Source organism: Ornithorhynchus anatinus, chromosome 7 (genome assembly GCF_004115215.2).
Source record: "Ornithorhynchus anatinus isolate Pmale09 chromosome 7, mOrnAna1.pri.v4, whole genome shotgun sequence".
Lineage (NCBI taxonomy): Eukaryota > Metazoa > Chordata > Mammalia > Monotremata > Ornithorhynchidae > Ornithorhynchus > Ornithorhynchus anatinus.
Genome location: NC_041734.1, coordinates 40,749,614 through 40,821,702, shown reverse-complemented (window position 1 = coordinate 40,821,702; position 72,089 = coordinate 40,749,614). Strand labels below are relative to the sequence as shown.

Below are 72,089 nucleotides of genomic sequence, written 5' to 3'. Positions count from 1 at the left end.
CTGATAGAACACTCTGCCCCCCGACCTCTGGCAGCCCTTAAATTAGGATGTCTTTGGAGGGCATCACAGATGGGGGAGGGTCTCCCCCAGTCAGACTGTCACTCCTCGCTCCAGTTCTTTCATTTACCCCGATCTGCAAGGGAAAGTAGAAGGGATGCGAATAAGAGAGGAACGAGAAAAAGAGACCCCCGATTTGGGAGATTGGCTCCGCGTGTGGCCTTTCATCCATCTTTCCCTTGCCACCCTTGGGTGGCATTATCCCCTATGGACCCCAAGGGTAATTGATTTTGAGGGGCCCCAGGTGGTGCGTGATATAATAACCACGTTGGTTATTGGCCCACATGTGTATCTGTATGGGCACAGGGACTATTTGGAGCTTAGAGACTCCCTCATCCCGACCCAGGCTCCTCGTGCCCCTGGAGGAATGTTTGCTCTGAGAGCTTTGTGCGAGATCCCGTCATTTTTCCCATGAACAGCCAGTGCTCCCCATCAGATAGCCCTTGCTAAATGCTGAGGCTACTGACATTTTCTGTTTCTGGGCCCCGGGGTTCGTGGGGAGCAGCTTGTGTGGCTCCACTCGGATCAACTCCCTTGCTGGCAAGTTTTTTTAAGGCATGAGAAGGGGAGGGAAGGACAGGTGAGGGAGTGATCCTCTGTCCTCCCCGCAGGTCTGGTTGCTCTCACCTTGCTACTCTTCTACTACAACTCAGTCTGCACCCTTCACTCCACTAGTGCCTCGATCTCAATTGTCTCGCCTCTGTCCTTCCACCCCCGTCCTGCTTCGGGTCTGGAATGCCCTCCCTCCTCGTATCTGACGGACGGTTACTCTCCCTCACTTCAAAGCTTTGTTGAAGGCTCATGTCCTCCAAGAGACCTTCCCTGACTAAACCCTCTTTTCCTTCTCTTCCACTCATTTCATTCATCTCCGCTCCCAGCCTCCCAGCACTGACGTACATATATTTAATTTGATTTATTTTTATTACTGTCTCCCCCTCTAGACTGTAAGCTCACTGTGGTCAGGGAATGTGTCTCTTCTGTTGTTATACTGTACTCTCCCAGGAGCTGAAGGAGCATGGCCTAGTGGAGAGACAACGGGCCTGGGAGTCAGAAAGACCTGGGATCTAATCCCAGCTCCTCCACTTGTATGCTGAGTGACCTTGGGCAAGTCACCTCACTCTCTGGTCCCTCAGTTACTTCATCTGTAAAATGGGGCTGAAAACTGTGAGCCCCATGTGAGACAGCTGTGTTTGACCTGATTAGCTTGTATCTACCCCAGAGCTTAGAACAGTGCTTGGCACGTAGTATGGGCTTAACCAATACCATCGTTATTTTTATTAGTGCTCTGCACATAGTAAGTGCTCAGTAAATACTATTGACTGATTGACTCTTCCCAACTTCCTGAAACTGAGCCGGGATGTCCCGAGTGGGGTTGGCCAGAGCCGTAGCTCGGTATGTGCCTTGCGGATTCTGGCCCCCACTGGGACTCCCGCACGCTGTCGGGAAGGGAGGGAGTTCTGCTGCGGAAGGGGAAATGGTGGGGGAAGAAAACGAGCTGTGTCTGGCTTCTCTTGAAGGTGGCTTTCGGGGAGGGGTTCAGTGGTCTCCGTGGCAGCTCACGTGACTGGAGGCCACACCGAGGAGTCAGTCAGTCCGTCAGTCAGTCGCAGTTGTCTAGCCCTTACTGTACGCAGAACACTGCGCTAACCTCCTGGGAGAATACGCTATAACAATGAACAGACGCGTTCCCCGCCCACAGTAAGCCTCCAGCCTATACGAGTGTTTAGGGGGCCTCCATTAGCCTGGAAATCTGGGCTCCAGCTCTGTGAACCCCTGCAATCATCCGGCCCTGTTCGCCTTCCCGACTCTCCTTTATCCCTTCCTTCCTCTTCCTGGTGCCAGAGGAGGGTGGTGGGAGAGGAGAGAGTCACCTTTGCCCACCTCGATCCATGTCCTTGGCTCCTGGGAGAGCCCAGACCTCTCTGCACAGCACACCCCATCTGGGACAGCGTTCCACCTCTGCCTCCAACCTCTTCCAGCCCGGGACTGAGCCAGGGTCCGGTCCGGATTGGTTTTCAGAGGTGCTGGAGGTGCAAAGTCAGCAGTTGCATTCCCCTTGCACAATTGTCCCTTTCCACCTATCCTTCCTTAACCACTGCATGACTGCCTGCAACAACAGCCGTGTGTTCCCTGGAGCGAGTGCGGAGGCAAAGAGGCAGAGTGTTCCTTTACTTCCCTGACAATTCCTCAGGCCCCCGCGAGCTCCAGGAGGGAAATGAAGGTAGTCCAGCATGCTGGGGTAGCTTACGTGGAATTTAGCAGGTCATGGGTTCCGATCCCAGCTCTGCACTTGTCTGCTGTGTGATCTTGGGCAAGTCACTTAACTTCTCTGGACCCTGAGTTCCCGAAGCAGCGTGGCTCACTGGAAAGAGCACGGGCTTTGGAGTCAGAGGTCATGGGTTCGAACCCCGGCTCTGCCACTTGCCAGCTGTGTGACTTTGGGCAAGTCACTTCACTTCTCTGGGCCTCAGTTCCCTCATCTGTAAAATGGGGATTAAGACTGTGAGCCCCACGTGGGACAACCTGATTCCCCTATGTCTACCCCAGCGCTTAGAACAGTGCTCGGCACATAGTAAGCGCTTAACAAATACCAACATTATTATTATTATTATCAAAAGGGGGATTGAGACTTTGAGCCCCATGCGGGACGGAGTCTGTGTCCATCCCGATTTGCTTGAATCTACCCCAGCACTTAGTAAAGTGCCTGGCACATAGTAAGTGCTTGGCAAATGCTATAATTATTATTACTTGAATTGTTGCAATCTCTTTATGTTTCTTTGTGGGTCCAGGATTAAGCTACGTAAAAGCCACGCTCTTGGCCTATTATAGAAAACCTACCAGATGCTCGACTGGCCCAGGCACCATGTGAAATTCTTATTGACTTCTCTCAGTGTTACAGTGACTCTGGATAGTCGTAATGCGATTGAAGCTAACTTCCCACAACCAACCCATCATAACGGAAAAGCATCCATAGAGAGCTCAGGTTTAATAAGCTGAAAGGGGCCAACATTATATATAGGAGCGGACTTCCCAGGTTTGAAATATTTATTTTGGTTGCTTGGGTATTTTCCCAGTGGACTTTTTCCAAAAAAAAAAAGAGGCAAAATAATTTCAGACTTTGTGTGGGCAGAGAAACAGGTCGGCGGAAGGCTGGAGACTACAAATATCTTCACTCAAAGAAGGAGGCAGTTTCTTCACTGCTGAGCTTTCTGCTGCCCAACTAAGCCATGCCTAGTACCCACCGTTACCCCCGGAGACCTGTTCAAGTCGGAGATCATGAGATGGAGAAAAAAAGAGAGAGAGAATCTCAGTTCCAGTGTGAATTGCTGCGAATCGGAGGGGGAGAGTCAGCTATCCTAGAAAACTCAGAGAGTCCACCCACATCTCCTCAAGTCCTCCACAGATAGTCTCTCCAAATATACCTCTCCAAGTTAAGCAGGCTGTCCTAATGGAAAGATCCCAGGTCTTACCCAAATTCCCATAGCAACAAGCGATGGAGTCAGAATTAGAACCCAGGTCTTCCTCACTCCTAGGCCTGTGTTCTATCCAGTAGCCCCAGTGTTGAGCTGACTGTGTCATGAGTGACAGTGAAAGTAGCATCTTGGGCTGTGCCAATTCTTGGACTGTCCTCGGGCAACAGAAGGGGCAGAGTTGTTTGGCTATGTGTGTGTCTGTGTGTGTTGGGGGAGAGCGGGGGGAAATCAGGACTATTGCCCCCATCCCTTGCAGATTCTTGGCTGTGGAACCAGGGATAAAGCCCACCCACTGCAGATTTTATTCATCAGATGAGGAAAACTGGGCTCAACTCCCTCTAGAATACGCGCGAGCACACAAGCGAATCCAGCGCAAAAAGTACAGTCCCGTCCCTGGCAAAGGTTCAGAGATTGCGATGCTCTCTGAAGGTCAGGAAGGCCTGCAGATATCGGCGTTCCCGGGATACATCTCCACAGATGTTCTGACTAATGATATTGTCAAGAACGTTGGTTAGGCCCCAGGAGTCCAGCCTGCCTTTTGTGGAATTGTAGTGAAAAGGAGCTAATGGACTGAAAAACGCAATTAGAAAAGCACCTCCACAAGGCACAGGCTATCGGTTGTCTTAGAGACGGAGCTGGATGTAGAGAGTCCTTCAAGCTTTGCGATCCTCTGCAGGAGAGGTATTTTGTTTGGGACAAACTTTATACCACTGCTCAAGCTACAGACCAAGTGGAAGTTTTCCCAACCCCAAGTTTTATTTATATTCGTTTGCTCAGCTCTGCCGCCCTCTCCAAAGAAAAAAAAGAGAGTTTAGACCTATATTGTTGCAGTTGGCTGACATTTCCCATGCCACCAGTAAACGGTCATTATTGTGATTCCTCCCGGGCCTCTCTAGAGCATCTGTGAGAAAATGCTAAAAGAAGGGAGCCGGATAGCCAGCGGAGTCAGAAAAGATGGAAATGGAACTGGATGATAAATTTAAGCCCAGACTGCTTCGCAACATTTGAGAATTTTATACATGATGCACCTTTTTCCTGGGTAATCTTAGAATAGGTCTTGATTGAGAGAAGCAGCAGGGTGTAGTGAGTAGAGCAGGGGCCTGGGAGTCGGAAGGTCACGGGTTCTAATCCCGGCTCCGCCACTCGACCGCTGTGTAACTTTGGGTAAGTCACCTCACTTCTCTTTGTCTCAGTTACCTCATCTGAAAATTGGGGATTGAGACTACGAGTCCCACATGGGATGAGGAGTGTGTCCAACCCGATTCGCTGGTATCCAACCCAATGCTTAGTACAGCGCCTGGCACGTAGGAAGCGCTTAACAAACACCCTAATTATCTATTATAAATCAATAAATCCAGTGCACATAGTAAGCGCTCGATTAATACGATTAAATGAATAATTTAGGCCAAGACGCTTGCAGAGCTGCTCTTAATCTGTCTTTCTCAGTGGCCCTGTATCTCTCTCACATTCTCTCCATTAATGGTGATGGAGAAATTCCCAATGTGCAAATTCAAGATTGAGTGAGATCTGGGATATAGGCAGGCTTTCTTTTCCTTTTTTCAAAAGAGACTGTACTCAGTGGCAGCTTCTGAAGACCATTCAACCCAGTTGCATCACAGCAGTCTGGATTTTCATAGGCTATCACGAGCCGGTTTAGAAAAATATGTGAATGCCTTGGGAATTCGAGCGGTCTTTGTTAGACTGGTCAGCCTGCCTCATTCTGACCCTCAGCTGTTCTTGCTTCCTTTAAATGTTTAGACTTCCACGTCTGGGCAGGAGCGAGTTTAGTCCATGCTCAGTTTAGTAATTTCCCAAATGCTCGTCGTACAGATGTTTCAGGCTGCCAGAAGACATTATCCCCGGCTCCTTCCCCAGCCCTTAAAGACACCGAAAAGGAAGTCCAGGGTGCATGAACTTGGTATGGCCTTTTCAGTAAAGATAATATGACTGATATATCTGAAACTCTCTGAAACGTATTTTTGGAAAGCCCCTAAAGGTTGAATTATCCTCAGATACCTTTAGAGCCCTTCCGATCGATTCATCAAACATTTATTGAGTGCTTACTGTGTCCATAGCAGTGTAATAAGCACTTGGAAGTGTACGATCTAGCAGATAAACAGCAGGGATTAGTAGATAGAGCACAAGCCTGGGAATCAGAAGGACCTGGATTCTAATCCCGGCTCTGCCACTCGTCTGCTGTGTGACCTTGGGCGGTTCGTTTAACTTCTCTGTGTCTCAGTTTCTTCGTCTGTAAAATGGAGATTAAGACTGTGAGCCTCACATGGGGCAGGGATTGGGTCCAACCTGGTTAACTTGTATTTACCCCAGTGGTTAATACAGTGCCTGGTATATAGTAAACACTTAACAAATAAGGCAAGTCACTTCTCTGTGCCTCAGTTACCCTATCTGTAAAATGGGGATTGAGACTGTGAGCCCCATGTGGTACAGGGACTGTGTCCAATCCGATTTGCTCGTATCTACCCCAGCACTTGGTTCAGTTCCTGACACATAGTAAGCACTTCATTCATTCAGTCATTCAGTCAGTCGTATTAATTGAGCGCTTACTGTGAGCAGAGCACCCTACTGAGCGCTTGGAATATACACAATTCAGCAACAGATAGAGACAATCCTTGCCCAACAGGCTCACAGTCTAAAAGGGGGAGACAGAAAGGAAAACAAAACAAGTCATCGGGCAAAACGATTATCATTATTATTAAATACCACGAAAAGGATTGGTAGACATGTTCTCTGCCCACAGTGAGTTTACAGTCTAGAGTACAGCCTTACAGTCTAGTTTAGCCCAACTAGGCCCTCATTTCTTCTTCTTCTTCCACTCCCTGCTGTGTCCCCCTTGCATTTGGATATGTACCCAAAGCATCATAGGAAGCAGGATGGCATAGTGGATAGAGCATAGACCCGTTAGAAGGTCATGCGTTCTAATCCCTGATCCACCACTTGTCTGCTGTGAGGCCTTAGGCAAGTCACTTCACTTCTCTGGGCCTCAGTTCCCTCATCTGTAAAATGGGGATTGAGACTGTGAGCCTCACGTGGGACAGGGACTGTGTTCAACCCGATTTGCTTGTGACCATCCCAGCGCTTAGTACAGTGCCTGGCATACACTCTGCACTTAACAGGTATCATAGTTATTATTATTACCCTTTATTCACCCCTCCTTAAGTCTCACAGAACCTATGTGCATATCTGTAATTTATTTATCCATATTAATGTTTGTCTCCCCCTCGAGACTGTAAACTCATTGTGGGCAGGGGACATGTCTACCATCTATGTTGCATTGCACTCTCCTAAGTGCTTAGTCCAATACTCTGCACACATTAAACACTTAATAAAAACAATTGAATGGTTACTAGATACATAGGAATACCTCAGTTTCAAAAGTAAATGTGCTTCATGACTTCATTTCATCACCAAAAACTTCATTACAGAAGAGAGCACTAATTAAAGAAGCCCACTTATGCATTCTAATTCTCCATCCCTCCAGTTTCCAACTCACTGCTCCGCTCAAAAACCTGAAGGTTACTTTTGTCTTCTAAACATAATGTCAAATATAAAGTAGCTTCATTCTCAAAACTTCTCTTTGTCTCAGTAACCTCATCTATAAATTTGGGAATAAGACTGAGCGTCCCATGGGGACTTCTGCCATCCTTATGCACTTGGATCTGTACTTCTTAAGCACTTAAATTTTCTTTTGTTTTGTTCTCTGTCTCCCCCGATTGGACTGTGAGCCCGTCATCGGGCAGGGATTGTCTCTATCTGTTGCCGAATTGTACATTCCAAGCGCTTAGTACAGTGCTCTGCACCTAGTAAGCACTCAATAAATACTAGCGAGTGAAAGAATGAATGACATGGACTCTGTCCAAACTGATTTGCTTTTCTCTACCTCAGTGCGTAGTACAATATCTGCCACATAGTAGGTGCATAACAAATGCCATTAAAAAAAGACAATAGACGCATATTGAATTGGCTTGACTTTTTAAATGATATTCTTGTATCAAGTGGGAAAGGGAGGTGTCAGGAAAAAAAAAAGACCAACTGATGACCTCCAAGAGACTGTCTACAATATCCTTAGGTCAACAGGACAGCTGTTATACATGTTGGCAAGAAAACATTGCTACATATCTCGGGGACTTCCCAGTAGTTCAGAAATAGCCTCTGACAGAGCAGATTTCAAAAACTGAGTTATCCTTATTTACTTATTAGATTGAAAAATTGTGTTTTCCCTGATAAAATCACCTCAGACTGTGAGCAAAAAAAAAAAAAACCAAAAACAGGAGATTGAAGTAGATGGAGGAAAAGCAATGATCAGTCAGTTCAAGAAAATGCCAGTGAATAGAAGTTGTGTACTGCCCTGAAAATCAGCAGACAAGAGCTCTACTGAACCAGAACAGGAAATGAGTTCCACAGATTCCAATGAAAATTCCACAAAGCCACCAGTTCCTTGGAGATGGAATTTTGAAAGGGTCAGTGGTGATGTCCTGCAAAACGGTGGGTAAGGGTCTTCTTTCTCGGTCATCTCAGCTATTGTGGAGAATCAGTCTGCCAAGTCTCAGTGAGACTGCCATTTGGCAAAAGTTCAGTTGACGAGGTTCTCAAGTATTCAGAGTCCAAACAGTGGTTGAGGTCGTGAAATCCGGGCTGCGTAGCGTTAAGGGAGTTTGTTGTGCAGGTTCCTCTAACCGAGACGAGCTATGACTGCCTTAAACAAACTTCCTGGATCAGTTACCGGTTCTCAAAATTATACAACCCTCCAATCCCAGCAAACTCCAGCACTTATGTCCTTATTTATAGTCCTTAGCACTTGTGTTTGTGTATTTATTATTTTTTAATTAATATATTTACATATGCACATATAAATACGTATTTATTCAATTATTTATTTTAATCACTCTAGTTGTAAATAATTTTATATTTCTCTCCCCCATTAAAGCGTGTGCTCCTTGTGGGAAGGGAAGGTGTCACTTTTCTGTTATGTGCTTCTCAAGTGTTTAAAACAATACATTAGAAATAGAATAAGCAAAGGAAGTAATTCAATGTCCAATTGCAAAGTACATACCAAAGTGCTCAGAATGGCTATAAATTAATTCATAAATACGGGAGAGCTGGTGGGCTTATGTCAGTTGGATTGGCACTGAGGTCTATCTCCTCCAGGAGGCCTTCCCTGATTAAGCCCTCTTTTCCCCAGCTCCCTCTCCCTTCTGTGTTGTCTATAAACTTGGATTTGTGACCTTTGGACATTCAATATTTGCCCCACCTTCAGTCCCATAACAGTTTCTTTTTTAACGGTGCTTGTTAAGCATTTACTGCGTGCCAGAAACGGTTCTAAGATACAAGATAAGTCTGTTAGACACAGTCGATATCCCATGTTGGGCTCACCCCATTTTACAGGTAAGGTAACTGAGGCACAGAGAAGTAAAAAGTGACTTGTCCAAGGTCACACAACAGACAAGTGGTAGAGACGGAATTAGAAGCCAGGTCCTTCTGGCCCCCAGGCCAGGGCTCTATCCATTAGACCACATTGCTTCTATAAATTATATTTTATAAATTATTTGTATTGAAGTGTCTCCCCCTCTAGACTGTAAGATCGTTGTTGGCAGGAAAAGTGTACTGTACTCTCCCAAGCTCTTAGTACAGTGTTCCTCATACAGTGACTGCTTAATAAATGCCACTGATGATGATGTTGAATGCTGGGAACTAAGTAGTGTAAAGTCCTCGGTGAAGATGGGGTTTCAGGAAGACCTTGAATGTAGGGGGTGCCATGATTTGTCAGATATGGGGAGGAAGCAAGTGCCAGGCTAGAAGAACAGCGTGGGCGAGAGAAACGAAGGCAGGAGAGTTGAGACGAGGTTCAGTTCGGGTAGAAGAGCCAAGTGAGAGAGCTGGGGAGTAGTGAGTGAAGAGAGCAGATATATAAGGTGGGAAGAGTTAGTTGAGGGGCTAAGAGTGCAGTGTGAGTTTTTGTTTGTTGCCGAGGGACTCAGGAAGCCAGAGGAGAGACATATGCTGACTGACACTCTATCAATCAATCAGTGGTTTTATTGAGTGCTTACTGTATTCAGCGCCCCATATTAAGCACTTGGGAGAATACATTTCAGTAGGTTTGGTAGACCCTGCCCTCAAGTACCTTACAATCTAAAGGGGGAGACAGACAATAAAATGAATTATATGTAAAGGAAATGGCAGAAGAGGACATAACGTAAGGTACATAAGTGCTGTGGGGATGGGGTGGGATGAGAGACATAGGCTTAAGATTCAAGTGCTTAGTTGACATAGGAGGGAGGCCCAGTAGGGGAAATGAGTGCTTAGTCAGGGTAGACCTCTTGGAGGAAATGTGATTTTAATAAGACTTTGAAGGTGGGGAGAGTGGTGGTCTGTCAAATATGAAGGGAGAGGGAGTCCCGGGAATCAGGAAATCCTCAAAGAGGATGTAGGCAGGAGGTTGGCAATGAGGCAGATGAAATCGAGGTGGAATGAGTTGGCCGGTGTTAGGAATGAAGTATGTTGGCTGGGTTGCAATAGGAAATTAGCCAGCTAAGGTAGGAAAGAGAGCTGGCTCAGCACCTTAAAGCGGAGTCGTTCATTCATTCAATTATACTGAGGACTTACTGTGTGCAAAGCACCGTGCCAAGCACTTGGGAGAGTACAATATAACAACAAACAGACTCATTCCTGCCCTCAACAAGCTCACCGTCTACAGCTGGTACAGAATTTCAGTTTGATGCTGAAGTGGATGGGTAACTAGTGGAGGTTTTTGAGGAGTGGGGAGTTGTGGACTGAGTGGTTTTTTTTGGAAAATTGATCCGGGCAGCAGAGTGAAGCATGGTGGAGTAGGGAGAGACAGGATGTGTGGAGATCAACAAGGAGGATGATGCAGCAATGAAGGAGGGATAGGATAAGTGCTCGGATCGGCGCAGTTACAACTGGGATGGAGACGAAGGGGCAGATTCTAGGGATTTTGTGAAAGTAGAACTGACAGGATTTGGGGGACAGTGAATAGGTGGATTGAATGAGAGAGATAAGTTGAGGACACTGCCAAGGTTATGGGCTTGTGAGACAGGGAAGTTGGAGCTCTGAGGAGATGGTCCAAGCAGCAGCGTGCCATGTAGAGTGGAGAGGGTGAGACTGGAGATCAACAAGGAAGCTGATGCGGTACTCCAGCCGTGATATGACTAAAGCTGGAACCAGGGTTGTAGCTTTTTGGCTGAGGAGGAAGGGGTGGATATGGGAGATATTATGAAGGAAGAGCTGGCAGAATTTGGCAGTAGATTGGATGTGAGATCTGCAAGTCAGCGAGGAATCCAGGGTAACACTGAGGTGGCCGGCTCTAGGACAGAGCAGATGGTCACGCTATCAACAGAGCTTGAGGAAGTACAGATGATGAATGTGTTAAGTGGAGAAAAATGAGTGAACTGGATGAGCTTCTGGAGAAATGAGTATAGAGCAAGAAGAGTTAGGGAGAAGCGAAGAGAGGCAGAAGACCCAAGAACAAAACTGCACAGTGGTTAGAGAAGTAGGAGGAGACCCAGGTACTTATAAATCAAAAAATGATTTTCAGTGAGTGCTTATTCTGTGCGGAGCACTGAGAAGCAGCAGGGCCTAGTGGATAGAGCACGGCCTGGGAGTCAGAAGGACCTGGGCTCTAATCCCAGCTCTACCACTTGTCTGCTGTGTGACCTTGGGCAAATCACTTCACTTCTCTGGGTCTCATTTACCGCATCGGTAAAATGGGGATTAACATTGTGAGCCCCATATGGGACAGGGATTGTGTCCAACCCAATTTCCTTGCATCCATTCTAGCATTCAGTACAGCGCCTGACTCATAGTAAGCACCTAAAAATTCCACAATTATTATTATTACTATTATTGTTATTATTATTACTAAGCCCTTGGGAGAACACATTACACCAAAATTGACAGACGTATTTCCTGCCCATAATGAGCTTACAGTCTAGGGGGCCGCAGCAGTCTGACGGTGGAAAAAGGGAAACCTATTTGCTGTTGGGGATTTGGAGAAGGGAAGGAACTTTGAGTTGGTCTGTCTCTCTTAAAAGTGAAGTGTGCTTGTTGGGGCTTTCCACACAAATGTCTCCAGTGTAACACTTCTTTGGGAAAATTCCTGAGAAGTAACTCTAAGCTACAACACATTTTCTGCCTTGCTACTTCCCGGTCTGCGTCTCACAGAAGGTGAGGTGGTTCACGGTTGTCACGGTGGAACAAGAATCCAAAGAGCAGTGACTTGCCTCTTGTGACTTGAATCGTTTTGTATCTTCTTGTTACCGATTTGGCTTTCCATGCTTCCTTTCTCTAGACTGTGGGCTTGTTATGGGCAACGGAACATGTCTACTAATTCTGTTGGATTGTACTCACCCAAGGCTCAGTAGAGTGCTCTGCACATAGTAAATACTCAATAAATACCATCGAGTGATTGGTATTCATTCATTCATTCGTATTTATTAACCACTTACTATTTTATTATTTGTATTTATTATTTTACTATCTGTATTTATTCGTATTTATTTATTATTCATATTCATATTTATTAAGCACTGTACTAAGCACTTGGGAAAGAACAATACGACAATAAACAGTGACAGTGAGATGGAGGCACTGTGAGAAGGTTAGCACCAGAGGAGTGAAGTATGCGGCCTGGGTTGTTGAAGAAGAGAAGCAGAGAGAGGTGGGAAGGGGCAAGGTGAAGGAGAGCTTTAAAGCCAATGGTGAGGAGTTTTTGTTTGATACGGAGGTGGTTAGGTAACCACTGGAGATTTTTGAGGAGGGGGATGACATGTCCTGAACATTTTTGTAAAAAGATGATCCGGGTAGTGACATGAAGTATGGATTGGAGTGGGGAGAGACAGGAGGTTAGGAAGTCGGCAAGGAGGCTGATTCAGTAATCAGTAATTCAGTATTAAAGTGGTAGCATTTTGGATGGAGAGGAAAGGTTGGATATTAACGATATTGTGAAGGTGGGACCGACAACATTTGGTGAATCAGATGACTCCATATGGCACAGGAACCCCAGGTCAGCTATCCCACCCTACCAAATCTCAATTGGTTAAAAATTGGAATTCATCATGACTTACCCTCAAACCTTCAGTTCTTCCAAACTTTCCTATTGCTATTCACACACCACCATCTTGCCTGTCCCTCCTAGTCACAACCTTGGAGTCATCTTTGACTCATCTTTCTCTTTCGCCCTTCTCCGCCTTCCTCCTCCCACACAAATAATCTATCGCCATATTGTGTCGACTCATCCTCAGTAATGAATGTCTCCTGGACTTGCTGCTTCCTCTCAATTTCCACAGCTCCTGTTCCAGTACAGGGCCTAGCACCACTTAGATTTATCAGTCATCAAGGATAGCTCGCCGAGTCTCAGAGCACTCAGGAGAATTGACATTTGAGCTGGAAGGGTGTATCTACAGCTGTCTGGCCTTCATTTTGTAAGATGACAGTACTGATAGTAAATCCCTGTCCATGAGGGTGAGCTAAAGAAAAGTGATAGGGAACAGGTGAAATGGTAGAGTATAAGAATATTTATAATAATAATGTTGGTATTTAAGTGCTCACTATGTGCAGAGCACCGTTCTAAGAGCTGGGGTAGTTTCAGGGTAATCAGGTTGTCCCACGTGAGGCTCACAGTCTTCATCCTCATTTTACAGATGAGGGAACTGAGGCACAGAGAAGTGAAGTGACTTGCCCACAGTCACACAGTTGACAAGTGGCAGAGCCGGAATTGGAACCCATGACCTCTGACTCCCAAGCCCCGTGCTCTCTCCACTGAGCCACACTGCTTCTCTATAAAGACTTGTAAAGTCTATAAAGACTTACTTTATGTAAGTCTTGTGAGGCTCGGGTGAGTTTCAAAGTGATTAAGGGGTATACGGCCAAGCGTGTAGTCGACGTGGGGGTGGAGAGCAGATAGACAAAATAAACTGTTTAGTCTGGGAAGACCTCTTGGAGGAGATGTTATTTTAGGAGGGTTTTAAAGGTGGAGAGAGTGGTAGGCTATGAAGGGGGAGGGAGTTCCTGGCCCAGGAAGGATGCGGGCAAGGGATCGGTGGCACGGTAGATGAGAATGAAGTACAGAGGGTAGGTTGGTGTTAGAGGATTGGATTGTGCGGCTTGTGTGGTAGCCATCTTGCAGTGTTAATTGAACTCTGAGTGACCGTGGTCATGCTACTTTTTCTGAGTCTTGATTTCTCCATCTATAAAATAAGGAGGAATTAATATACACTTCAGGAGTATTGAAAGCGCTTGTGGAACAACATGAAATTCTCTGAGCATCTCATGCTTGTCCCCAGACTAATACATAACCATACAATCCTAGTGACATTTGACAATCATCAGATGATGAGTATCCCTTCACAATCATCAGTGGTATTTATTGAGTGCTTACTGTGTGGAGAGCCCTGTACTCAGCACTTGGGAGAGTACAACACAACAGAGTTGACAGTCTTCTAGATCTAGAACCCTATAAATAGCCCACTTTAAATAATGTTGGTATTTGTTAAGCGCTTACTATGTGCCAAGCACTGTTCTAAGCACGGGGGGAGATACAGGGTCATCAGGTTGTCCCGTGTGAGGCTCACGGTCTTCATCCCCATTTTACAGATGAGGGAACTGAGCCACCGAGAAGTTAAGTGACTTGCCCAAAGTCACCCAGCTGACAAGTGGCGGAGCCGGGATTAGAACCCATGACCTGTGACTCCTAAACCCTTGCTCTTTCCACGGAGCCATGCTGCTTCTCAGGAAATGGATTCTCAACCCCAGTTGAAATTTGCCCACTTCCTGCTCAAATATGACTTTAGCACATGTGGTATTGACATGCCATTTGTTTGGGTGGGCCATATTCAGTGGAAGCAAAAGTCCTCTCAGAAAAAGAAAAATAAAATTTGCCATCTGGCACTAGTTTCGCTTGCGTTGCTACCGACTCTAAACTGATCCATCTTAATGCCGGTTGTGTAATTAAATTATTATCTTGCCTAGTGACTATTCCATTATTGACCTGGGAGGTATTGGGAAGGATCCTGGGGGAATGCCCTGACTTTTCTAATAACTTTAAAGTTCCTTTTTTATTTTTTCATTCGGTGTTGGGAGTGGATAGTACCTTCACAGCACAGTATATTGTATATTCAAATCAGGTCCAAACTCCACCCCTTCGGCTGTGCATTCACATTTCGCTTCTTCCTTGGGTTGGACTGAATAAATACTTGGGGAAAATTCAAATTTCAGGCACCCTGTCATGTTTTTAATAGGCATTTTAAAAGGCATTTTCAGCCAGGTCCAATGGAATTGATTGCACATGTGGTGGAAAACTCCGTCCAGCATTTTAATGATCTTTCTGCACCCGAAGTTGCTCGAGAAGTCCCATTTTAAACTCTTGGTTCCCTAGCGTGATGACCCCATTGACTGTGTCCAACTGATTTGCTCATATCCATCCCAGCGCTTATTAATAATGTTGGTATTTGTAAAGCGCTTACGATGTGCAGAGCACTGTGGTTCTAAGTGCTGGGGGAGATGCAGGGTGATCAGGTTGTCCCACGTGGGGTTCCCAGTTTTAATCCCCATTTTACAGATGAGGGAACTGAGGCCCAGAGAAGTGAAGTGACTTGCCCACAGTCACACAGCTGACAAGTGGCAGGACAGGGATTCAAACCCATGACCTCTGACTCCGAAGCCCGTGCTCTTTCCACTGAGCCACGCTGCTTATTACAGTGCCTGGCACATAGTAAGGGCTTAAGAAATACCACAGTTATTATTATTACCCCCAGATAAGTTAACCCTCATCTTCAAAAGGCGCCGCACCGATGTAGTAATAGTTATTTTATTGAGGACCCGATGCAACGTTCCATACTAAGACCACAGGAAGTATAAAACAAGCAATTGCTAAGGAGCCTATAATGGGAGAGATGGACCAAAAAAGTATTTACAGAATGATCAAAATAAATAACTGAGTGTGCAATTGAATAACCACACATTCACAAGTGCTGAGTCTAGGTCTCAGTGTGTCTGGTCTGAAAATTCCGGCTTTTCTGAAGGCAGTATTTCCTAGGCATTCGGCCAGAACTCGGTCCTTTTTAGGATCGTTCTTGAATGGTGCTGAGATTTCAGGAGGCCAAGGAGAGAATTTACCATTCTCCTCACTCCTAGTCCAGGAGCATTAGTGGTTGTAATAGTAGCCTTTATCGACTGACTACTAAGTGCGGTGCCCTGCACTAGGGAAGCTGCACGGCCTAGCGGAAGGAGCGTGGGCCTGGGGGTCAGAGGACCTGGGTTCTAATCCCGGCTCCGCCACTTGTCCGTTAGGTGGCCTTGAGCAAGTCGCTTCACTTCTCTAGGCCTCAGTTTCCTCTTCTCTAAAATGAGGGTTAAGACTGTGAGCCCCATGTGGGACAGGAACTGTGCCACAGTTAGTTCAGAGCCCGGCACAGAGTAAGTGCTTAACAAATAGTACAGATATCACTAGGGAACTGGAAAAAAGAATAACCAAGTGGCACTCCCTGGCCGCAAGGAGCTTCCGCTCTAAGGGGAAGACAGACAGAAAGTATTTACAGCTAGAGAGGTCAAAAATAAATAAATCCGGCCTATATATCCATGAGTGCTAAGAAGGGGCCATAGGGTGGGTTCCCCCTGCCCTCCAGAACAGTGGCTATTTCACCGGCGCGGACTTGGCGGCCTCCGATGAAGATATGGAAGTGTGAGAGCATTTGGCAGAACCACTTTTGCTCGTCAGCTCCCGTAGAGAGAGACGCGGATTGAAATTCGGCCTGACCCTCTTTGCCCTCAATTGCTGGATGAACGGATGTTCTGTAGAGCGATTCCAGGCTTCTTCTCCACTGTCTCGATAGAACTCCCAGTGCTTAGAACAGTGCTCCCAGCGCTTAGAACAGTGCTTGGCACGTAGTAAGCTTAACAAATACCATCATCATCCTCTATCCAGCTTCCAGATGAACTTAAGGGTGAGGATTGAGCACCCTGCCTTGGCCCCAGAAGGCACAGCCTGCAGCTCCCAGCCGGTTTTAAAGTGAAGTGTAGAAACATATTATTGGAAGGGAATTGATACGTCCTCGAGTCTAGATCTCACCAACTTTACTCTAGATGGAGCCAGCGTCTTTTCTGTTCTCTGCGGGCAGGTGTTCAGTGGATAGAACGTGGGCTTGGGAGTCAGAAGGACCTGGGTTCTAATCCTGATTTGCTACTTGTCTTTTGGGTGACGTTGGCCAAGTCACTTCACTTTGCTGTGCCTCAGTTACTTCATCTGCAAAATGCGGATCAAGACTGTGAGCCGCATTTGGGGACAGGAACTGGGTACAACTCGATTTGCTTGTATTCACCCCAGTGCTTAGTACAGTGCCTGGCACACGGTGAGTGTTTAACAAATGCCGTTATCGTGATTATTTTTATGATTTTATTACAACTTCTCCAGAAGAACAATTAATTCCAGCACATAGAAGTTCCAACTGCCAGGAAATGCTTCCATATATGTAAACAAATCTCCCCTGAGGCTATTCAAAATCTTTTACTTTTTTGTTGTGTTTGGAGAAACGGCAACTGGTGTCCTCTGGTAATTTGGGCCAAAATTTCATCTATATATACTTTTGAAACACTTCTTTGGCAGACTCTCCAAATGTCCAGTATTAGGGCATTTATCAAACACAGTGGAAAGTGCATCTCAATCTGAAGCATTTAATGACATCGGTTTTGAACTTTTTGCCCAACCTCCTCAACCAAAACCTAGATCTAATACTGTGTGATAGGAGAGTGAGGGAAATAGAATTCACCAGAGTGAATTAAAATTGAGTGAATAGACCTGCTAAAGTTCTAATTTGTGGGCTTTGTTCAGAATACAATTTCAGGACTACTCAAAAGCTGTTCTTCTATGACATCTCAACAGATTCCCTGGGCTTTGCCTCCTTTCCACATGAACAATTCCCTTTCAGCTTTTTCTCCTCCTGGCATCCTGGACCAGCCAGTTCCTCGGCATCAGTGATATGTATTGAGTGCTTACCATGTGCAGAGCATTTTAAAATAAAATAAACTGTGATATGTGTTAAGCGCTTACTATGTGCTGGGCACTCTAATAAGCACCGGGGTAGATACAAGATAATCGGATTGGACACAGTCCCTGCCCCATATAGAGGTCACGGTCTTAATCCCCATTTTATAGATGAGTTAACTGAAGCACAGAGCAGTTAAGTGACTTGCTCAAAGTCAATCAGCAGGCAAGTGGCAGAGCCAAGACTAGAACCCAGGTCCTCTGACTCCCAGGCCCGTGCTCTTTCCGCTAGGCCACGCTGCACTGCACTAAGCATTTGGGAGAGTAAAATACGGTAGAGTCGGTAGATATGTTTCCTGCCCACAACGAGCTTTCAGTTCCTTAGAAGACCTGGGATTTTGTCAAGCACCTGTACCTGCACAGTAGCACCTAGACACTGTGGGTCTAAAATGTTTGGCTGCCTGAAAGAAAAAGGTGCCTTAATAATAATAATGTTGGTATTCGTTAAGCGCTTACTCTGTGCAGAGCACTGTTCTAAGCGCTGGGGGAGATGCAAGGTCATCTGGTTGTCCCACGTGAGGCTCACAATCTTCATCCCCATTTTACAGATGAGGGAACTGAGGCCCAGAGAAGTGAAGTGACTTGCCCACGGTCACCCAGCTGCCAAGGGGCAGAGCCGGGATTCGAACCCATGACCTCTGACTCCCAAGCCCGGGCTCTTTCCACTGAGCCACGCTGCTTCTCTTAACAGTCTACTACTGGTTCTAGTCCTGTGAAGAAAGACTCGTTAATCTCTTCATTTCACCAGTCTGCTTGGGGTATTGATGAATTCTAAAAGGGATCAGCCGATAACCCTACTTTCAAGCCTTTAGGATGGATTCAGGCCACAGTTTCACAGGGTAGCTGGAAAAAAAGGCGCTCATCCCAAACAGCAAACATATCTTAAAAAATATCTTCTGTGCCTCAAAATATAATTAATTTTTTACGGGTATTTGTTAAGCACTTACTGGTGTAGTGGGTAGTGTATTGATGAATTCTAAAAGGGATCAGCCGATAACCCTACTTTCAAGCCTTTAGGATGGATTCAAGGCACAGTTTCAAAGGGTAGCTGGAAAAAAAGGCGCTCATCCCAAACAGCAACCATATCTTAAAAAAATATCTTCTGTGCCTCAAAATATAGTTAATTTTTTAACGGTATTTGTTAAGCACTTACCGGTGTAGTGGGTAGGGCATGGGTCTGGGACTCAGGAGGTCATGGGTTCTAATCCCGGATCCACCACTTGTCTGCTGTTTCCTTGGGCAAGTCACTACACTTCTCTTCTTCTAATCAGTTTGAATTAGTCAATCATATTTATTGAGCCCCTACAGTGTGCAGAGCACTTTACTATGCACTTGGGTGAGTACAATCTAACAGAGTTGGTAGACACATTCCCCGAAGATTCTCATTCCGATGAACTTGTCAGCTGTGTGACTGTGGGCAAGTCATTTAACTTCTCTGGGCCTCAGTTACCTCATCTGTAAAAAATGGGGATTAAGACTGTGAGCCCCACGTGGGGCGACCTGATTCCCCTGTGTCTACCCCAGCGCTTAGAACAGTGCTCTACACATAGTAAGCGCTTAACAAATACCAACATTATTATTATTATTATTATTATATGTTTGTGATTTGTTGGGATTTTTCTGTGAGATATTTGTTAAGCTCTTACTATGCTACTAAGCGCTGGAGAAGACCCAAGCTAATCAGATTGGACACAGTCCAGTCTCACATGGGGCTCACAGTCCATCCCCATTTTACAGATGAGGTGACTGAGGCACAGAGAAGTTAAATGACTTGCCCAGGGTCACACACAGCAGACAAACAGCAGATCTGTGATCGTCTTAATAATGTTGGTAGTCGTTAAGCGCTTACTATGTGCAGAGCACTGTTCTAAGCGCTGGGGTAGATACAGGGTCATCAGGTTGTCCCACGTGAGGGTCACAGTGAATCCCCATTTTACAGATGGGGTAACTGAGGCCCAGAGAAGTGAAGTGACTTGCCCACAGTCACGCAGCTGACAAGTGGCAGAGCCGGGAGTCGAACTCATGACCTCGGACTCCCAAGCCCGTGCTCTTTCCGCTGAGCCACGCTGCTCCTCTTAGTTTCTTCTGACTTTCAGGCCCTCGCTCTATCTACTAGGCCACGCTGTTTTGATTATTTTCTGATAGCTGTTGCCAGGTTACTAGTGATAATACAACTTAAAATGGACTCCTGGGATTGTGACTGGGTTTTGACCCAGACCTAGGAACCTTGAAGGAGTCGGAGAAAGAAAGACTGCAGGAGGCCTAAGAGATCTTGCCCTTGTTTGTGTAACTCTGGAAAATCCTGGATCAGGTTCTTCAAGCTGGAGTACTAACAGGCTGGTAGACCGATTGGTCTTAGAATTTTGCCCACATTTGTGAGCAAAACTGCTTCCTGTGTGAACATGATGTGATTTATGCAAATGCCTTGATTAACCGGCTTCGCACCCAAACCCATTAACGATCCTACTCACATTGGTAGCTATTTCAGCATCATTTTCACTCATCACCAGACACTGCCATTTGAGAACATTCATTCTGTTCCTTCTTTGGGGCACCTTTTCGTGTAGTTTGGGTTTTTACTCTTGCAAACCATGTACTTGTGTCTTGATAGAAAGCTCATCTAGAGGCCACCTTCTTTCCCACCGTCTCCTATGTTGTTAGTAGCTGATAGGCTATTCACTGATTTTTCTCTTGATTCAGATCTTTTCTTCTCTGTTACTGCCTGAAGAGTAGATTGAGGTTTTTCTACTCCAGATGCCGATTCCTCTTGAGCCGTGTTGTCCACTAAACTTGGGGGATTTCAGGTGTTTTTCCAATTCTCTTTGCTCCCCCATCTAGACCGAAAACTCCTCGAGGACAGGGAATGTTTCTTCCGACTCTGAGGTATTGTGCTCTCCCAGGCATTCGGTGTAGTCCTCTGCACGCAGTAAATGCTCAATAAATATCACTGATTGATCGATTCGGTAAAATCCACTTTTCTTGGTTTGCTCACAGACTTTCTGTGCCAAACCCTCTTTTGAAAAGAATCTTTTCCACAATTTTAGTAACAACTGGGAAATCTACTAACGTTATTTCCACAATTACATTTTTGAATCTTGAATATTGTTTTTTCAAAGGAACTGGCCAAAATTTCTCTAAGCAGCATTCTGCCCACCCAAAACTTTTCTCCATGTTAGCCATTTCCAAAAGTATGGTCCTTGAAAACATTATGAGGAAATTCCCCATAAATCCCTAGCTAACTACTTCAGCTCAATCCCATACTGTCTAGTTTCTCCTGACTCAGACTCTCAAAAATTCTGTTTTATTCAAATGCTGATTTCACTTTTTGGTTAGCGTTCACGCTCTCCTCTATCAGCAACTGAGGAAACTGAGGAATAGATAGGTCAGGTGAGCGTGCCAGGCAACAGTGCAATTCATGCCATAGAAAAACACTATGGCCTTGTGGATTCAGCACTGGGAGTCAGAAGGACCCGGGTTCCAATTCTGATTCCTGGGATTAGTAATGTGAAACCCATGTGGGAAATTCCATCATATTTATTGAATGCTTACTGTGTGCAGAGCACTGTACTAGGTGCTTGGGAAAGTACAATATAAAAATAAACACTGACATCCCCAGTGAGCTCACAGTCTGGTTGGGGGAGACAGACATCAATACAAATAAATAAAATTACAGATATCTACATAAGCACTTTGGGGCTGGAGAGCGGGGGCAGAGCAAAAGGTGCAAGGCAGGGTGACGCAGAAGGGAGTGGGAGATGAGAAAAAGTAGGGCTTAGTCCGGGAAGGCCTCTTGGAGGAGTTGTGTCTTCAATAAGGCTTTGAAATGTGGGAGAATGGATGTCGTCTGTCAGATTAGAGGAGGGAAGGCATTCCAGGCCAGAGGGCAGGATGTGGACTAGGGGTCGGTGGCGAGACAGGAAAGATAGAGGCAAACATAGTAGCACTTAACAAATTCTATTTAAAAACAAAGAGCCATGGCTGGAAGAGTCCAAGAGAAGTACTGGTAAACAGCATGATGTAGCAGATAGACGACAGGCCTGGGAATCAAAAGGTCATAGGTTCTAATCTCGACTCTGCCGCTTGTCTGCTGTGTGGCCTTGGGTAAGTCACTTCACTTCTCTGTGCCTCAGTTATCTGATCTGAAAATGCCCTGTGCAGGACAGGGACTGTGTCCAACCCCAGAGCTTAGTACAGTGTCTGACACATAGTAAGCACTTAACAAATACCATAATTATTATTATTATTATTACCTTTGACTCCAATCTGCATAGTCAGACCTTTTTTCCCCATTTTTAGATTCTAAAAAATCCTTGAAAATGTACTCCTTATTTGGCTTCTGTCTTTCCTGATTTTCTATGTATGCAGGGGGTATAAGAGACCCCAGGAGGCTTTGATTTGGTTATCTCATTAAAAACAAAGGAAAACCTAAAAAAATCTCTGAGAGGGTCTGGAGAAGTTAAGGGTAGTTAAGTACATTTCTATCCAACTAACTGTAGGCAGTAGAGACTGGATTCTCTTGTCATAAAATTCTAGTCAGTGACAAAATGTAGGCATAAGAAGCAAATTTTAGGAGAATTCATTAAATGAAAATAGGAGTAAAAAAGACAAGGAGATATTAGTCCTAGAGAGATGGATGAGAATGAAGAAAATTATGGAAAGTTATCCCAGAACCGTGGATGTGCCGTATTTTATTTCCCCTTTTAGACATCTTTCCTGGTGCCACTGGTTCTTGTTTATGCATTTCCAAGGTCTCTGGGCTGTTATCCGATGACATTTGAAATCCACTTTGCTGATTTTCCAGTCATACCGGTCCTGAGCCTCTCTTGGACTGAGATCAGAATTACCTTGGCTAAACTTGGGCATAAATGGGACCGGAGGAAAAGATCATTTCTATTTTTTAGGTGGATCTCAAACAAATGATTAGGATTCAGATTGACATAAATGAAAGATCAGTGAAATTATCATGATCAGTGATGTTTATTAAGCCCTTACTGTGTCCAGACTGCTATTGCTAAGTGTGAGGGAGAGTACAGTACCACAGAGTTGGTAAACACATGCTCATTATTCATCTTAGATAACGATTTTTCATTTTAAAATATAAAATAGTAATCCAAATTCTCCCTTTCACATGTCTTTCCCTTTTTCCCACAAAGCTAACTCCCTCACCCCTGACCTCAAGAGTGGTTAATGCTTTTAAAGATCAGCTGGTTGCAGGCAGGGAACATGTCTAACCAACTCTTTTGTACTGAATCACCCAAGTGCTTAGTACCGTGTTCTGCACACAGTTAGCTCTCAATAAATCTCACTGAATGATTGATTAATAGTCTTGCTGGCAACAGGAAGCAGTGGTTGATCATGGCAAATCTGAGAGCTTGTGGCATTGCTTCAGTGTTCCATTGCCTTGTAGGGGTCTGGTGGTATATCATCAGATCTAGGAATTTAATCATTCTTCAAGGTTCTCCTGGGAGCAGTAATTTTCTCCAGGAACTTGAGGCCTTTCCTTTGTATGCTGAAAATTCTCTATTTTTTGTAGGCAGTCATCCTGAGGGCTGGACGGTTCGAAACAGGTTCGCCAGAATCAATCGATCGATTGATCAGTCAATTGTATTCACTGAACACTTACCGTATACTGTACTGATAGCTTGGGAGAGTACAACGTAACAGAGCTTGTAGACGCTTTCCTTGCCCTCAGCAAGTTACAGTCTAGAGGGGGTGACAGACATGAATATAAATAAATAAATTTTGGATATTTACACATGTGCTGTGGGGCTGAGGGAGGGGTGAATAAAGGGTGTAAATCCACGTGCAAGAGCTACGCAGAAGGGAGAGGGAGAGTAGGAAATGAGGGTTCAGTCAGGGAAGGCTCTGGTAAGAGATGAGCTTTTAATAGGGCTCAGGCGGTGGGGAGAGTGATGTGCTTGCTATTTCTGGAGGGTTCTCCATATATTCTCATGGGCATTTTACATATTCAAGTGTCATGTTTTCCTTATTAAATTATGACCTTTTTAAAGCCAGGGACTGTGCCTAGTTTGAAAGGATACTTCTAGCTTTTATTTAGTCCTGGGGCCCTTAATAAAGTTTGGTTGACGATGGTGAGACGTATACATCATTGGCATTCAAATCCAGTCCCCTTTCATCCTAGGTGGACAAAAGTCCATGAAATAAATGACCGGCAAGCCCTGAAATTTCTGCTACATGAACACTGATGCCTAGAAAATATCTTTCGTGTAGCTCCGCTTCCAAGTCCTTTATTAATTTAATATGTTACATAATTAATGGGTACCCTATTAATTCCATATTCAATTATCTCATGAAAGAATAAGTATTCTAGCTCTGGAGGAATCTAGTTTCGGTACAGCAGAAGAGAAAGGATGAAAATATGTTAGCGTTCAAAGCGATGAAGGATCCAAAGTAATAGCTGTACAGGGCAAGCCTTAGTGGCAGGTTGAAAAAATTTCACAGACTCACTTTTTTCCTTACCATCCTAAAGATCTCTCTCACACTGGTCAGTTAGCACCAGGAGGAGTTGAGCATCCTTTTGTCCTTTTGTAGACAGCACCGCCATCCTCCCTCTCTCACAAGCCTGTAACCGTAGAATTACCCTCCATTCATCTCTCTCTTCAACCCCCAAATTCAACGTCACCCAAGTGTACCATTTCAACCTTCACAACATTGCCAAAATCTGCCCGTTCCTCTCCATCCAAACTATTACCATGTCAATTCTACCACTTGTCCTGTCTCACCTTGATTACCGCATCAGCCTCCTTTGCTGACCTCTCGGACTTCTGTCCCTCCCCACTTCAGTCCATACTTCACTCTGTTCCCCGGATCGCTTTTCTAAAAAAAAGTTCAGTCCATGTTTCCCCACTCCTCAAAAAACTTGAGTGGTTTTCCATCCATCTCCACATCAAACAGAAATTCCTTACCATCGGCTTTAAAGCAGTATCAACTGGTCCCATCCAACCTTACCTCTCTGATTTCCTACTGCAATCCAACCTGAACGCTTTGCTCCTCTAATACTATCCTAGTCACCGTACTTCAGTTTCATCTATCTCACCGCCAACCCCTCTCACACACCTTGCCTCTAGCCTGGAACTCCCTCTCCCTTCAAATCCAACAGACGATCACTCTCCCCACTTATAAAACCTTATTAAAAGCACATGTCTTCCAAGAGACTTTCCCTGACTAAGCCCTCATTTCCTCTTCTCCCACTCCCTTCTTTGTCATCCTTGTCCTTGGACTCGCACCCTTTATTCACCCCAAACTCAGCCCCACAGCACTTAGATACATATCTAGATGGTAAGTTCACTGGGGGCAGAGACTGTAACTATCACCTCTCACGTGTGGAGCTCTCCCAAGCATATAGTGCAGTGTGCTGCACAGTGTGAGTTCTCAATAAACGCAATCGATTGATTGATAGGATCCTCAGAGGGAGAAGGAGAGGAAGAGAGATGACTTTTTGATGCTTTTGTTAGTTGGAAGAGTACGAAACATCAGCAATGTGTTTACTTGTTTCTTGGGAATGAATTTTGAAAGTATAATTATAGTCTGGATGAGTAACCTACGTAAGATTGTGTTTGTACTGAGAAAGCACTTTTATTTTGGGTATGGTTTTTACCATATTCCCTCATGAATATCTTTCAACCGCTTTTATATGTGAAAATAAACTTTCTTAACTATTTTTTTAGCAGTGAATCGATAGCCCAAGAATCAAATGGAAGGAGACAGACGCCAAAACAAACTGCTAGAGGGAGGGACCAGGTGTCTTTGTGAACTGTTCTAGGCCACAGGCACTTTTCAATTCAAGATACATAGTCTGGTTGTCTCGCTGGGATCAGAATGAAGCTGGTCAAGTGTCTTAGTTCAAGGAAACAACTCTAAGAATCCTTATTCCATCCCAGCACAAGTGATAATGTTCTCACCTTGGCCTTGCTGAAGATTGGTTGATTCAGGCCATAGAACTGCCCCTCAGCTATTTTTTCTGCCTCCCCTGCCTCCAGAGCCCAAATGAATGATTAGGTTCATTGGCCGTTTCCATTCTTGTCAGCGTGCTTTTTCTAATCGGCCTCAATTTCACTCCTTCCAGATACCCACAACTAGAAGGATGTTGTATGAAACGTAATAATAATAATAATAATAATAATGTTGGTATTTGTTAAGCGCTTACTATGTGCAGAGCACTGTTCTAAGTGCTGGGGTAAACACAGGGGAATCAGGTTGTCCCACGTGGGGCTCACAGTCTTCATCCCCATTTTACAGATGAGGGAACTGAGGCACAGAGAAGTGAAGTGACTTGCCCACAGTCACACAGCTGACAAGTGGCAGAGCTGGGATTCGAACTCATGAGCCCTGACTCCAAAGCCCGTGCTCTTTCCACTGCGCCACGCTGCTTCTCTGTCCCAACGTCCCAACAGAATGTCCAGGATCTTTCAGACTGTTTAGAAAGCATCCCTTATACGGACCTATAGAAGTGATTGTTACGAAGTGTCTGTGCCCACGGGCACCGTATATGGGAGGGCATCTCCTTGAAGGGCAGGGATAGACAGAAGCGAAAAAACTGTCGAGGTCTAGAGGAACAGGGCACTGTGAGGAGGCCCAGATTTAGGGTGACAATATGTACAGGAGTCTGGTGCTGGTAAGAGTCTAGAACTGGCTTCTTCACCCCCGCTTTTCCTCAGGCATGGAGACCCCTGCCAAAATAATAATAATAATGTTGGTATTTGTTAAGCGCTTACTATGTGCAGAGCACCGTTCTAAGATAACGGTATTTGTTAAATGCTTACTAGGTGCCAGGCGCTATACTAAGCGGTAGGGTAGATACAAGATAATTGGGTTGGATACAGTCCCTGTCCCACATGGGGCTCCCAGTCTTAATCCTCATTTTACAGATGAGGAAATCGAGGCACAGAGAAGTTAAGTGATTAACTTGTATATGCCCTAGCACTTAATTCAGTACCTGGCCCACAGCAAAAGTTTAACCAATGCTGTTATTATTATTATTATGACTACCATAATAATAATAATGTATTTGTTAAGCACTTACTATGTGCCAAGCACTATTCTAAGTGCTGGGTTACATCTGAGGTAATCAGGTTGTCCCATGTGGAGCTCACAGTCTTAATCCTCATTTTACAGATGAGGCAACTGAGGCCCACAGAAGTGAAGTGACTTGCCCAAGGTCACACAGCAGACAAGTGGCAGAGCCGGGATTAGAACCCACATCCTCTGACTCCCAAGCCCAGGGTCTTTCCATTGAGCCGTGCTGCTTCATCATCATCATCATCATCATTGTTGATGATGTTAATCACCATCACATTATTATTATTGTTAGTCAACTTCTTTGCCTAGGTACCGGATCCTGAAATCTTGGCACTGAGGTTCATGCTCTGCACACAGTAAGCGCTCAATAAATACAACTGAATGAATGAATGCAGTATCCTCCCTGAGAAACTCCAGCCTCATCATCCTTGTGAATGAATCGACGGTACTTATTGAGCACTGATTATGTGCAGGGCAGTGTATTAAGTGCTTGGGAGAGCAGAATACAACAGAATTAGCGGACACATTCCCTGCCCATAATGAGCTTACAGTATAGAGGATGGGTGTGATTTCTCTGTATCAGTGTGTGCGAGTTGTCGTGTGTCTGTGAGTGCTTGTGTATGATGACAACTTCAGTCCAGGAGGTTGATTGTGAATTTATGACAAGGAGGGTGAATGTGAGTCTCTTTGAGTTTCCCCAGATGACTGGGCCAGATGGACCCTCGATCTGGCCCACTAATGCCTGGTTTTCATGGAAATGATTCCAAGGGAAAAAAAAAAACCCACCTTGCAGCAAAACAAGGATTACATCAACATCACCTTGCAGTGTTTGCCGAAGTAAGGTAGGGTGAAAAGTATTTATGGGTCCTGTGTGAGGTTGTATACCTGGGCTTTGTACCACAGGCAAATTTTGCTTTGGGTTTTTGGAAATTTGGTCCCTCCACTAAGATGCCAAAATGCTCATTTTGCTGTAAATGTTTTGTACCCTTCTGCAAGTAGAAAGTATTTTCTGAGACCACTGTCCTTAGACCAGTTACGCGTATTCAGATTTGTACAATACTAGGGTTCTCAAATAGTAAAGAGGTCTTCAGATCCAGAAATAAATGTTTGGGCATTCTAGGTCATTGGTGGCAGACTTTGATTTCTGCCATGCTACGTTATTTCTCAAAGGGAGACCTGGAATTTTTTTGAAGTGTTCCATGCCTTTGGGGCTAGTAAAAGCAATCGCTTGGGGAGAGAAAGGGAACGTAGGGAGAAATGACAGGGATTGGAGTTCTGAAAGGAGGGTCAGCCACTAGAGAGAGTACGTTATTTGTGTATGGCTGAAAGAATCGGACACTGGTAACACTGTAATGGAAAAGACAGCAGAACACAGAGCACAGGGAAGCGAGAGCGTAAAAGCGAAAGGTGGACGAAGGTGATATTTAGTCCACTGGCAGAGGGATCTTTAGCAGAAATGTTTTACGGACCTGGATATGAGTCATTTTTTTTTTTTTTATTGATGCCATAGTGTGGGACAATTCTTCTCTTTATTAACCTGTGTGTACATGGTAATTATGATAGCAAATTAACTCGTGCCACAATCCTTGTTATTTCAGTCCTGCCCAAAATTATATTCTTAGTCTAAATTTGACTCTACTTAGATTGCTCTCTTCTTGGTTGTCCCGTCGACACCTCAGACTTAACATGCCCACAACAGAATTCCTCATCTTCTCACTCAAGCCACGTCTTCCTCAAGATTTTCCCAACTGTAGACAACAGCACCATCCTTCCTGTCTCCCAACCCCATAGCCTTGGTATTATCCTCCACTCATCCCTCTCAATCAATCCCCATACTCAGTCAGTCACCAAATGCTGTAGGTTCTACCTTCACAGCATCTCTAGAATCTTCCCCTTCCCCGCCAACCAAACGGCTACCATTTTGATCCAAGCATTTATCATATCCCAACTTGACTATTGCATCGGCCTCCTCTCTGACGTCCCTGCCTCCCGCCTCTCCCTTCTCCCATCCGTACTTCATTATGCTACCCGGATCATTTCTTCTGAAAAGATCCGCAACTGCTCAGTCCGCAACTCCCCACTCCTCCACATCGAACAAACTCCTTCCCATCGACTTTAAGACTTTGAATCAGCTCTCCTCCTCCTACCTTATCTCTCGGATCTCCTACTTCAATCCAACCCAACACTTGGCTCCCCCAACACCAACCCACTCACGATATCTTGATCTTGTTTTTCTCACTTCCTTTCCCTTGCCTACATTCTCCTTTTGGCCAGCACCTCCCTAGAGAAGCAGCGTGGCTTAGTGGAAAGAGCAAGGGCTTGGGAGTCAGAGGTCGTGGGTTCTAATCCAGGCTCCGCCACTTGTCTGCTGTGTGACCTTGGGCAAGTCACTTAACTTCTCTGTGCCTCAATTACCTCATCAGTAAAAATGGGGATTAAAAAATGTTAGCCCCACGAGGGACAATCTGAGTACCCTGTATCTACCCCAGCGCTTAGAACAGTGCTCTGCACCTAGTAAGCGCTTAACAAATACCATAATTATTATTATTATTATTATTCCCACTACACTAAACTCCCCACCTTTGAAGCCCTACTTTAAATCATATCTCCCCTAAGAGGCCTTCCCTGACTAAGTCCCTCTCATCTGTATTTCCTCTGCGCTTGGGTCTATATCCCTTCCGCACTTTGATTTTTACCCCAACTCCCCAGCACTTGTGCACACATCCATCTGTAACTTATTTTAATGTCTATCTCCCCATCTAGTCTGTAATAATAATAATAATGACTGTGGCATTTGTTAAGCGCTTACTATGTGTCAAGCACTGTACTGAGCGCTGGAGTGGGTACAAGCAAATCCGGATGGACACAGTCCCTGGCCCACGTGTGGGACTCACAGTCTCAATCTCCATTTTACAGATGAGGGAACTTAATAATAATAATGTTGGTATTTGTTAAGCGCTTACTATGTGCCGAGCACTGTTCTAAGCGCTGGGGTAGACACAGGGGAATCAGGTTGTCCCACGTGGGGCTCACAGTCTTAATCCCCATTTTACAGATGAGGGAACTGAGGCACCGAGAAGTTAAGCGACTTGCCCAAAGTCACACAGCTGGCAAGTGGCAGAGCTGGGATTAGAACTCACGACCTTCTGACCCCCCCAGGCCTGTGCTCTATCCACTGTGCCATGCCGCTTTCCCTTGTGGGCAGAAATCAGGCTTTCCTACTCTAATGAACTGTACTCTCCTCAGCACTTAGTACAGTGCTCTGCATCGAGTAAGCACTCAATAAATATCATTAGTCGACTGGCTGAACGAATCACTTCCACTTATTTTGCAGTCTGTGTGCGGGGTGATAAAGTAAGTATATTTTTGCCTTTTTAAAAGCAACTTGAGGGTTGGGTTGTTGGTTTTTTTATGTTGTTATTCTACCCACAGATAAATCAAAAACAGCTGAAACTTTAAAAACTGAAACTTTCCATATGCCTGGTGTTCCCTGAGAAAACCCTTGGGAAATTCTGGGAAGAAAAAGAAAAAATAACGTAATGATAGATGAATGAAAATTCACTTCAACACAGGCAGTTCAGGGTGTCACCACTTTTAGGAGCTATTTCCAAAGTGGCATTTTGGAAGTGTGATCTGCCTGTACTACAGTTCGAAGGGAGTGGAGGGGGAGGGGAGGTAGGTCATTTGGGGTTTCTCTCTCAGAGCAATAGTGGTTCGCCCCCTGAAACGTGCCTCTCCTTCCAGAAAGAAAATCTAAAGTGACTGTCCAAAGGAGGAGATAAAGGTGCCATTTTCTCGGTGGCTTAGTAGCTCTCGTGGGGACTCAGCTTTTCTCCCTCCTGGGACATCCGGAAGGAGCATATTGTCCAGGAGGAAGATCTCCCTGCTGTCCTCTGGGCATCACACCTAGTCACACCCGCTCAAATGTGAAAGCAGTAGTAGTGATAGTAATAGTATTTATTGAGGGCCCATTGAGTGCAATAGTAATAATAGTTTTGGTATTTGTTAAGCGCTATGTGCCAAGCACTCTTCTAAGCACTGGGGTAGATTCAGTAGTATTTATTGAGCGCTTACTATGTGCAGAACACTGTACTAAGCACTTGGAATGTACAATTCGGCAACAGATAGAGACACTCCCTGCGCATTGACGGGCTTCCGGTCTAATCGGGGGAGAGATACAAGTTAATCAGGTCGAACACAGTCCGTGTCCCACGTGGGGCTCACACTCTTAATCCCCATTTTATAGATGAGATAACTGAGGCTCGGAGATGTGAAGTGACTTGCCCAAGGTCACACAGCAGACACGGGGCAGAGCCGGGTTTAGAAATCAGGTCCTTCTGACTCTCGGGACCTTGCACTGACCACTAAACCACGCTGCTTCTCTTTAGCAGGCACTCTGCTAAGGACTTGGGAAATGTAAGACAAGCAAGTGACGTATTCCCCGTCCAAAAGCAACCTACAGTCTAATGGGGTGGGCATACATAAAAGTATTTGCCAGCAAGAGTAATCAAAAATAAGTAACTGAACGGACAATCAAATACGTGTACGTACCCGGGCGCTGAGGATGAGTTTAGGAAGGTCAGGAAGTTGATGGGTTCATTTGACCAGGATGCCAGTAATTAATTGGGAAAGGTATTTTGGAAGGGATGGACAGTCAGGAGGGCTTGGAAGGTGGAGAGGGTTGCAGTCTGGGGGATTTGGGTTACAGGCCAAGTGAATTTCAAACGAGCAATCGGTGTGAGTGAGGGAAGGGAGGCAGGAGAATGGAGAGCGAGGTACAATAAATCAATGTTATTTATTGAGTGCTTATTGTGTGCTAGGCTCTGTACTAGGTACTTGGGAGACAACAGTAAAGTGGACAAGTTCCTTGTCCACTAGGAATTTACAGTCTAGAGAGGGAAACAGACATTTAAATAAATTATTGATAGGACAGTGGGAGAGTATAAGGATATGCACATAACCCCTCTCAACTATAAGTTCCGTGTGTGACCTTGGGCAAGTATCTCAGATTCTCCGTGCCTCAATTACCTTATCTGTAAAATGGGGATTAGGACCGTGAGTCCAATATGGGGCAGGGACTGTGCACAACCAATCTTGTATCTTACTGCGGCACTTAGAACAGTGTTTTGCACATATTAAGTACTTGATACCATTTAAAAAAAATAGGAAAGTTAAGAAGAGTAGATAGAGGAGGAAAGATGAATGGTTTAGTTTGACACATTTATTTTGAGATGCCGGGTGGGGGATGTTCTGGAGGCAAATGAAAATGTGGGATTGAAGGTTAGATGAGAGTTCAGGGCTCGAGAGGTAGATTTGGGAATCATCTGCACAGAGGTGCTGGAGCCATGTGAATGGATGAGCTCAGCAAGAAAGCGACTGGAGGGCAAGGACAGAAGGGGACACAGAATAGGGAATCAGGGAAGAGAGGTGGAAGATGAGCAAGCAAACAAAACTCATTAGGAGATGTACGAGACTTATAAAGAAGAACACGGTAAGTTCCATGCCAGCGAAACTGAATTCTGGAAGTATTTCAAGGAGGAGAGAGCGGTCCAAGGTGTTAAAGGCGGCCAAGAGGTCAAGGAGGAGTAAGACAGAGTAGAGCCCATTGGATTTGGCTATAAGGAAGTCACTGGAGATGTTTAGAGAGTGTGGTCTCAGGGAGGCGAAGGGGTCAAAAGCCTGGTTAAATGTACTTTCCCAAGCGTTTAGTACAGTGTTCTGCACACAGTAAGTACTCATTAAATACCAGTGACTGATTGGTAGGGAGCAGAGAGGCAGAGCAATAGCTGGAGAGAGCTCTGGGATCGAGAGAGGAAAGACTCTGGCCTTCTGAGGGCCCATGATGTTCAGCATTTAGAAAACATTCCAAGACATGGCCCCTGCCCTTTAATAGCTTGAGTGGCTCTTATCTGAACTCTGATGCGCTGCCCGTACCCTACAGGGGGTTCAAAAAGTCTACAACCCATGGCAATTTGATGTGAGATGTCGAAACTGTCGGACTGGAGTGAAACTCATATCCTGTGTGCAACCGGACCCGCAGATTGTTACTCTGAGCGACTATCTTGTTTCAGCTAGTTCACCTGAGAGGCCAAGGCATATAGGCCCAAGGCACATGGGTCAGTAATTTCCCACCACATGGAATAACAACTGTTGTTTTTAAAGTGCAAGATAACACTGAGATGCCACGGAGACACCGAGGGAAGGATGGGGAACGTTCCGGCAGGGAGGACCAGTCGAAAGGTACCTGATGATTTAAAATCTGAGTCAGTTGGTGAACTGGTGAATTAGACTTTAAATAGATAGACTATTTTTAAAATTCCTGGAAGCGCTGAAACTCTGTATGCGCTTCTGTGAAATCTAAGAAGAATTAATCAGTGTGAGACCTTTCTTTCTTCAGTAGGGAAAATTAACACCTAATAATTCACTATTATCCCTTCCTTTCAAAGATCGGGGGCAAGATTGGAAGTACTATTGAACTTTTTCCCACGGCACCCCATGATTGATTGATTGACTGGTATTTACAAAGCACCCACACTGGCTGAGTTTAGATCTGGCCAGAGTATTTTGGGAGGTGATTATTTTTCTCTGGAAATATTATTTTCTGATCAGAATCTACATGAGTTACTCTTAAATCTTAGAACCAAATAAATGTTCATGGGGAACAGTTAAGAAGCACTTATCACAACCTAGGACCTGCCCTAAGGTCCACATCAATCCATGTCCTTCCTGGTCTGACAAACCCGTTCTGGCAGGACAAGCAGAGTTCCAATAATAGTAATAATAATAATAATAATTATGGTATTTGTTGAGCGCTTACTATGTGCCAAGCACTGTTCCAAGTGCTGCGGAAGGTACAAGGTGATCAGGTTGCCCCACGTGGGGAGTCTCCATCTCCATTTTACAGATGAGGTAAGTGAGGCAGAGAGAAGTTAAGTGACTTGTCCCAGGTCACACAGCAGACAAGTGGCGGAGGCAGGATTAGAACCCACAACCTCTGACTCCCAAGCCCGTGCTCTTGCTATTGAACGATGTTTCCAGAGGGTGAGGATGCCGAAGTCTATCCATCCATTTGCCCAATTCAATCCCTTTGGAGCCACCTGTTCCCTTCCAGTCCGGGGAAATGACTATCTCCCTTGACCCTCCATTGTCCCTTCTCTTTCTCCTTCTCTTCCTCTCCTTCCCCATTTTATTCCCCCTTAACTTTTAGCCAGATGAAGTGTGTACCCCTCGTCAGCTGATCTAAACGTCAGCCTACTACTTTGGGGGAAGAACTACTCCTATTTTAAACTTGGCATGGTTTTGATTCCAGGGAAAGTCATTTTGCTATGTGCAACGTATCTTATAGTGATCATATTTGATAGGAATCACTCCCATTCCCTTTTGGTGGTCATTTCCTTGACTGTACAAGACAATCTTTCTACTCTCCCACTCTCCCAATTCATCTTCAGATTACTCACCAAACTCTGCTCAGTCTCCACATCCTTTTTCTGCCTTCTCCTCCTCTCTTTTCTTCTATGGTACTCGCACGGTACTTTTATGGCACTTACTATATGTCCAGCATGGTTTTAAGCACTGGGGTAAGTACAGATATGTCAGGCAAAATATGGTCCCTGTTCTATAAGGGGCTCACGGTCTAAATAGAAGGGTAATAATAATAATAATGATGGTGGTATTTGTTAAGCGCTTACTATGTGCAAAGCACTGTTCTAAGCGCTGGGGGGATAAAGGGTGATCAGATTGTCCCACGTGGGGCTCACAGTTTTAATCTCCATTTTACAGATGAGGTAACTGAGGCCCAGAGAAGTTAAGTGACTTGCCCACAGTCCCACAGCTGACCAGTGGCAGAGCAGGGAGTCGAACCCATGACCTCTGACTCCGAAGCCCTCTTTCCACTGAGCCACGCTGCTTCTCTAATAATTTAGTCATTATTACATCTCCCGCAGTTGAGTAAACTGAGGCACAGAGAAGTTAAGTGGCTTGCCCAAGGTCACGCCCAGCAGGCAGCGGTAGAGGTGGGATTAGAACTCAGATCTTCTGGCTCCGAGGCCCAAGGTTTATACCCTAGGCCATGCTGCTTTCTTCCCTCCCTTTTCCATATTTGTGTCCTAGGGTATATATAAGTATGTGTGTATACGTGTGTTTGTGTGTGTGTGTGTGTTCAGAACCCTGACCCTCAACCCTCAAGTCGAAAATCCCCAGGACTGTCCCTACACTGCTCACTGTCCCCAGACTTCCCTGTGGTATTGGATCACCTAAGACAACTTCCTAATGAAGGTGTTGGTAAGTGTTGGCAAGTTGCACCTGGAAAATTTAATAATGTTGGTATTTGTGAAGCGCTTACTATGTGCCGAGCACTGTTCTAAGCGCTGGGGTAGACACAGGGGAATCAGGTTGTCCCACGTGGGGCTCACGGTCTTAATCCTCATTTTCCAGATGAGGTAACTGAGGCCCAGAGAAGTGAAGTGACTTGCCCAAAGTCACACAGCTGACCAGCGGCAGAGCCGGGATTAGAACCCGTGACCTCTGACTCCCAAACCCGCGCTCTTGCCACTGAGCTACGCTGCTTCTCTAATAATTTAGTCAATATTACATCTCCCACTTCATGGGCAACGGGCAGAATGGTGGAACTGGAGTTTCTGGCCAGGGCAGTGGTTGTAGCCACCTGAAAATCTACAGTCTGTCAACTGACACCCTTGATATTTGGTCATCTATTTTGCTTCTGGTCAGTCAACCAATCAAGGAAATTCAGTGAATGTTTACTGTGTGCAGCGGCCTGTCCTCAGTGCTTGGGAGAGCACAATACAACAGAGTTCGTTGACATGATCCCTGCCCTCCAGGAGTTTAAAACTCTCCTAAGCACTTAGTACAATCCTTTGCACTCAATAAATGCCCTTAGTTAGGCAAATGACTTAACTACCCAAATAACCTTTTGCCAAATTCCATTCGATTGAAATTGAGAATGCCAACATTTGTGCCCCTAAAACCTGTGAATTTGGAAATCATTACTCAAACAGGGATCCACCAATGGAGTGAATATGTCTCCTCCACCTCCTGATCCTTCCCAAGTCCCCCTCCGCCTTTACTATCTACCACTCAGCAAGGGGTACACAAACTGTGAGTTGTTGTTTTTTAAATTGTTTCGTTGATGGAGCATTGAAGGAGAGACATGAGAGCCCTGGGAGAAAAATGGCACCCTCCAGTTATCGCCCCTTCTCCCTCTTATCACTGCTCTCTAAACTCCCTGAGCCAGTTGTCTACTTCCACTGCCTCCACTTCCATCCCTCCTATTCTCTTTGACCCCCTCCAACCCATCATCCACCACTTTCACTCCATCGAGTCCTCCCGCTCAAAAGTCACCAATGACCTTCTTCTTGACAAATCAAATAGCCTCTACCTCACCCTAATCTTCCTTGACCTCTGATGCCGTTGGCTACCCCCAACTCCGGAAACATTATCCGACCTTCGCGTCACTGAAACTCCCCTCTCCTGGCTCTCCTCCTATCTTTCTGGCTAATCATTCTCGGTCTATTTTGCAGGCTCGTCCTCTGTCTCCCATCTCTTGGTGAACTCGTACGCTCCCAAGGCTTCAGCTACTATATCTATACGGCTGATTCCCAAATCTACCTCTCCGGTCCTGAGCTTTCTTCCTTCTCTATAGTCTCGGATTTCTTTCTGCCTTCAGGATATCTCTACTTGGATGCCCCAAAACTCAGTATCTCCTAAACAGAGCTCCTCAATTTCCCATCCAAACCCTGTCCTCCCCCTGGCTTTCCCACCATCCTCCCTGTCTCACAAGCCCGTAGACTGGGTGTAATCCTCAACTCGTCTCTATCGTTCAACCCACATATTCAATCTGTCACCAGATCCTGTCAGTTCAACCTTCACAACATCACTAAAATCTGCGCCTTCTTCTCCAACAAATCTGCTACCGTGTTAATACAAGCTCTTATCCTAGCCCACCTTGATTACTGCATTCAACTCCTTGCTGACCTCCCTGCCTCCTGTTTCTCCCAGCTTCAGTCCATACTTCACTCTCCTGCCCGGGTCATTTTTCTACAGAAATGTTCAGTTCACATTTTCCTACTTCTCGAGAACCTCCACTACTTACCCATCCACCTTTGTATCAGACAGAAACTCCTTACCATTGACTTTAAAACACTCAGTAAGCTCTCCCCTTTCTACGTGACCTCTCTGATTTCCTGTTACAACCCAGTCTTCCTCTAATCCCCACCTACTCAGCGTACCTTGATCTCACTGATGTTGCCGCTGACCTCTCACCCGTGTCCTGCTTCTGGCCCGGAACACCCTCCCTCTTCATGTCCCACAGACGATCAAGGATATCATATCCCACCTTCCAAGCTCTATTAAAAGCATATCTCCTCCAAGATGCCTCCCCAACCTAAGCCCTAATTTCCCTTTTTCCCCACTCCCTTGCCCTTGTACTTGGCTCTGTACCCTTAATTCACCTCTCCCTCAATCCCACAGCATTCGGCACGTCTCCCCCTCTAGACTCTAAGCTTGCCGTGGGAACACATCTACCAACTCTGTTATATTGAACTCTCCCAAACACTTAGCGATCTGCACTGTAGGCTATTAATAAATATGATTGGTTGATTGATTGAGTTTTCTTCTGAGGAATGGGTTGGAATCAAGGCAGAGAACCTGCTCATTCAGGTTAAAATTGAACTATTGCCACTGGCTTTTTCTTTAAGTTGATTTGGCAAAAAGTTTCCATGACCAATACCACATCTTAGCTGCAGAACAGTTTTCATCCAGGGGCTGAACTTTCAGAGGCGCTCTCTCCCTCCATCAAATTTTCACGCTTCCATCTTCCAGAGATTTGCCCAAGGCCACACTGCAGACAAGTGGTGGAGCCGGGATTAGAGCCCATGACCTTTTGACTCGTTCTGCCCAACCTAAATGCTAATGACCTCAACTTCAGCAGAATAAGGTGTGTTCAGGAGACTGACTTTTGAAATGTTGGTGCCATCTCATCTGTCTTCCCTTTAAATCTGTCGAGAGGCTGGAGTCATCTTCCCTCTTCAGGGGGACTGTGAGTGGATGTGGAGAGCCGTTTAACTCTTGTACTGTCATGAGGACTCTTTGGTGGGTCATAGTCTGTGTAGTCCGGGATCTCTTCCTCTTTAACATACCACCCTTTGTCCCATATGTCCCTTTCATTTGATCTGCCGCCTGTCAGCTGTGTGACCTTCGGCAAGTCACTCAACTTCTCTGTGCCTCAGTCACCTCATCTGTAAAATGGGGATGAAGACTATGAGCCCTACGTGGGACAACCTTGTCTCTCCCCCAGCGCTTAGAACAGTGCTTTGCACAGAGCGCTTAACCAATACCGACATTATTATTATTATTCTCTGCATGTCAGTGGAGGTTTCCGAAAGCTTCTCTTGGTCAGAATCAAGAAGCACTGCAAGGTGATGTTGATGTAATCCTTGTTTTGCTGCAAGTTGTTTTTTTTCCCCTCAGAATCATTTTCATCAAAAACCAGGCAGTAGTGGGCCAGATCAAGGGTCCATCAGGCCCAGTAATCTGGCAATGGGATGTTTCCAGTGGTGCTGTGCTAGTTGCCCTCCTCGACAGCCATTCTAATGGTTAGGGATATATATCATAGCTGATTGAGTGGCTGCAACCTCAGAATAATCCTGCCTCTGGACCACGCACACTCTCTCAGGGTCGCACCCGGAGAGTTTCCAGTAGTCTACGGGTCTCGGCTACAGGAGGGACAGTCAAGCAGAGGCCTCCCCGTGCCATTCCTAGCTGGGGCAGTGGCTAGTGAGCGGAAGGCTATGTCCTCCACGTCAAAACTCACCTGTGCTGGGCAGCGGCGGCGTGGGAGAGAGTTGGGGAAACTGAAGCGGAGACTCAGGTTTACTGCGTGGAAGGAGGCGATGGTAAACAACTTCCATATTTTTACCAAGAAATCTCTATGGATACACTACCAGAACGATTGCAGATGGAAGTGGGACGTTTTGGGAGAGATGTGTCCATGGAGTCGCTATGGGTCAGAGACAACTCGACGGCATAAGACAAGGCTACACACACACACACACACCGACAGCATATCAAAGGGACTGTTATGAGACTGAACTTTTTTTTAGGAAAAGGAACAGCTAAAACCAATTCGTTTTGAAGTAGATCCAAACATGTTCTGGATTTGATAATAATGTTGTTTAGTTGCTGCCCCACTGGTGCTGATTTTCAACAACCCCGAGTTGAAAGCCAACAACCTGAGCCGGCAAATTTCCTTCACACCAGAGCTCTTTCATTTTGCTCCCCCAAACTGTGCCCGTGGGGTATTATTCAAAATAATACCACCGCCTCCTTGCATTTGTAGAGTTTGCTACTTAGAGGTGCTCAGTAAACTGGTATTTTAAAGTTGACTTTACCCCTCCACTAAAAATTGTATTTCTTGGGCCAAAGTAAAGTTTGCGGTCCACTTTTATGACTTCTCTCTGCAGAACACATTTCAACATTATTGAAATCCCAAGACTGAGAAATTGGCCGCTGCTTGTATTCAAACCACAATATTGGCTCATCTAGCACTTGGATGTAGACATTAGGGAGTTGAGGCTGAAGAGAAAGAAAAAAAATCTAAACTAAGATACACATCGTTTGACAAAATATATGTTTTGCAAAAAAAAAATTACCCTGAGAATTCCTTGGATAATATCTGTGGTTTGCAGCTGTATCGGGGGATCTTTAGAAGAAAAATCGGCCAGATGATTATTATTATTAATAAAGGACTAGTAGTTTATGTGGTCCACATCTCAAATTCCTACTCTTCTGAACCCGGTGATTCAGACGGATCGTTAGTGTGATGAAACGTGTCACTGCTAGGTGATGTCATGAGTTCGGTGAAGCATCCCACTTTCTCCCCACCGCTCTGATCCAAGGAGACAGGATCCTTGGGAGAGGGTGTGGTTTTAAGGAAGTTGACGATGGGTACAAAATGCTAGATGGCAAATCATCTGTGACTACCAGTCTGGAGGCTTCTTTGTTGAGGTGCACAACAAACACATACTTTTGGTGCAAATTGAAAAAGCGGTATGGCATTTGCTTACAAAAGAGCTTAGGAAAAAGAAGTGTGGTGAGCGCAGCGTTAGTAGGGTGGGGCCCGAAAAGAAGACAAAAAAGCAAAGATGAGAGACAGAAACAGAGAAACAAATGGAATTTTTAGGAGCATGAAAGAAATAGATTGAAAAAGCAGCCAGAGATACACAACCTTCCCTAAGAGAGTCAGCAGAAGCTCGACATTCAATTTCAAACGTAATGAGGTCTCCAATGCTTTGTTTCGGATTGGATCAACTAGTTATAATGGCTTCTGTTTTTATAGATCCAAATTCTGTGTGTGCTACTAGTTAGCACATTTAATAACTCTTCCACAAATGGGTAATCAAGGAGAAAACATGTTATAAGTGGCTAATTTAAGAAAATGAAACTTCTGGGTGCAATTAGCCTCTTGTTCTTTTATCATAATGGCATAAGTGAAAGTGACCTGTTGCAATTATAATAAGGGAGACATCAGAGCCATGACTAGTGCCTATACAGTAAGGGAGGTACCCAGAGGCAAAATTAATAATAATAATTATAATGATGGTATTTGTTAAGAGCTTACTATGTGCAAAGCACTGTTCTAAGCGCTGGGGGCATGCAAGGTGATCAGGTTGTCCCACGTGGGGCTCACAGTCTTCATCCCCATTTTCCAGATGAAGTCACTGAAGCACAGAGAAGTTAAGTGACTGGCCCACAGTCACATAGCTGACAAGAGGCCGAGCAGGGATTTGAACCCATGACCTCCCAAGCCTGTGCTCTTCCACTGAGCCACGCTGCTTCTCATAAATTAAAGCCTTCCCTGCCTAAGCCCTCCTTTCTACTTCTCCCACTCCCTTCTGTCACCCTGAGTTGCTCCTTTTATTCATCCTCTTCTCCCAACCCCACAGCACTTACGTACCTATCTGTAATTTATTTATTTATATTAATGTCTGTCTCCCCCTCTAGAATGTAAAGTTGTTGTGGGCAAGGAATATGTCTGTTTATGCTGGTATTCGTTAAGCGCTTACTATGTGCAGAGCACTGTTCTAAGCGCTGAGGTAGATACAGGGTAATCAAGTTGTCCCACGTGAGGCTCAGGGTTAATCCCCATTTTACGGATGAGGGAACTTAGGTCCAGAGAAGTGAAGCGACTCGCCCGCAGTCACGCAGCTGACAAGTGGCGGAGCCGGGAGTCGAACCCATGACCTCTGACTCCCAAGCGCGGGCTCTTTCCACTGAGCCACACTGCTTATTTTTATATTCTTCTCACCCAAGCACTTAGTACAGTGCTCCGCACACAGTAAGCGCTCAATGAATACGACTGAATGAGTGAAAGCTCTGGCCCAATCAAACCACCAGTCAGTCCATCAATCAGTGGTACTTACTGAGCATTTACTGTGTATAGAATACCGTACTAAGTGCTTGAGAAAGTACAATCGATAAGAGTTGATAGACGTGATCTCTGCCCATAAGAAGTTTACAGACTACAGGCTCCCTGCGTCTTAATCCTTCCCTTGTCCCTTGAGATCCCAGCAGGCACTTCAGAGGTTGCCTTGTTGCAGCAGAAGAGGCCAAGGTGATCAATAATAATAATAATGATAATAATAATGGCATTTTAAGCACTTACTATGTGCCAGACACTGTTCTAAGTGCTGGGGTAGATAGAAGATAATCAGGTTGGACATAGTCCTTGTCCTCCGGAGGGCTCACGATCTTAATCCCCATTTTACAGATGAGGGAACTGAGGCATAGGGAAGTGATGTGACTTGCCCGAGGTCACACAGCAGACAAGCGGTGGAGCCAGGATTAAAACCCAAGTCCTTCTGACTCTCGGGCCCCTATTCCATCCAGTAGACCAGCTGATCAGAGAAGCAGCGTGGCTCAGTGGCAAGAGCCCGGGCTTGGGAGTCAGAGCTCGTGGGTTCGAATCCCGGCTCCGCCACTTGTCGGCTGGGTGACCGTGGGCAAGTCCCTTCACGTCTCTGTGCCTCAGTTACCTCATCTGTAAAATGGGGATCAACAGCGAGCCTCACGTGGGACAACCTGATTACCCTGTATCTCCCCCAGCGCTTAGAACAGCGCTCGGCACATAGTCAGCGCTTTACAAATACCAACCTTGTTATTAGCAGGAGATTCAGCGTGGGATCCAGTGTCAGAGCCATCACTGGACAGTTCCGCGGACTCTCTCCCAAGCGTAGAGACTGCCATCTCCACCCTCCCTTTCCCCACTGCTTTCCCTGTGGATATGGGGGAAGCTAAAATGAGGACAAACTTCCTCCGCCGGCTCCCTTTGCTCCCACAGAGGCCCTGAGGAAGGGCGAGCGGGACAGCAGAGATCTGGTTTCTTGGGGTGGGCTCACATGTCTGGGGAGGAGCACCGCACCAGATGTCTAATCAAAACATTCTGCTGCTGCGACGCCTTGTCAGAAATTAGTGACAGCTGACTTGGAGACTGAAGCCACACCCTTATCTTTCTCCCTCTATCCAAAAACAATTACGACCTCACCCCAGTTAGCCGTTTCACTGACCGGTTGCCATTTCAAGCTAACGGGAAGCAGCGTGGCTCAGTGGAAAGAGCACGGTCATGGGTTCGAATTCCCCCTCGGCCACTTGTCAGCTGGGTGACTGTGGGCAAGTCACTTCACTTCTCTGGGCCTCAGTTACCTCATCTGTAAAGATGGGGATTAAGACCGTGAGCCTCACTTGGGACAACCTGATGACCCTGTGTCTACCCCAGCGCTTAGAACAGTGCTCTGCACATAGTAAGCGCCGAACAGATACCAATATTATCATTATTAATTATGCCCAAAGTTGAGTCAGAAGGTAATGTCTCAGCTTGACGTATTGCTCAAAATCTCTTCGTTTTCTCTTTTCTCCTTGCGACCGTCACAGAAGAGGGAGAAATCTGATCTTATTCTGTAACTTCAGATGTTTTTGAAGGCGATTCAGAATTTTGATTTACATGGTCTGAGCCTTGGGTATCCAAAGCAGAACCCCTCTCTCAAACTCACTGGAGTTGGTCCAGACATTCAAAATCCCTCACTTACACCTTAATGGACAAGACACCGAGGATGCTCAGTGGAGGACTTTTAACTCTGGTCTTTCCAGTAAAGACAGTTTGGACTCCCGGTAGACTAACCTCCACTTACATAAATCCAAGCTGGGTATTGAGGTGGGAATAGTTGCTTAAATCTGTTAAATTTTCTGTTTTGCTATTTGGCATATTGAGTTTTAAGAAAGTGTACATGCTTTCACATATGTACGATAGGTAGAATCCAAAAACTATGACTCTAATATTGACCCGGAGAACCACCTCTTCACTGTCCTAGAGTGACAACCACTGACAACAGTCCCCAGATGATAGAAACATGGCCTGGTGAAAAGAGCACAGTGCTGAGCTTTGGACTCAATCAATCGATCCCATTTATTGAGCGACTGCTGTGAGCAAAGCACCGTACTAAGCACTGGGGTGAGTACAGTGCAGAAATGTAACGGACACATTTCCTGCCCACAGTGAACTGGGCCTAGATTCAGATCCTGACTCCATCACTTGCCTACTTGCCTACTAGAGAAGCAGCGTGGCTCAGTGGAAAGAGCCTGGGCTTTGGAGTGAGAGGTCATGAGTTCGAATCCCAGCTCTGCCACTTGTCAGCTGTGTGACTGTGGGCGAGTCACTTCACTTCTCTGGGCCTCAGTTACCCCATCTGTAAAATGGGGATTAAGACTGTGAGCCCCATGTGGGACAACCTGATTCCCCCGTGTCTCCCCCAGCGCTTAGAACAGTGCTCTGCACATAGTAAGCGCTTAACAAATACCAACATTATTATTATTATTACTGTGTGACCTTGGACAAGTACTCATTTCTTCATCTGTAAAACTGGAATTAAATACTTATCATCCCTACCCTTAATAATACTAATAATTGTGGTTTTTATTAAGTACTTATTATGTGCCAAGCACTGTACTACGGGCTGGAGTAGATTCACGAAAATGAAGTCCCACATGGAGCTCAGAGTCTACAAAGAAGGGAGCGGAGGTATTGAATTCTCATTTTTCAGATGAGGAAACTGAGATACAGAGAAGTAATGTGACTTGCCCGAGGTCACACAGCAGACAAGTCGGTGGAGCCGGCGGGATTATAACCCAGGTCCTCTGACTCCCAGGCCCATGTTTTTTTCCACTAGGACATGCCGCTTAGACTGTGAGCCCAGTGTGGGGCAGAGACTGAGCCTGATCTGATTAAATCTTCCCAGGGCTTATCACAGGGCTTGCCACAGAGTAAGCTCTTTAGAAATATCACAGTTAGTACTGCTATTACGTGGCCTATTCGGGGCCTAGGTTTCAGAGTGGTGATGTTTGGAACAGGAGGTAGTGGTTTTGTAAATCTGTACGGTCTCCACTCTGGAAGAGGCACACAGCAAATATCCTCAACTCCCAATGGCTCCATTATAAGACTCGCAGACCCAAGTTAGTGAGTTACCCCAACCAGTTTATTCAACTTTCTGAGATTTCCTCCAAGACTGAACCAAACAGACCAAAAACTGGGGAACTCATGTTTCTTTGGGATTCTCATGAAATAAGGAAAATCTTGAGAAATGGAATTGCAAGAGGCCATGGAGATGATTTCAACTTGGTTGAACAAGAGGGAAAAGTTCTGTGGGGACATGGACTCAGCTTATTCCCATATCTGAATAAATAGCTGACAAGAAAGTTGTCCTGATGGAAAGGTGAAACCAAGAAGCAGAATTTGAAACCTCAGAAGAGACCATCCATCAGAAACAGGAAAACCAATTTAAATCTCAAAATTGGCACAATAATTCAGAGCAGAAACAAATGAAAGACGCATAGCAACCACCCCATTACCAAACAGGAGTATTTCCAGACCTCTTAAGGGAACCACAAAATAGCCTCCAAGACTCTCATGAATCTTCAAAAAGCATTAAGTTCCAAGATTTTGTCCCATTCATCACCTTAAGAGGACTATAACATGAACAGTCTGGCTTTTGGAGGCAGACTCCCCCTGAGAAATATAACATCGCCCATCTCCCAGCATTTTAAAAACTGGTGGCATCTTTAATTGACAATAATATTCGTAGAGCGTCCTGGAACAGGGGAGGTCTAGGATCCAGAAATGTAAAAAGAGGAGTGAAGAGCACTTCATCATTCTTCTTAATTTTCATCTTCATTAGTAATGATTACTATCTACCGTGTGCAGATCTCTGGACGAACATGTTCCCTGCCCTCCAGGAGTTTACCATTTAATGAGGAGCTTACAGTCAGCTTTCAGTGGGAGAGTGAAGTACGCTTCAGGAAATGAAGGAGAGGGTGGACGCCCTGCAGCAGTCAGATCGGCTTAGTGAGTACCAGAGAAGCAGCGTGGCTCAGCGGAAAGAGCCCGGGCTTGGGAGTCAGAGGTCGTGGGTTCGAATCTCGGCTCTGCCACTTGTCAGCTGCGTCACTGTGGGCAAGTCAGTTAACTTCTCTGTGCCTCAGCGGCCTCATCTGTAAAATGGGGATTAACTGTGAGCCTCACGTGGGACAACCTGATGACCCTGGATCTACTCCAGCGCTTAGAACGGCGCTCTGCCCATAGTAAGCGCTTAACAAATAACAACATTATTACCATTCGGGAAGGAGGGGCTTTTTTGAACGGTGCCAGGAAGATCACACCTGCAGGAGACAGAATCTCAAACAGAAACAGACACCAGACAAAACAAATGGGAAACGCAAGGCCCCAACAGAAGACCATCTGTATTTGTGTCCAGTAAGGAAGGGACTGTTGATCAGACATTGGACTTTCCAATCCTATATGCCCAGATGGATACATTTTACCATCTGTAGTGTTATCTTCAAACTTGAAAGTGCTCTCCCTGTGTAAAGACTTCATGTTGCTGGCGGTTGCCGTGTGTGGGTTGCTCTTTGTTGAGCTACTTTAGTTGATATTTCGTTTAGGTTTGTAGTGCACAGAGATATCCTGAAAATACCCGGTTAAACCTGAATCATCTACCCAAATGGAGGGAATTGGAGCAACACAGATATCACCCACCAAAAACATGAAGCCTCCCCATCCAGTGCTGTAGACTGTAAGCTCCTCGTAGGCAGGCAACTCTGTTGCGTTGTACTTTCCCAAGCTCTTAGCACAGGGCTCTGCCTATAATAAGCACTCAGTGAAAACCACTGATCAATCCTGGCGAGCGACCTTAAATAGGGAGTCTTTAATTTAGTGACATGTTAGAATTTTGCTGAGACACTGAAACAACTCAAATGAAATAAGTTGCCATTTTTTGCAAATGTAAAGATTCTTCCAAAACCAAAGTCTTGTCTTCCGCTGTCGAGTCGTGTCCGACCCGTAGCGATGTCACGGACACATCTCTCTCAGAACGCCCCATCGCCATCTGCAATCGTTCTGGTAGTGTATTCGTAGAGTTTTCTTGGTAAAAATACTGAAGTGGCTTACCATCGCCTCCTTCCGCGCAGGATACCCGAGTCTCCACCCTTCACTCTCTCCCTTGTCACTGCTGCCCAACAGAGGTGAGTTTTGACTCGAAGCAGGTTGCCCTCCACTCCCTAGCCGCTGCCCAAGCTAGGAATAATAATAATAACGTTGGTATTTGTTAAGCACTTACTATGTGCAGTGCACTGTTCTGAGCGCTGGGGTAGATCCAGGGTCATCAGGTTGTCCCACGTGAGGCTCCCAGTTAATCCCCGTTTTACAGATGAGGTATCTGAGGCACAGAAAAGTGAAGTGACTTGCCCACAGTGACACGGCTGACAAGTGGCAGATCCGGGATTCGAACCCATGACCTCGGACTCCCAATCTCGGGCTCTTTCCACTGAGCCACGCTGCTTCTCTGGGTATGCCTCTGCTTGACTTTCCCTCCCACAGTCGATACTGGTAGAGTACCGGAAACTCTCCAGGTACGATCCTGAGAGGGGAAAACCGAAGTGGTGTCCCAAAATTCATGGATTAATTTAGCTACACCATAACTAGTTCAGTATGAGTAATTCATTCATTCAATAGTATTTATTGAGCACTTACTATGAGCAGGGCACTGTGCTAGGAGTGTACAATTCAGCAACAGATAGAGACAATCCCTGCCCAGTAACGGGCTCAGAGTCTAAATGGATAATTTTGGTATTTGTTAAGCGCTTACTATGTGCCAAGCACTCTTCCAAGCGCTGAATAGATACAAGGTAATCAGGTGGTCCCACATGGGGCTCACAGTCTTAGTCCTCATTTTACAGATGAGGGAACTGAGGCACAGAGAATTTAAGTGACTTGCCCAAAGTCGCGCAGCTGATAAGTGGCAGAGCCGCGATTAGAACCCATGACCTCTGACTCCTAAGCCCCGGCTCTTTCCACTGAGCCACGCGGTCAGTACTATCGTTACACACCTACTGGGATTCAAGTACTGTACTTAGCAATCAGGAAAGTTGACAGAGTTAGTAGACATTATCCTAGCCCTCAGGGAGTTTACAATCTAGCCGGGGAGAAAGACACTAACATGAATTACAAGTAGGAGGAGGAAAGAAAAAAGAGAGTGAGTGCTTAAGTAATACGGTATTTAAGATCCATACACAAATTATTCTGGTAGGTGGTGAGCACAGAGATAATAATAACAATATTAATGTTGGTATTTGTTAAGCGCTTACTATATGCCGAGCACTGTTCTAAGCGCTGGGGTAGAATCAGGGTAATCAGGTTGTCCCACTTGAGGCTCACCGTCTTAATCCCCATGTTACAGATGAGGGAACTGAGGTACCGAGAAGTCAAGTGACTTGCCCAAAGTCACACAGCTGACAGGTGTCGGAGCCGGGATTAGAACCCATGACTTCTGACTCCTAAGCCCGAGCTCTTTCTACTGAGCCACGCTGCTTCTCTAAATAAAGACGGGGGGGGGGGGGGGGGTCTCTTCCCATACTGGGAGTCGAACCCGGGCCGCCTGGGTGAAAACCAGGAATCCTAACCGCTGGACCATATGGAAGCCACAGATGTCAACTGTGATGGGAAAGTTCACCGGAGGAGAGGACATGGGAGAAAAGATGAGGAATTCAGTTCGGGGCACATTGCTATTGTTCTCGTCTGTCCGTCTCCTCCGATTAGACCGTGAGCCCGTCAAAGGGCAGGGACCGACTCTATCTGTTACCGATTTGTTCATTCCAAGTGCTTAGTACAGTGCCCTGCACATAGTAAGCGCTCAATAAATTCTATTGAATGAATGAATGAATGATCTTGAGGTGTTAGCAGGAGTTAGAGAGCACGACCTCGTGGAAGGAGCTCAGAACTAGGAGTCGGGAGACATGGATTCTAATCCCAGCTCTTCCGCCTGCTTGCTGTACGCCCCTGGGAAAATCATTTGACTTCTCTGTGCTTCAGTGTCCTCACCTGTAAAATGGGGATTAAATACCTGTTCTCCTCCCCCCTTTGACTGGGAACCTGATGCGGAACAGGGATTGGGTCCGATCTGATTGTAGATCTGTAAATTCATTCTCTAGACTCTAAGCTCGCTGTGGTCGGGGAATGTATCTACCAACTCTGTTGGAGTATACTCTCCAAGCACCTAGTACAGTTCTCTGCCAAAGCAAGCACTCAATAAATATCACTGATTGATTGTATCTACCTCAGTGCTTAGTACCCTACTTGGCATAGAGTGAGCATTTAGCAATACCGTTATTACTATATTATTATTATTATTGTTATCCTTGTAGAGAAGCAGCATGGCTTAGTGGATAGAGCATGAACCTGGGAGTCGGAAGGGCCTGGGTTCTAATTGCGGCCCTGCCATATGTCTTCCGTGTGACTTTAGTCCAGTCCCTTAACTCCTCTGGGCCTCAATTACCTCGTTTGTAAAATGGAGATTAAGACTGTGAGCCCCATGTGGGACAGAGACTGTGTCCATCATGTATCTACCCCAGAGCTTAGAACAGTGCTTGGTATACAGTAAGTGTTTAACGAGTACCATGATTATCATTCCTATTATTAGAGATGTCCTTAAAGCAGCAGTAGATGTGAGATTTCGGAGAAGGTGACGGGTGTGGATGAGTTTCCTTAGGGAGTGAGTGAAAATGAGAAGAGAAGGGGATCCCCTCCAAACACAACCTTGAAGGACCTCCACAGTTAGCGGGTGATAGATCGGCAGAATAAAAGCCCACAGAAGAGACTGAGAAGAGGTAGACAGAGTGATAAGAGAAGAATCAAGAGAGAACCATGCCAGTAAAACCAGGGTTAGATTCAAGGAGAAGGGAGTAGTCCCCGCTGTCCAAAGCAGGTGAGGGGACCAGAAAGATTAGGGAAGAGTAAAGTCCAGGCCCCAGGTTTGAGATCTGGACTAGGGTTTAGCCTAGAATTTTAGGACTGTCTAAACTAGAATTTGAAACTCACAAGATCTTAGGCTGGAAATGAATCCACGCACTTGTCTTCAGGCAGGACCACATTCAGCCATCCCACAGAAATGAGAATTTCTCCTGAAAGACTTCAGAGGAACATTTCACACAGCTTCCCTCTGTAGCCCTCTTTCTTACAGCTAACCAAAAGTCCTCGTGAAGCAATTTGATTTCATTTCCTCTTTTTCTCTCTTCAGTGGAGGACAGCTGATTACCATGCTCTAGAAGAACCTCTCCTATACTTGAAGACCGTTTTTGAGCTCTTTTTTGGTATTGTTTTCTTTTCACTTCCCTGAATAATTCCAGTTGTTTTAACTTTTCCCTGTAGATCTTATTTCCAACCTGTTGATTGTTCTACAACTTCTCCGAGTTCCTGGAAATTCTGTTTTAGGTGTAAAATCCAGATTTGGATACAATTCTTTATTAAAAGCTGAATATAAAGGGAGGGTTACCTCATGATTACTCTGTGCTAGACGGGATACTTTGTATTAACCTAGCATTAAGCTTTTATTTGGACAACTATGTCAGTTTGATATCCGCTGTGTCCTCCAAATAGCACTACTAGTGTGCACTGGGTGCCTTTTGGGTGCCCAGGGACACATAGCAGACACGTGGCCGAGCCAGGATTAGAACCCAGATCCTCCTGACTCCCAGGCCTCTGCCCTATCCACTAGACCGTGCTGCTTCTCTTTGTTCTGGACTTTTCCAATACGCCAGCATTATATGGGATTCTGATTCTGCATTCCAAGGTGCTAATCGACCCTCACATCAATTCATGAGAGCATGAAAATTCAATATTAAGCCAAATTGGGTGCAGAACTAATTCAGGAGAAACACTTCTTATGAACCCAGACTGACGGTGATTCAGTGAGGGTCTCTCCAACCAGCTGAGAGTAGCCATAGAGTAAGTAATAAAAGTTCTGGTGCTGTTACTCTAGCTTGTATTTCCTAAGTACAGCACTGAGTACTCCAAGGTGGAGGGAATCAGAGATTTAAGCTAAGATATATAACGTATAATAATAATGATGGTGGTATTTGTTCAGCGCTTACTATGTGCAAAGCACTGTTCTGAGCGCTGGGGGATACAAGGTGATCAGGTTGTCCTACGTGGGACTCACAGTTTTAATCCCCATTTTACAGATGAGGGAACTGAGGCACAGAGAAGTGAAGTGACTCGCCCGAAGTCACACAGGTGGTGAGCGGCGGAGCCGGGATTAGAACCCATGACCTCTGTCTCCCAAACCTGGGCTCTTTCCACTGAGCCACGCTGCTTCCCTTTTCTTGCTTCCTTTAGTCTTTAAAGCCTGCCTCTTTAGCATAGCAGAAAAATATCTTTTTTTGACTAATAGGATTTCTTTAATGAAGTCAATGAGATTGTTTCCAGAATCCTGTTCTCTGTGCTAAGTTTGTAACTAAGCACTATTTACCCCTTTTCTATTCTTAATCCTCAACAAATTGTCAAAAATGGTGATTTTTCAATTCTTCAAGAACCCTAGTAATAATATCAATAGTATTTATTAAGTACTTACTCTGGGCAAAATATTGTACTAAGTGGTGGCAGAAAATACCCAGGTGGGAATTAAACACAGTCCCTGCTCACCGTGGACCTCACATGCTAACCCTAGAATGCTAGTCGTTGAGTTCAGCAAAATTAGTCGGGATAAATATTTTAGCGGCTTCACTCGATCTTCATTTTATTCGTTTTAAACCCCTTTCTTGAATGTGCTCCCAATCACTTTACCAAACAGCTGCTGGTCAGTGTCCTGCTCGAGTCCATTTTTCTTACATTTTCCACCCAACAAAGTTGTGGTTAGGTCCTTTCTGCTAGGGATCAGTATTCCAGGACTTTATCGTTGTTTATCCCCTCTTACACTAGGAGGTCTAGGAAGCCTCATAAATGATGCTGACAAAACTGCTCTAGACCCTTGATATGCTATCTGTTTTCCCAGCGCTATAGAAAAGCGTTTTTTTTTTTTCTGCTCTTGTTTCCTCGTTGTCAATATTATTTTGCGTTTGCCTTCCCCTTAAACTGTAAGCTCCTTCTGGGCAGGACTCAGGTTCTTCGCTTCTTTCGTGCTTTTCAAAGCACTCGGCGCACACAGAAAACACTCAATAAATATTAGAGATTGACTGATTGATCATAATGCTCTGCTAGTCAGGGTCCCAAGGGACTTCTCGGCTTCTAGGTTTGATTTATCCATGCATTGTTGAATAGCGTTGCTAAGTGGCAGATTCTAATGATAATGCTGGTATTTGTTAAGCGCTTACTATGTGCAGAGCACTGTTCTAAGCGCTGGGGTAGATACAGGGTAATCAGGTGGTCCCACATGAGGCTCACAGTTAATCCCCATTTTCCAGATGAGGGAACTGAGGCACTGAGAAGTCAAGTGACTCGCCCACAGTCACACAGCTGACAGGTAGCAGAGTCGGGATTCGAACCCCTGACCTCCGACTCCAAAGCCCGGGCTCTTTCCACTAGAGCCACGCTGCTTCTCAAGGTTCTAATGACAGCTTTAAACTGAGTTGCTGGTGAAAATATCTGGTTTGTGTAGTTAGTCACAGGTGTAAGTTGGTATAAAACCTTAGTTTTCTTCAGGGCTATTGTCAGTCCAGATCACAGTGCTGACTGCATTCGGTTCTTCTTCATTTTCATGCATTTTTCAGTAAGTACCCCTTGAACACAGCCATCAGATCCTTGATGTCTTCCTATCCTCTCTCTACTTTGGTTATGGTATTTTTAAAGCGCTTATCATTATGTGCCAGGGAGTGTTCTAAGCCCTGGAGTAGATACAAGCTAATCAGGTTGGACACAGCCCCAGTCCCACATGCGACTCACAGTCTTAATCCGCAGTTTTTCAGATGAGGTAACTGAGGTGCAGTGATGTTCCTCGAGTTGTCCGGGTCGCGCAGCAGACAAATGACAGGGATTAGAACCCAGGTCCTCTGACTCTCAGACCCACGCTCTATCCACCAGTCCACGCTGCTTCTCAATTTTCCCCTGGGCCTCAGTTTCCTCACCTGCACATTGGGGATTCACTATCTGTTCATTCATTCATTCATTCAGTAGTATTTATTGAGCGCTTACTATGTGCAGAGCACTGTACTGAGCGCTTGGAATGGACAAATGGGTAACAGATAGAGACAGTCCCTGCCCTTCGACGGGCTCACGGTCTAATCGGGGGAGACGGACGGACGAGAACAATGGCAATAAATAGAATCAAGGGGATGAATATCTCATTAAAACAATAGCAGATCATTCAATAGTATTTATTGAGCGCTTACTATGTGCAGAGCACTGTACTAAGCACTCGGAATGGACAATTTGGCCACAGATAGAGACGATCCCTGCCCATTGACAGGTTTACAGTCTAACTGGGGGAGACAGACAAAAACGATAGCAATAAATAGAATCAAGGGGATGGACATCTCATTAACAAAATAAATAGGATAATAAAAATATATACAAACAAGCGGAGGAGCACAGTGCTGAGGGGAGGGGAAGGGAGAGGGGGAGGAGCAGAGGGGAAAGGGGGGAAAAGGGGGCTTAGCTGAGGGGAGGTGAAGGGGGGCAGAGAGAGCAGAGGGAAAAGGGGAAGCTCAGTCTTCTCTCTCCTTCTTAGACTGTGAGGTCCGTAAAGGACAAGGACTTTATCTAAACTGCAAACGCTGCAGCTAGCCCAGCGTTTAGAACAGTGCTTCATGCCTAGTGAGCATTTAACAAATACTACTATAAATCATTATTTTTTATGATTACTACTGCTATGAGAGAGGAGATGTTTTTCTTTGAGCTGGAAGGAACTCAAATGACAGCAGAAGGCATTTATAAAGCTTTCTTTCAGTCTCGGCGTAGGAAAATGGGCAAGCACTTGAAGATCTAGCACTCTAATGAAGTGAAAGGAGTTGTTTTGTGATTGGGGACCTTCCCCTAATTTTTATTCCTGCTTCTGTCGCTATTCCATAGTACATTTCCTTCAAAATCTGCAGTTGATCCATTCACAGATCAGTTCCAGAGGATTGAAGACCAAGCTGAGAAAGTGGCTAGGTTGCCCGGACCCTTTCTGAAAATATATTTAATCCGAGCCTCCTCCAACAGCAAATACTTCCCGAGAAACAACCTTTGTAATTTTGGTAGTTCTGTGGCAGTCAGTGAAAATTACTTTATGCAGGAAAGACTCTACCAGTCTTTCCAGCATTTCCTTTCATCTGGCTTTATCTCACTTCTTGCCTTCCATGAATAGAAAATGCAAAAGGGTGCAGGAAGTAAGATAAAGTATGACAAAAAGGAGCTCACTTCTTCAAAAATGTGCCTTTGGGGCTCTTTATTTGTTCTTACAACCAAAGCAGTTCTTTTCCTAGAGGATCAATTTGAACTTTTCCAAACAAGATGAAACAGTCCTGGAATCCTTAAATATCACTAGCGCATTCCTTAAGGATCTCAATCTAGGTGGTAGCCACAAGGTTAATCAATGTTTGCAGTGTATTTATTTCATGCCTAGATATGCTAATTACTGATCAGGATTTGTACCCTACAGCAGAAAATGGCGTCTGATAAGATTCAGCTAATTATTTTTTTTTTTCCAATTCAGTCTTGTAAAATTAATCTTTAACAGAAGGGTTATGAAGAAAACAATTATGCAAGGAAACACAGGGAAATGTCGAAAAGGTGCCTAAGCCCCAGCCACGATTTCTGTTTGGCTCCCAGCTTCTGTAGGACAAGGAAATTTAGGAACAAAAGCATTCAGTGTGTTAGCATGTGATCCTGTTGCTATATCTTTAAACTGAAATTACAGCTTCATTGTTCGCTCCCCTTTGCTGTCTTTTAGGCTTTTTCAAGCTCTAAAAATACCAACTTGCACTAAGCAATTCCTCCTCTTCACTACCGCAAGGATGCCATCATACATAGAAATTTTACCCTTTGCTAAGGCTGGTCACTATCATTGATAAATCAACCAAAAATGTGATTTGCCTGGCTTTTTCTGCCTCCTGAGATATCCAGAGCAACAATAAAGTTCATAATAAGTAAATATTTTAATTAAATTATTCCTCCAAAAGAATTATAATCTCATTAATTACTAATGAGGTTCTATTCTTTAAAACAGATATTATAATACAAAGTGAAATTAATCTACCAAAAGAGAAGCCAGTTGTTCCTGAAGCACTTAACTTTGTACCCATCTCAATTTCCTCTCTCTAAGCCTTGAAATTTCATTTATTTCAAATGCATTGGGCTTCCCATGGCTGTAACCCGATGCCTTGTAAATCATTTTGGTATCTTTTGGATTAAAAAGTATAGAAAAGGAAATTGTTGTGATCCGGTGCCCGGATCCCGGACCCGGGGTTCTGATCCCGGCTCCGCCACTTGTCTGCGGTTTGACCTTAGGCCGGTCACTTCACTTCTCTCTCCCTCAGTTACCTCATCTGTAAAATGGGGATTAAGACTGTTAGCCCATGTGGGACATGGACTGTGTCCAACCTGATTAGCTTGTATCTACCCCAGCGCTTAGAACAGTGCCTGGCACATAGTAAGCGCTTAACAGGTACATCCACTAACTTCTCCCTCATGGTTCTCCGTCTCTTTGGATAATAACAATGATAATAACAATAATAATGATGGCATTTGTTAAGCACTTACTATGTGCCAAGCACCGTCCTAAGCCCCGGGGTAGATACGAGGTAAGTAGGTTGTCCCCCGTGGGGCTCACAGTCTTCATCCCCATTTTACAGATGAGGGAACCGAGGCCCAGAGAAGTTAAGCGGCTTGCTCAAGGTCACACAGCGGACAAGTGGCAGATCTGGGATTAGAACCCACGTCCTCTGATTCCCAAGCCCGTGCTCTTTCCACCAAGCCACACCGCTTCTCCCGGCGTGGTTGGGCTTCTAGTAGGAAGAGTGGAAATATAGCCTTGTCATTGTTGCTTCATGAAGTAGCTTGATCTCAGGGACTCACTTCCTAGAAATCCTGAAATATTAGGCCTTCCCTAACTCAGCCCTCCTTTCTTCTCCCACTCCCTTCTATGTCACCTTAACATATTCCCTTTATTCATCCCCCCCCTCCCAGCCCCACAGCTCTTACGTTCATATAAGCGGCGTGGCTCAGTGGAAAGAGCCCGGGCTTAGGAGTCAGAGGTCGTGGGTTCCAATCCCGCTCCGCTACCCGTCAGCTGTCTGACTTTGGGCAAGTCACTTGACTTCTCGGTGCCTCAGTTACCTCATCTGGAAAAAGGGGATTAAGACTGTGAGCCCCAAGTGGGACAACCTGATTACCCTGTATCTAGCCCAGCGCTTAGAACAGTGCTCGGCGCATAGTAAGCGCTTGACAAATACTAACATTAGTATTATTATCTGTAATTTTTATTTATATTAATGTCTGTTTCCCCCTCTAGACTGTAAACCCGTTGTGAACAGAGAATACGCCTGTTTTGCGGTTATATCGTCCTCTCCCAAGCACTTAGTACAGTGCTCTGCACACAGTAAGTGCTCAAGACACACGACTGACTGTCAGACTATCAGCCTTAGCGCAGGGACCATGTCAAAAACTTGGATTGTGCAGCTCAGCGAGGGGAATCCTTCTCTAAGCAGTCACATTTCACTTCGAGGGCCTCGCCGGCCCCAGTCACTTCCAGGTCAAATCGAAAACTTTCAGGAGTAACATTTGTCCATGGGGCAAGGACTCTTTCCCAAAACAACGCTGAAATACCTCAACGAGTCCGCTCTTAAAATCATCCACATTTGGAATCGCGGCTGACGTCGGTCCGAGCACGGGGGCTCAGGCCTTCTGCCCTCCCTGAAACATCTTCACTGTCATCCGGGAAGGCTTTCGACATGAAGTCGGATTTATCGAAACGAACGGTATCCTTGGAATCGAAGTGCTTTCCTTGCTTGTGCACTCTGATTCTGCTCACTATTTCTCTGTCATTCAGGGAGAGGTTAGGTTCCTTGAGGGCAGGGATTATATCTACTTACTCTGTTGCACTCTCCCAACCGCTTGCTACAGTGCTCCGCACACAGTAAGCACTCAGTAGATGCCACTGATTGAGAAGGAGCTTGGCCTAGAGGATGGAGCCCGGACCTGGGAGTCGGAAGGTCATGGGTTGATGACGATGTTGGTATTTGTTATCTGGTATGGTTGGTATTTGTTAAGCGCTTACTATGTGCCGAGCACTGTTCTAAGCGCTGGGGTAGACACAGGGGAATCAGGTTGTCCCACGTGGGGCTCACAGTCTTCATCCCCATTTTACTAGACGAGGTATTTGAGGCACAGAGAAGTGAAGTGACTCGCCCAAAGTCACCCAGCCGGCAAGTGGCCGAGCCGGGATTCGCACCCATGAACTCTGACTCCAAAGCCCGTGCTCTTTCCACTGAGCCACGCTGGTTCTAATCCCAGCTCCGCCCCTTGTCCGTCGGGTGACCTTGGGCAAGTCGCTTTACTTCTCTATGCTTCATTTACCTCATCTGTAAAGGGGGGAGGTTGTGACTGTGACTGTGAACTCCACGTGGGGCAGGGACTGTGTCCAACCCGATCTGTATCCACCCCAGAGCTTAAAGCAGCGCCTGGGGTGTAGCGATTAATAAATACCACAATTATTATTATTCTTTGCAGTCAATGACTAAACCGTAGATGATGTGATTTGCCGCCAGACTCCCACAATCAGTTGGCCTTACAGTAATTTCATTAGAACTATCATGGCCTACCTCACCCGCTCCTGACCCACTTGTCTACGCCAGAGAATGCCTTTCTGGTCTAAGGGATTTAATGAAATGGCTGACAGGGCGAGGCTGCGCTTTTACAACTGTTGATGTAACTCTCACCCTTGACACTATATGAATTATGAACTTCCTACTGCTATTTGTGTCTGTTTTACATGAGGCTGTGGGGTCGTACTGAGGACTGTTTTGAATCTGTGCTGATAGCTGCGTTGATGAACAGTGCAAAAAATCCGATCACCCAGGAAAAAGAAAAAAAATGGCTAATAAGAGGAAGGAAAGGCGAGATAAGAGGAGTATGTGGACAACGAGAAGGATCTTGAGAAAGCACAGAAAAAGAGATTAGGGAGAGGAAGAAAGGAATGAGCAAAAATAAGAGAGAACAGCAGCACTATATGAGAGTGAAAAAGCGGCACGGCCTGGGAGTCAGAGGACGTGGGTTCTAGTTTTGGCTCTCCCACTTGTCTGTTGTGTGATCTTGGGCAAGTCACTTACCTTCTCTGTGCCTCAGTTACCTCATCTGAAAATGGGGATGAAGACCGAGCGCTCCATGTGGGACAGGGACTGTGTCCCAACTGATTATCTTGTATCTACCCCACTGCTTAGCACAGTTCCTGGCACAGAGTAGGAATTTAACAGATAACATTAAAATAGGACAAGAAAATGGGAGAGATAAAAACAAATAAATGAGAGAGCAAGTAGGAACAGTGTACGTATTGAAACGATCGAAGCGGGGTGAATGAGCTTCACCAGGTCACCCTTCTTCCCTCCTTGTCTTCGGTTTGACCGTAATAGCAATAATAACAGTGATTTTATTTATTAAGCAATTACCTACGTGCCAGGCACTGGGGTCGATATAAGCACATCAAGTTGGACACAGTCCCTGTCCCACGTGGGGCTCGTAGTCTCAATCCCCATTTTACAGATGAGATAACTGAGGCACAGAGGAAGTGAAGTGACTTACCCAGGGTCACACAGCAGACAAGTGGCTGTGTTAAAACCCATGCCCTCTGACTCCCAGGCCCATGCTCTATCCACGATGCCACATAGAAAGCCCAGAAGCCAGGATCCACAAGTGATTTGTAAACTGTTCCAGGAGAGAGCAGAGACTGCTGTCTTTGGCGTCCCTGGCATTTGGGAACGTTTGAATCTAGGCTAGAACTCAAGAATCTTTTTGGTAGGCCCGATCCTGCTCTTACTATGACGTGGGTGAAGCGTCCTGAGGTTGACAAAAAGAAGGAAATGATACTGACAAAATTAGTTCTGACTGATTTAGTTATGAGCACTTATGTACATATCTGTAATTTATTTATATTAACTTCTGCCTCCTCCCCCTCTAGACTCTAAGCTCATTGTGGGCAGGAAATTTGTCTGCTTATGGTATATTGTACTCTCCCAAGCCCTCGGTACAGTCCTCAGCCCACAGTATCACTCAATAAATAGGATTGACGGACCGACTGCCTAAGAAGATTTGCGGTGTAGATCATCTGTACCAACTAAGCAGATTTCCGTAGTGTCACAAGTGCTCCATGAACTCCGAGATACATAATTTAAAACCAAGGAAGTCAGCAAAGGGAATTTAAGAGTCAGAAGCCCTATTCTAACCCCCCCCCCACGCGTCAGTAGACAGGAACGTGTCCTAACCTTATAGTATAAAAAGCAAAACATGTGTAGCATCAAAGACAATACCATAGGGTCCACCTGAGTTAGAGGCTAACTTAGATTCGGCTTATTCCTGAAATTTCTTTCAGTTCCCTTTGTATAGAAATGGTTTTGTATTCAGCATCTTCAATCGATACAGAAGTTCTGTACATTAATCACTGTAGTAGCTAGGGACTAGTAATGGCCTCCAACCTTTATAGAAAAATGCACCCACTCTAACGGGGTGAAGAGTACTAATGTTGCTCAGAGACCGCTCGAATGCGAAGCGTCCTTTCCGCACACTGTACCCTCTGCTAACTTTGAAATCAAGTGGGATTCTATGTAACGTTTGAAGGATACTACTGAACGACTTCTAGAAGCGTAAGGAAATTTCAGTAGCACCTCCCTGTGCTTCAGACCACTCTGTCCCTAGGAAGGCCCCAGTAGTTATCCCGACTCTGCCCCTTGTCAGCTGTGTGACCGTGGGCAAGTCACTTCACTTCTCTGGGCCTCACTTCCCTCGTCTCTAAAATGGGGATGAAGACTGTGAGCCTCACGTGGGGCAACCTCATTCCCCTGTATCAACCCCAGCGCTTAGAACAGTGCTCTGCACGTAGTAAGCGCTTAACAAATACCAACATTATTATTATTATTAATTGATGGGAACAGAAAACTCCCAGTGGCGGTTATAGGATAATCCCATCTCATCAAGATCTCTTCCAGATGAGAGGACAGTTTGCTGAAGAGCAGGATAGATGCCCAACTCCTTGGTATTCCCCTTCTTATTATCCCCATTTTCTCCTTTCTATCCTCACTGTATCTGTCCCTACTTAGAAGAGCTAATTTTCTCATTTTTTTTTTGTTTTCATTTATTAATGGTATTTGTTAAATGTTTACTATGTGCCCGACACTGTACTAAGTGCTTGGTACAGCTAACACTAATACAGTAATACAATACGATACAATACTAGTACAATAATACTTGGTACTAAGCTAATAAGGTTGGACACAGCCCACTTGGGGCTCACAGCCATTCATTCATTCATTCATGCAACCGTATTTATTGAGCTCTTACTGTGTGCAGAGCACTGTGCTGAGTGCTTTAATAATAACGATGGTATCTGTTAAGCGCTTACTACGTGCCGACCGCTGTTCTAAGAGCTGGCTAGTTACAAGGTAATCAGGTTGTCCCACGTGGGGCTCACAGTCTTAATCTCATTTTAAGATGAGATGAGTGAGGCACAGAGAAGTTAAGTGACTTGCCCAAGGTCACCCAGCAGACAAGCGGTTGGAGCCGGGATTAGAACCCAAGTCCTCTGGCTCCCAAGCCCGTGTCGTTTCCACTAAGCCACGCTGCGGTCTTAATCCCCATTGTGCAGATGAGGTAACGGAGCTTCTAAGAAGTTAAGTGACTTGCCCAAGGTAAATAGGTTACGGTGGATCTCTCCTACTAAATAGAAATTACTTTATTAATAATAATAATAATAATGTTGGTATTTGTCAAGCGCTTACTATGTGCAGAGCACTGTTCTAAGCGCTGGGGGAGATACAGGGTCATCAGGTCGTCCCACGTGAGGATCACACTTAATCCCCATTTGACAGATGAGGTAGCTGAGGCACAGAGAATGATAATATTGGTATTTGTTAAGCGCTTACTATGTGCAGAGCACTGTTCTAAGCGCTGGGAGAGATACAGGGTCATCAGGTCGTCCCACGTGAGGCTCACACTTAATCCCCATTTGACAGATGAGGTAACTGAGGCCCAGAGAAATTAAGTGACTCGCCCACAGTCACACAGCTGCCAAGTGGCAGAGCCGGGAGTCGAACCCATGACCTCTGACTCCGAAGCCCAGGCTCTTTCCACTGAGCCACGCTGCTTCCCCATTTAATTTAATAATAATTTAATAATTGAACTCAAATCTGCCACCTAGGAATCGGTTACCATGAAGCTATAAAGAGAATTTCTCTTTTAGTAAATAGGTTATGACGATCTCTCCTCCATTATAGAAATCTATCTAATAATTGAACTGAAATCTGTCATCTAGTGATCGGTTACCATGCAGCTATAAAGATAATGTCTCTTTTTGTAAATAGGTGACGATGGGTCCCTCCTACTTAATAAAACGTCTTCGATAAGCTTGGGAGCAGAGGTCACGGGTTCGAATCCCGGCTCTGCCACCTGTCAGCTGTGTGACTGTGGGCAGGTCACTTCACTTCTCTGTGCCTCAGCTCAAACCTGCCATCTACTAATGGATTACCATGAAACTATAAAGAGAAAAGTAAAAGGAGAAGCAGCGTGGCTCAGTGGAAAGAGCCCGGGCTTCGGAGTCGGATGTCCTGGGTTCGAATCCCGGCTCTGCCACTTGTCAGCTGTGGGACTGTGGGCGAGTCACTTCACTCCTCTGGGCCTCAGTTACTTCATCTGTAAAATGGGGATGAAGACCGTGAGCCCCACGTAGGACAACCTGATTCCCCTGTGTCTACGCCAGCGCTTAGAACAGTGCTCTGCACATAGTAAGCGCTTAACAAATACCAACATTATTAAATTGGTCCGCGGAGTTTTCAACGTTACCGTGCTCGTGATGAGTCTGAAGGACTAATGGAGTCGTTAGTACAGTTTACAAAGATACCTCTTTTATGACAAAAGTTAAACCTCTGACAACTGTCTTTAAACAGGGCCAGTGAGTACAGAATATGCTCCCTCACGCTCCGCTTCGAAATGGTGTATGCACATCAAAAGACACCACTGATAAAAATACATACTTCCCCAAACCGGAAGTTTCGATTAGAAGAATGATATTCTCCTGAAGGTTCAACTTTACATCGACGCCAGTCCTCTACAAAATGAAGTGGATTTGGAGGTCTCGGCTTCAAACACACTGGGAAGTGATATCGCTGCTTCAAAACGAGGGGAAAAAAATGATCTCCTTGAAGATTCCTTCACCGTATACCCACAATTTTTCTTCACACTGAGCTTTTATAAGCAGCTATCCCAAATTGCTTATAAAGGGGGATATAGTGCTTTATATATAAGTATATCGGGGTATATAAATATACCCCGATTGCTTAACTGGGGAGCAAGAGAAACTCAATCCCCTCCTTCGCTGATTCGACGTGTAGGAGGAATGTTGCTTATTCAGACCAATGAGAACAAAGAGTAGTTCAAGTCATCAAAATTTCAGCTATCAAAACCCAACTGGGTTGGCTCTCTAAAGGTAGGAGTTGGCCCCGTTTTACTGAGTTAGCCACCTAGATTTGGGTTTTCCAAATTAGCCCTGATTGAGAGAACGGAGCCTTACAAAATTTGCTTTCTACCGTTCCCCTAATCCCCAGGGAACAGGGATGGGGCAAAGACCGTATCTATCGATGCTGTCGTACTCTTCCCAGCACTTAGTACAGAGCTCGGCAGTCCAATAATGAAGCAGCGTGGCTCAGGGGAAAGGAGCCCGGGCTTGGGAGTCCGAGGTCACGAGTTCGAATCCCGCCCCCGCCACTTGGCAGCCGCGTGACTGTGGGCAAGTCACTTCACTTCTCTGGGCCTCAGTTCCCTCATCTGTAAAAGGGGGATGAAGACGGTGAGCCTCCCACGGGGCATACTAATTACCCTGTATCCTCCCCAGCGCTTAGAACGGTGCTCCGCACATAGTAAGCGCTTAACAAATACCAACATTATTATTATTGTTATGGCCTAGTGGCTAGATCATGGGCCTGGAAGTCAGAAGGACCTGGCTTCTGGTCCCAGGTCCGCCACTTGTGTGCTGTGTGACCTTGGGTAAGTCGCTCGACTTCTCTGTGCCTCAGTTACCTCGTCTGTAAAATGGGGATTAAGACCGTGACCCCCCCATGTGGGACAGGGGCTGTGTCCAGCCTGATTAGCTTATAATTACCCCAGGGCTTAGAACAGTGCTTGGCACGTAGTGAGCGCTTAGCAAATACCATTATTATTAGTATTTTATTATGTGCCTAATAAGGGACGCGGCATGGCTCAGCGGAACGAGCCCGGGCTTGGGAGCAGAGGTCACGGGTTCGAATGCCGGCTCTGCCACCTGTCAGCAGTGTGACTGTGGGCAGGTCACTTCACCTCTCTGTGCCTCAGTTCCCTCATCCGTAAAATGGGGATGAAGACTGTGAGCCTCACGTGGGACAACCCGAGGACCCTGTACCTACCCCAGCGCTTAGAACGGTGCTCCGCACATAGTAAGCGCTTAACAAATACCAGCATTATCATTATTATTAAGTACCAGCGAATGATTGACTGATAGGGATGATCATCCCATAGTAAGCGTTACCTCTTTCAGGGGTTCGCTTTCTGGGCTGATTTTATGAAACCGAGCGTCTCATTTCCATGCAGGTCTTGGGAGAGAACCTCTCTCATGCTTGCAGTGTTTCCTTGGTGATTCCAATTCCATCTCCTTCTAGGACCGAACCACAGGCGTCGGGACTAAACACTGGGCCAAGTGCTGAGGTCAGTGACCTATGAGCCGCCCGGGGCCACGTTTTACCTTGAGGTGATGATACGCAATTCTTATTGATCTCAGTGGGAGGAGGACTTATGTTTCTGCCATTGGCTCTGAAACTCTTCGCTCACTTTGGCTCGCTCTAGCTTTCTCTACGAGGGTCATTTTTCCCAAGCCGTCTTTTTCCGGTTCATTCTGGCCGACCCTCAAGTGCTAGAAACATATGGAATTTGTTACCCAAGGCAGCTGGGCAGGCGGCAAATATCGATAGGGCTATAATGGGTGATTAGAGGGAGATGTGAGGAAATTCAGAAAGAAAAGTGAGGGTGATTGAAAGGAAAAGATAATAAGGACACCGGTATTTGTTAAGCGCTTACTATGTGCCGGACGCTGTCCTAAGCGCTGGAGTGGATACGAGATATTCGGGCAGTCTACCGTCCCTGTCCCACGTCGGACTCACGGTCTTAATCCCCATTTTACAGATGAGGGAACTGAGGCCCAGAGGAGTTCAGTGACTTGCCCAAGGTCACACAGCAGACAAGTGGCAGGGCCGGGATAAAAACCCGGATCCTCTGGACGCCCAGGCCCGTGCTCAATCCACCAGGCCATGCTGATGGATGGAGATAAGGATGTGAAAAGCCTTGAGAAAAGTTTAAATGTATTCATGGATGAGAGAACCGTGGAGGGTTATTAAGGGAAAAGAGGTAGGTTAGAAAGCTCATTATAATCACAGAAATGGATGTCGAGGAGGGAAACCAAAGTACTCTTTGGTGCCACTGTCAGGGACACTTGGCTGAGCTGGATGAATCATTGGTCTGACCCAAGCGTGGCTTTCCTGATTGTTTTGTAAAGGTAGTCTGGAATAAAACTTGCTGCTTAGAGAAGCAGCGTGGCTCCGTGGAAAGAGCCCGGGCTTGGGAGTCAGAGGTCATGGGTTCGTATCCTGGCTCCGCCACTTGGCAGCTCTGTGACTCTGGGCATGTCACTTCACTTCTCTGTGCCTCAGTGACCTCATCTATAAAATGGGGACTAACTGTGAGCCTCAAGTGGGGCAACCTGATTAGTCTGTATCTCCCCCAGCGCTTAGAACAGTGCTCTGCACATAGTAAGCGCTTAACAAATACCAACATCATCATAAAATGGCAGATGCTGTCCTATTCCTTTCCTTTTCTCCCATTCATTCATTCATTCTTTCTTTCAATCGTATTTATGGAGTGCTTACAGTGTGCAGAGCACTGTCCTAAGCACTTGGGAGAGTGCAGTATAGCAATCAACAGATGCATTCGCTGCCCACATGAGCTTGCAGTCTAGAGGGAAAGACAGACATTAATATAAATGAATAAATGGCAGATATGTACATAAGCGCAGTGGGGCTGGGAGAAGGGATGAAGAGACCAAGTCTGGGCGATGCAGAAGGGAGTGGGAAAAGAGGAAAGTATTCCCTCCCCGACCCCCTCCTGGGACAAACCCGGATTCTCAGTGTGGCAGGGCTCCCACCCTGGATCCCCTACCCACCATTAGAGGAGCCTGGAAGGCAGCAGCGATTTGGGAAGAGAGATCTGTGTTCAGCAGCGTGGTTCAGTGGAAAGAGCCTGGGCTTCGGAGTCAGAGATCATGGGTTCGAATCCCAGCTCGGCCACCTGTCAGCTGCGTGACCGTGGGCAAGCCACTTCACTTCTCGGTGCCTCAGTTCCCTCATCTGTAAAATGGGGATGAAAACCGTGAGCCCCACGTGGGACAACCTGATTCCCCTGTGTCTCCCCCAGCGCTTAGAACAGTGCTCGGCACATAGTAAGCGCTTAACAAATACCAACATTATTATCATTATTATTAGCATGAGCACCGGAAAGAGGTAGAGACCCAAAGAGAGTCTAAAAAATAGTACACCTTAAGACTCTGATTCACGTTACAGTGTTTTTTCCAGTCTTTCAACCCTCCTGCTTGCCTTTTTCATCGACCATCTTAGCTCTTTTCAGGTCTAGCACCCGTTCGGAAATCCCTTGTCCCAAGTCTTTCTTTGCCTTCGGTTCCCCGCCCTCCAGACTACGGAAACCAGCTAGTAGAGCGGAGAACACTCAGGAATCGATTCACTTGAAAAGTTGAAGACCGTAAGACTCCGATTCCCATTAGAGTGTTTTTCCCAATCTTTCAACCCTCTTCCTTTCCTCTTTCATTGACCACCCTAGCTCTTTTCCAGGTTAGCACCCTTTAGGAAATCCCTTTTCCCAAGTCTTTCTTTGCCTTCAGTTCCCAGCCCTCCAGACTACGGAAACCAGCTAGTACGGCTGACAACACTGGAATCAAAGTCACTTTTAGATCAAATATTCTGAAATTCCCACCTTACGGTTTTGGCCTTGTCCGTTTTTGTTAAGCGCTTACTATAAGTCAAGTACTGCTCTAAAGCCATTTAGATTAAAGTGAATCTCGTCCCACATGGGGCTCACAGTCAAGTAGGAGGGAGAATGGGGATTGAATCCCATTTTGCAGATGATGAAACTGAGGAATAGAGAAGATAAGTGAGTTGCCCAAGGTCACCCAGCAGGCAAGTGCCAGATGTGGGATTAGGACCCAATTCCTCTGGCTCCCAAGCCCATGCTCCCAAGCCGATTTGAGCGCAAATCAGTGAAAAAAGATCTGGAAACATCTCCTGGTTGGTGGTGTGCCCAGCCTGATTTAAAAGATGCGTTCCCTAGAAACGCTTTTCTCGTGCATTCTGGTTCCATTCACCGAATCCACCGTCACCCTTAAAGATGAAATTAAAATTTCCCTTCTCAAAGACATGGGCTGTGGGTGATGGAACTGTTAAGCCCAATTTTGCGGGAATGAAATTCCTCTGGCCTGGATAATACACATCATGGAGTCTTAAACGTAGCTCATCAGCAGCACCGAAATCGGAGGAAGGTTACTGGATGCCGCTGCACCGTACAGCTTAACAGCAGCAGTCTCCTTAGAAGCCCCCTCTCAGGATCACAGCTGGAGAGTTTCCAGTCCTCTACGAGTCTTGGCTACGAGAGGGAGAGTCAAGCCTACCCATTCCATTCCTAGCTTGGGCAGTGGCGAGTGAGTGGAAGGCCGTCGGCTACAAGTCAAAGCTCCCCTGTGCTGGGCAGCAGTGGCTTGGGAGAGAGTCGAGGGCAGAGACTGAAGGTGACTGCATGGAAGAAGGCGATGGTAAATCACATCCATATCTTGACTGACTCTGCTTGACTCTATTTATCGCCACCCGTTCTCGTCTGCCCGTCTCCCCCGATTAGACCGTGAGCCCGTCAAAGGGCAGGGACCGTCTCTGTCTGTTGCCGACCTGTCCGTTCCAAGCGCTTAGTACAGGGCTCTGCACGTAGTAAGCGCTCAGTAAATACTCTTGAATGAATGAATACTGAGAAAATTCTCTGGATACATTTCAGAACACTTGCAGTGGGAGGTGGGGTGTTCTGGCAGAGATACATCCGTGGGGCTGCTATGGGTCGGACACGACTTGGCAGCGTAAGACGAGTAAGGTCCTTAGCGGTGAAGGTAGATGCCTGGGCAAGTTTCACAAAACTACATTTCCACTCTCTGAGTTTCAGGCCCCGTGCCATTGCAGTCGGAGCAGCTGATTACTTTGCTTTCCTCCCTCGTCCCAATCCACCCCGCCTTTCGGTGAATGCCCTAGCATCAGTGAGTGATGCCCAGAACCATCTACAGACCCAGAGGGAAACATTAGGAATTCATTCAGGATGCAAAAAAATAGCATCTCATTCACTGCAGAACAGTTCCGCTGCTCAGTAACATAAAGGATGTTTAGGTGACTTCAGTCCTGTGCCAGAGCGGAATGCCAGACAGGCTATTGTTCAACAAGGTCCAGGTTTTCCCTCCAGATGCGGTGAATGCATTCCAAAGATCTGATAACCCCACCTCATCGTGGAGGATGGGGGAGAGAGAGGAGGAGGAGAAGAATTATGGTGGACTTTCTCTGAGTTGTCAGGGTTCATATTTTTCAGAGAGGTGAGGTGGTACTGTCAACCTCTGGACCGTTATCTCATGGGCTTTCCCTACTCTCCACTCTGCTCCCTCAGTGGTATTTACTGAACACTTACTGTGATGATGATGATGACGGTATTTGTTAAGCGCTTCCTATGTGCCAAGCACTGTTCTAAGCGCTGGTGTAGATACGCGGTCATCAGGTTGTCCCACGTGGGGCTCACAGGCCTCATCCCCATTTTACAGATGAGGGAACTGAGGCACAGAGAAGTGAAGTGTCTTGCCCAAAGTCATACGGCTGACAAGTGGCGGAAGCGGGACTAGAACCCACAACCTCTGACTCCCAGGCCCGTGCTCTTTCCACCAAGCCACGCTGCTTCTCCTGTGGGCGGGACACTCTACTAAGGGCGTGGGAGAATACAAGATAACAGAGTTGGTAGGCATGGTTTCTGCCTGCATTAAACGTTTGAGCTCCACTCTGACCCATTTGGATCCCAGAAAGGGAGGGACTTTTCCAAAGGCCGCCTTTTCCGTGGAATTCTCATCCTGACAGTCATCCCCATCCCCTAGTCATCCTAAGTGGCCAAACATGACAAGAAAATCACGGCCACATATTTGCCTGATTTTTCTGAAGGTCCTTTATGACAACCCTGCCCTTCCTACAGGTCATCATAAATCATGCAAGGGGAGTTGACATCAGCTACACAAGCCACCATCGACACAAAGGTCCTGGTAAACTGAGGTCACTAGAAGCGTCTCTTCTCGATGTCGACGGCAACAGCGTTTATTGAGCACCAACTGAGGAGCGCCCAGTAGAAGATCCTATGTTTGAGGAACCTTCAATTCGGGGAAGCAATGAAATAATTAGAAAAACAGTGACAAAAATAACCATACAGTCAAGCAGCTAGTTTTACCACACATAGCTTGTGGAAAAAAAAAAAAAAATGAAGGAAGCCTCCCACAGCCTCTTCCACCGCTTACAGAACCAATAATAATGATGATGGTATTTGTTAAGCACTCACTAAGTGTCAAGCACGGTTCTAAGCGCTGGAGTAGATACAAGATAACCAGGTTGGACACAATCCCTGTCCCACTTCGGGCTCACAGTCTTAATCCCCATTTTACAGATGAGGTAACTGGAGCACGGAGAAATTAAGTAACTTGCTCTAGGTCACACAGCAGACGAGTGGCTGGGCTGGGATTAGAACCTAGGTCATTCTGATAATTAGTGGTTATAAGTCGTGGCTGGGCTAAAGGAAAGCTCGGAAGATTGCTAGTAAGTTAGGTAATTTTCTTCTAAGAGAAAAGTGATTCTGAGCTAACAGCACCTTTGAACGCCAGTTCTGAGCTCAGCGACGAAGGGCTTCTGCAGATGTGTGTCTACCAACACTGTTAAACTGTATTCCCCCAAACAGTACAGTGTTCTGCACACAGTAAATGCTCAATAAATACCATTGATTGATTGAATGACTGCTGTCTCAGCTTCCAGTAGAATTTTGAAAGATATTAAGTGTACACGTTGCTAACAACCTTCGACTCAACACCGACAAGGGTGATAGGGGAATTGTAGTTAACTTATTTAGTGCAGCAACACCTAAAGATGCACAAGAAATCTTCAAGTTGTCTGCGGGATAGACGTGGGATTATTATTATCGGGAAGCAGCGTGGCTCAGTGGGAAGAGCACGGGCTTGGGAGTCAGAGGCCATGGGTTCAAATCCCGGCTCTGTCACTTGGCAGCTGTGTGACCTTGGGCAAGTCACTTAACTTCTCTGTGCCTTAGTTCCCTCATCTGTAAAATGGGGATGAAGACTGTGAGCCTCACGTGGGACAACCTGATGACCCTGTGTCTCCCCCAGCGCTTAGAACAGTGCTCTGCACATAGTTAGCGCTTAGCAAATGCCAACATTATTATTATTACTATTATTATGATATTTCTTAAGACTCGCTGTGTATCAAGGACTGTGTATCTGCTGTGGTAGATACAAGTTTATCAGGTTGGACACAGTCCCTGTGCCACATGGGGCTGGAATCCTCTAGGAAGCTCATCTATTTTAGCAGTCTACAAGCCTCTCAAAAATCTCTGTGACAGTTATTTATAAATTATTCAAGACAGTTTGCATTGAATAAGGAATTGATGCACAGAATCTGTCCAGGGCTGCAAATTAATAATCGGCCTAGAATCATGTATTCTCCTCACCAGGCGAGCCCTAAAATGCAAATCTTAAAGTCTCAGCGGTCATATGGAACAGAAATTTGTCATTGAAATCTGACAGTATACCATTAAATGAACCATTAAAAGGTAGGAAATGTCAAAATGGTAATGAGAAAACCAACATGTCATTAGGCAGACTAGCAGAAAGGGGCTAATGTGATAGAGGCATTGGAATCGCGAAACAAGCTAAGGAATTACGCTGCCCAACTTATTCCAAGCGCTTAGTACAGTGCTCTGCACATAGCGCTCAATAAATACTATTGAATAAGTGGCAGGGTGAAGTCGCCAACCATCAGATCCTGGAATAGAATCGACTGTAATTTAGCCACTGATGACTTGGTCCTGAGAAAAAGATGGCTAACAGGATAAGAACAGAAGAACAAAAGCAATACCATTACTTGAACAAACTTCCTTCAAGCATCCCTGCTTGCCCCTTCGTTCTAGAGTTGTGGGATTTGATGAGCTGAGCTTTCGTGTTCGCCCTGTCCCTGTTCTTCGTGATTTTGTAAATTTCAATCGTGTCCCACCTCAGCTTTCCAAGTTCCAAATGGAAGCATCTTAGTCTTTTAAATCTAAGGCCTATTCACACACAACCTGGTAAATACAAGGAGATCATCTTTTGAGAAATGAGAAACTTCTATGCTCTGGGAACCCCGACTATGTTATTGTTATACCATTTGTATATTGTGTTGAATGACCTGCATACCCATGGACCCAGGAGATCCCAGAGGGTTTCTTTGTTCTCATTTCTACCTTTGAGGGCAACCTCAAGCCGACTAGTCTGAGAAAAGTGAGACGAAACAGCTTTAACTGATGTAATTTATGAGCCAGTAGTCGGAAGGTGACAGATGAGACAACCGGGGTATATAATTAGGCATAATAAGCACTTAGTACAGTGCTTTGCACACAGTAAATACGATTGAATTAGGGAAGTGGTAGATTGACTTGAGGGGAAAGCTTACCTTGCCCATGAGGAAAACAAGCAGAAAGAAACCCTCTAGGCCTAGGTGACAACCAAAGGATGCGTTGTAAATGAATTTATGAGTGCAAAGGATTGAAATTGTAGTCTCAGGTGATTTGATGTGCTTCATCAAAGTCATAAAGAGGATTTATGGAGCACTTATTATAGGCAGTGTATTGTTGGAGGCACTTGGAGGAAACAGAGCAGAAATGGAGAAGCAGCATGGCCTAGTGCATAGAGCCCAGGCCCGGGAGTCAGAAGGACCAGAGTTCTAATCCCAGCTCAGTCACTTCTCTTTGACTCAGTTACCTCAACTGTAAAATGGGGATTAATACTGTGAGCCCCATGTGGGGCATGGTCTATGTCTAACCAGATTAGCTTGTACCTACCTCAACACTTAGTAGGGTGCCTGGTATATAGTAAGAACTTAACAAATACAATTTAAAAATATATGCATTTAGCGATATAGCTACATATATAATAATAATAGTAACGTTGGTATTTGTTAAGCAGTTACTACGTGCAGAGCACGGTTATAAGCGTCCGGGTAGATACAGGGTAATCAGGTTGTCCCACGTGAGGCTCACAGTTAATCCCCATTTTACAGAGGAGGTAACTGAGGCACAGAGAAGTGAAATGACTTGCCCACAGTCACACAGCTGACAAGTGGCAGAGTCGGGATGCGAACCCATGACCTCTGACTCCCAAGCCCGGGCTCTTTCCACTGAGCCACGCTGCTTCTCTCACATATATATATATACGTATATATATACATATATATATATATATATTACAGATTGTACATTCTACAGATGAGGCAATTGAGGCCCAGAGAAGTTAGTAGTCTTGCCCGAAGTCACACAGCAGACTCTAAAGTTGTGGGCAGGGAACATGTCTACCAACTCGGTTGTACTGTACTTTCCCAAATGCTTAGAACAGTAGTCTCCACACGGTAAGCACTCGATTAAAAACCCTTGGTAATGATGATGACATTTAATCCCAGTGGCAGAGCTGAGTTTAAAATCCAGGTGCTCTGATTCCCAATACCTTGATCTTTCCACTGGGCCACGTTGCTTCTCAGTTGATCAAACACATAGCTAAAGAAAAGTGAGAGTAGATAAAAGTAATAAAACAAATGGATATAGATTCATGTTTTAATTTGCTGTTATTTTTATTGAGTCTGTTCCTGTGATGATAGTCTACGTTTTACAGATGGGGGCATTCATAAATGACCCGACTTGCCCTAGTGGGTTAGTGGTAATTACAAACTGTTTATTTATATAAATATTCATTCAATAGTATTTAATGAGCGCTTACTCTGTGCAGAGCGCTTTACTAAGCGCTTGGAATGTACAAATCGGTAATAGAGACGGTCCCTGCCCTTTGACGGGCTTACAGTCTAATCGACTGTATAAATAAATATCTGTCGCTACCTCTAGACTGTGAACTCGTTGAGGGCAGGGAACATGTCTGCTAACTCTGTTGTAGTGTTCTCTCCTAAGCACTTAGTACAATACTCAATAAAGCACTCAGTAACTACCACTGATGTTAGTAGGAGGGAAGAAGGGAGGGCCAAGTGTTTTGACAAGCTGCGAAGGGATGGGGAGGAAGCACAGGTGGAGGGGGTGGATTTTGAGAGGAGACGAGAGATTTCGTTGAGTATTGAGTACAGTACTCAATAAAGCACTCAGTAACTACCACTGATGATGAATGAAACTTTACATTAGTCTTTTCAGTCACATCGGCCTACGTAGGTAGAAAGTACTATTACTAGCAGCATTATCGCTAAAGGCCAAGGATAACAAATTGACCAAACATATATTTGACCGTGTACGTGTGTGTTCAAATGATCCTATTTGAATTCATTAAGAGATCAAATGGGAAAACTGGGAAAAGGCAAATCACACGTTCATATCCATAACCGATGGTGCTCTACCACGTATTTCTAGAGGTAATTATGGTCACTGGCATTTGGATCTAGAGCAGTATCTCAATCTCCATATATTATCGTGGAAACTTGACAGATTACTACTAGAATGAGGGATGTATGGGAAATATGATTATATCTAAAAGTTTCTG

At 45.5% G+C, this 72,089-nt stretch overlaps 1 long non-coding RNA gene and 1 other non-coding gene across 2 annotated transcripts; both read right to left on the bottom strand.

Annotated features, from left to right (window-relative positions):
• Positions 1-40,461: 40,461 nt before the first annotated feature.
• On the bottom strand, positions 40,462-47,669 carry LOC120638493. The gene is made up of 3 exons (XR_005660186.1): positions 47,625-47,669; positions 46,059-46,062; positions 40,462-40,474 (listed from the first exon to the last, which is right to left on the bottom strand). It is a non-coding gene; the product is annotated as an uncharacterized LOC120638493 (long non-coding RNA).
• Positions 47,604-47,675, bottom strand: TRNAE-UUC. The gene has a single exon. It is a non-coding gene; the product is annotated as a tRNA-Glu (tRNA).
• Between the last annotated feature and the right edge of the window lie 24,414 nt (positions 47,676-72,089).